The sequence below is a fragment of the Salvia splendens genome, chromosome 14 (genome assembly GCF_004379255.2).
Source record: "Salvia splendens isolate huo1 chromosome 14, SspV2, whole genome shotgun sequence".
Taxonomy (NCBI): Eukaryota; Viridiplantae; Streptophyta; class Magnoliopsida; order Lamiales; family Lamiaceae; genus Salvia; species Salvia splendens.
The window spans coordinates 22,417,009-22,488,030 of record NC_056045.1 but is presented as its reverse complement, the minus strand read 5'-3'; the positions used below and the strand labels follow the sequence as shown (position 1 = coordinate 22,488,030).

General features: G+C 39.1%; 9 protein-coding genes and 1 pseudogene across 9 annotated transcripts; 5 read left to right on the top strand and 5 right to left on the bottom strand.

Moving 5' to 3' along the window:
• The first annotated feature begins 1,533 nt into the window (after positions 1 to 1,533).
• Positions 1,534 to 3,541, top strand: LOC121763867 (3-hydroxy-3-methylglutaryl-coenzyme A reductase-like). Its single transcript, XM_042159956.1, has one exon. It carries the CDS (start codon positions 1,670 to 1,672, stop codon positions 3,341 to 3,343), a length of 1,674 nt encoding a protein of 557 aa, XP_042015890.1. The 5' UTR covers positions 1,534 to 1,669; the 3' UTR covers positions 3,344 to 3,541.
• Positions 3,542 to 13,061: 9,520 nt separating this feature from the next.
• Positions 13,062 to 15,159, bottom strand: LOC121763866 (3-hydroxy-3-methylglutaryl-coenzyme A reductase-like). Its single transcript, XM_042159955.1, has one exon. The coding sequence runs from the start codon at positions 14,931 to 14,933 to the stop codon at positions 13,260 to 13,262; it is 1,674 nt and encodes a 557-aa protein (XP_042015889.1). The 5' UTR covers positions 14,934 to 15,159; the 3' UTR covers positions 13,062 to 13,259.
• Positions 15,160 to 16,258: 1,099 nt separating this feature from the next.
• On the bottom strand, positions 16,259 to 16,687 carry LOC121764358. The gene has a single exon (XM_042160393.1). The coding sequence runs from the start codon at positions 16,685 to 16,687 to the stop codon at positions 16,259 to 16,261; it is 429 nt and encodes a 142-aa protein (XP_042016327.1).
• A 5,185-nt stretch (positions 16,688 to 21,872) lies between these two features.
• LOC121763864 (3-hydroxy-3-methylglutaryl-coenzyme A reductase-like) lies at positions 21,873 to 41,984 on the top strand. The gene is made up of 2 exons (XM_042159952.1): positions 21,873 to 21,950; positions 40,182 to 41,984. Exons 1-2 carry the CDS (start codon positions 21,944 to 21,946, stop codon positions 41,855 to 41,857), a joined length of 1,683 nt encoding a protein of 560 aa, XP_042015886.1. The 5' UTR covers positions 21,873 to 21,943; the 3' UTR covers positions 41,858 to 41,984.
• On the bottom strand, positions 27,040 to 29,074 carry LOC121763865 (3-hydroxy-3-methylglutaryl-coenzyme A reductase-like). The gene has a single exon (XM_042159954.1). The coding sequence runs from the start codon at positions 28,847 to 28,849 to the stop codon at positions 27,167 to 27,169; it is 1,683 nt and encodes a 560-aa protein (XP_042015888.1). The 5' UTR covers positions 28,850 to 29,074; the 3' UTR covers positions 27,040 to 27,166.
• A 4,319-nt stretch (positions 41,985 to 46,303) lies between the features above and the next one.
• LOC121763347 lies at positions 46,304 to 47,420 on the bottom strand (annotated as a pseudogene).
• A 5,090-nt stretch (positions 47,421 to 52,510) lies between these two features.
• Positions 52,511 to 53,407, top strand: LOC121763645. The gene has a single exon (XM_042159711.1). It carries the CDS (start codon positions 52,649 to 52,651, stop codon positions 53,117 to 53,119), a length of 471 nt encoding a protein of 156 aa, XP_042015645.1. The 5' UTR covers positions 52,511 to 52,648; the 3' UTR covers positions 53,120 to 53,407.
• A 996-nt stretch (positions 53,408 to 54,403) lies between these two features.
• LOC121764357 lies at positions 54,404 to 55,909 on the bottom strand (the record flags this gene model as incomplete). The annotated part of the gene is made up of 2 exons (XM_042160392.1): positions 54,404 to 54,418; positions 55,457 to 55,909. Coding segments are annotated over 2 exons (468 nt in total), but the record flags the coding sequence as incomplete, so codon positions are not given.
• Positions 55,910 to 59,295: 3,386 nt separating this feature from the next.
• Positions 59,296 to 60,848, top strand: LOC121765313. Its single transcript, XM_042161408.1, has 4 exons — positions 59,296 to 59,509; positions 59,590 to 60,203; positions 60,293 to 60,502; positions 60,616 to 60,848. Exons 1-4 carry the CDS (start codon positions 59,341 to 59,343, stop codon positions 60,652 to 60,654), a joined length of 1,032 nt encoding a protein of 343 aa, XP_042017342.1. The 5' UTR covers positions 59,296 to 59,340; the 3' UTR covers positions 60,655 to 60,848.
• Positions 60,849 to 62,941: 2,093 nt separating this feature from the next.
• On the top strand, positions 62,942 to 70,725 carry LOC121765311 (protein NUCLEOLAR COMPLEX ASSOCIATED 4-like). Its single transcript, XM_042161407.1, has 15 exons — positions 62,942 to 63,397; positions 63,481 to 63,573; positions 63,706 to 63,782; positions 64,076 to 64,128; positions 64,247 to 64,295; positions 64,986 to 65,080; positions 65,639 to 65,667; positions 65,767 to 65,868; positions 66,273 to 66,331; positions 66,415 to 66,589; positions 68,543 to 68,716; positions 69,146 to 69,287; positions 69,973 to 70,030; positions 70,138 to 70,243; positions 70,346 to 70,725. The coding sequence occupies exons 1-15, from the start codon at positions 63,032 to 63,034 to the stop codon at positions 70,490 to 70,492; spliced, it is 1,725 nt and encodes a 574-aa protein (XP_042017341.1). The 5' UTR covers positions 62,942 to 63,031; the 3' UTR covers positions 70,493 to 70,725.
• Positions 70,726 to 71,022: the final 297 nt, after the last annotated feature.

The window sequence follows — 71,022 nt, the reverse complement described above, 5'->3', positions numbered from 1 at the left end:
TATATATATGTATATGTGCGTGTTTGTTTTAACTTTTAACTTATGATGTTAAACTATATAAGTGTTTGAAAAAACTATCAAGTGTATGAGTATTTAATAAAAACTATCAATTCTTCTTTGTACTGGGAAATTTCATAGTAATACATTTCTTTTTTTAGACAATTATTTCATAGAATTAGTTAGTCAAAATTATAATTTGGATATTAGAGTTATATTAGAAAAATCAAGTCCACACCAAAGAACAAATTGGAAAAGAAAAAGTAAAACTGAGTCGCGATAATGCAAAATGGCATTTATTTCTGCAGTCAAAGTAAGACCAGAATAATTTGGCATTTCGCATTATATATTGACTCAATGAAAATCAATATTTTATGACCAATGGAGTGCTGTCTACCATTTTCGCAATCTACTTAATTAAGTGTACGAATAACTGAATTCATTTGTCATATGGAGTAGTACTAAAAAATACTAAAATTTAAATAATATTCCTTAATTTTCCAATGAAAATGGGTTGCTAACAATAATTTCAGCACCAGTTGTTTTCCACGTTCTGAATGGTCTATTACCATATTAATATTAGCGACAACAAGTCAAATTCGAGATGCTATGCCAACTAAAATATGTGATGGTGGACCCGTAAATTAAGGGTCTAATTGATCATAACTCGGTCATGAAATATTATGCATCAGAATTGAAGAATTTAAAATTAGTTTGAGTTAAAACAATAATGCAATGACATCTTACCATTCAAACCAAACACCTAATAACAATTACGCAAAATCAGAACGTATCATACCAAAGAAATTTAAAAATTTATGTTGTCCTCACATCTTTGACCATAAAATCTATATAGGGTTTTCAAATCTCACGGAACAAATTACTGTAAAGGGGGTCAAATGACTTTACTTTAAAGTTTTTTTAAAACATAATTAAGGGTAATGTAATTCAAAACAACCACTGGTTAATGGAGATTGGAGAAGATGTTCAATTAGATAAAAGCAGACGAAATTTTCAAAGCGAAGTGCGATGACCAGACTCAAATGAATAGGCAATTAGATAATTACTACTACATGGTTTCAGTTAACTGTGTGCTGGTAGATTACACATTTTTACCGATGTGAAATGAAAAGTATACTGAAGAGATTTATATGCTCTTTTTGTACGAGCGAATATATGTATCTTCTTCGTCTGTAAGCAATTTATACAAGTACATGAGACCTGTGAACTGAACAAATGAAGTGAAAGAAATGTTTTAAGATAAGAAGAAGCATGGTAATTGGCAGCTATATACCTAAACTTAGAATTATGCACGCGTATTCAATGAAGTAAACTATGAGTCAGAGTTATACGTGTAAGGCATTTGACTATTGAATTGACACACATGGCACTTCGCCAATTCACTAGCTAGTTCATTATATTCGCACTCAAAAAATCCAATTAAAGAGTACAAATTGCAGCAGGCCACGAACGAGCTCAGCACCTTCCTTTTGACCACAAATTCATCACACTATAAATACATCATTGTTAACCATTCAATTCAATCCACAACAAAAATTTCCAATTAAAGCAGCGAGAACTGCAGTCCGGCCTATTCTGCACTCTTTTTCTCTGTATTGCTCTGCAACACACAACACAAACACCGTTCCATTTGTTTTAACATTACTCAAAAATGGAAGGCCGCCTCCGCCAGTCAAAGTCTAAGGCATCCGCCACCGCTGATGAGTCCTCATCCCTCAAGGCATCGGACGCCGTATCGCTACCGGTGTACCTGACAAACGCCTTCTTCTTCACTGTATTCTTCTCGGTGGTATACTTTCTGCTGCTCCGGTGGCGTGAGAAGATCCGTAACTCCACACCTCTCCACGTGGTTAGTCTCTCTGATATTGGAGCCATCGTGACGTTCGTGGCCTCATTCATCTACCTTGTCGGCATCGGCTTCGTCCAGTCCATCATCATTCCCCGCGCTCCAGACGAGGAGGAAGAATTCGAGCAGGTGATGGTGAAAGAGGATTCACCGAAACTCCCCTGCGCTGCCGCTCCCAAATCCGATGATGATATTCTTAAGATTTGTAAGAAGATTGAGGTTAGCGCCGACGACGAGGAAATTATCAAGTCGGTGGTGGAGGGGAAGATCCCCTCTTATGCCCTAGAATCGAAGCTGGGAGACTGCCGCCGTGCGGCCGCCATCCGCCGTGAGGCATTGCAACGCATCACAGGAAAATCCCTAGAGGGGCTGCCCTTGGAGGGCTTGGATTACGAGTCGATCCTTGGACAGTGCTGTGAAATGCCAGTAGGGTATGTGCAGATTCCAGTGGGCATTGCTGGGCCACTGTTGTTGGATGAATGTGAGTACTCGGTTCCAATGGCCACCACTGAGGGCTGTTTGGTAGCCAGCACCAACAGAGGGTGCAAGGCTATATATGCCTCTGGAGGGGCCACCAGCTCCCTTTACAGAGACGCCATGACAAGGGCTCCTGTCGTCCGATTCGGCTCTGCCAAGAGGGCTGCTGAGCTTAAGCTATTCCTTGAAGATCCTCTTAATTTTGAGACCCTCTCCCTTGTCTTCAACAGCTCCAGCAGATTTGGAAGGCTGCAGAGCATCAAGTGCGCCGTCGCTGGCAAGAATCTCTACATTCGATTCTCATGCAGCACGGGCGACGCCATGGGAATGAATATGGTTTCTAAGGGTGTTCAAAACACCTTGGACTTCCTTACCAACCAGTTCCCTGATATGGATGTCATGGGTATTTCTGGAAACTATTGCTCCGATAAAAAGCCTGCTGCGGTCAACTGGATTGAAGGGCGTGGCAAGTCAGTTGTGTGTGAGGCCGTAATCCAAGGAGACATTGTCAATAAGGTGCTCAAGACTGATGTTGCTTCCTTGGTGGAGCTTAACATGCTTAAGAATCTCACTGGCTCCGCCGTGGCTGGAGCTCTTGGCGGCTTCAATGCTCATGCTAGCTACATTGTCTCTGCAATCTACATAGCCACCGGACAGGACCCAGCACAGAACATTGAGAGCTCCCACTGCATTACCATGATGGAAGCTGTCAACGATGGCAAGGACCTTCACGTCTCTGTCACCATGCCTTGTATTGAGGTTGGGACCGTAGGTGGTGGGACTCAACTCGCCTCTCAGTCCGCTTGCCTCAATCTTCTCGGTGTCAAGGGAGCCAATAAGGAGGCTCCTGGATCCAACGCCCGCCTTTTGGCCACCATTGTCGCCGGCTCAGTTCTTGCAGGAGAATTGTCTCTCATGTCTGCCATCGCAGCTGGCCAACTAGTCAAGAGCCATATGAAGTACAACAGGTCTAATAAAGATGTTGCTAATATCAAGTCTTGAGTTGATGAAAGAAATAGATTAGCGAGACTCTTGTTTTCATGCAATAACAATCTCAATCAAATACTAGCTTAGATCTTCTTCTTTTTTCAATTGTTGATTCTATTCAACCAGTTATTCTTTGATAAAATGTGTCATTGGCCTTTCTTGTTGTCTATAAGGAACTCTATCGATTTAATAACATTTTGGGAATTTCCTGTACTCCATAAAACTTGACAACCACTCTTGTGTTGGATAAAATGTTAATTAGTCCCTCCGTGCATGAAAGACAGTATCTATATGATCTCAATCAAATACTAGCTTAGAACTTCTTCTTTTTTAATTGTCGATTCTATTCAATCAGTTATTCTTTGGTAAAATGTGTCATTCGCCTTTGCTATTGTGTGTAAGGAACTCTATCAATTCAATAATATTTCGGGGATTTTTCTTGTACGAAACTCGACCACCATTGTGTTGATAAAATGTTAATTGTATTTTTAGTTTACTTTGCTCAAACAACTACTACTACTATTATTTTTACGCAAGGAATTGGGCCGGAACTAACCAAGACCGGGTGATTCTTTGTGACTAGTTTGTGTGTATGCACAATATCTCATCCGAATCCAAGAGTGCGTATTCTCCATTGATGGCAATGATCAAAAGTTCATATGTTGTTACATGTTCAACTTTAGAGGTATAAAACTCTCATAAATTACCAATTCACTATTTTTCTGCATATATTATGCAATCGACATTCAATTTATAAAACGCAAAGTATTTTCGCATAATTTATTCCCTACAGTTCTACACAAAACTATATGCTCCCTCCGTCCCATAGAAATAGAACATTTGGCATCAACATGAGCTTTAATGTGTAATTGGTAAAGTAAGAGAGAATGAGAAAAAAGTAGTTGAAATTGTGTAGTGGGTTGTGGGGGCCATAAATAATAAAGGAAAAAGAAGGAGAAAAAGGTTTCCACGAATAGATATGGACTATTTCTATGGGACGGATAAAAAAAGAAATATGGTCTATTTCAATGGGACAGTGGGAGTACATTCGACCCAAAAAAATAGTTCAATAGTGAATGATATGTATAAGGCCATCCACAACGCTGTCTCTATACCGTCTCTTAAACCGTCTCTTAACTACTATTTGAGCACTATTTGAGGGCCCCACTGTCCTTTTTTCCTCCATCTCTTAACTAAGAGACGGAGGCTGCAACGCTCCGTCTCTTAACCGTCTCTATACCGTCTCTTAATTACTATTCATTCAATTTAATTTATAATTTTTTTTTAAAACCCAATTCAATTTAAACAAACACACTTTATTAAAATTAAAACAAAATTAAAAAACACACAAAATAAAAAAACACACAAAATAAAAAAAACACACAAAATAAAAAAACACACAAAATAAAAAAACACACAAAATAAAAAAAAATTAATCGGAAGGGCTAATCATCCTCCGGAGGCGGTCGAGGTTGAGGGGGAGTCGGAAGGCCAAGAATAGATGTGTAGTTGTGTGTAAATGAGGATGGGTTTAGGAGTATTTATAGAGTAAAAAATTTAATAAAAAACAAAAAAAATATAAAAAAAAAAAACAAAAAACGGTAATAATACCGTTACAAAAATTTTTTTATTTATTTAAATTCGAATTTTTTTAAAAAAAAAATATTTATTGCGTCAGCACGTGACAACGCCCACTCGCGGGCCGGCGAGTGGGCGTCACGCACGACGCCGGGCTGCGCCACGTCGCCGAGGCGCGTGGCGAGCCAGCTCGTCTCCTGGCTCGGCGAGTCGAGTCGCGCGACGAGACGCGCGACGAGACGGGACAAGATGGAGGCTGCAACGCGTCTCGCCGGGGTCTCGTCTCGCTGAGACGAGACGCGAGACGCCGGCGAGTCCCGTTGTGGATGGTCTAAGTTGGTAAAGCAAGAAAGTTATAGAAAGAAAGAGTAGTTGAAAAATTATTAGTGGAAGACGGTGGGATTACATTCGACCCAAAAAAATAGTTTAGAAGTGAATGACATGTATAAGTTGGTAAAGCGAGAGAGTTATAGAAAGAAAAAGTAGTTGAAAATTTATTAGTGGAAAATGAGATGTCACTTAAGAGATAAATATACAATAAATAGGTGAGAATATTTTTGGTTGGTGACAAAACATGCATTTAGTAATTTTTGTTACAAAATTTTGCTCCTCCAAAACCTTGAAAACTGCGATAGAAATGCTTCAAGTGCAATGTTAGAGTTGCATTGTACACCAAAATGACGATGACAAACTTTCGCAAATATTGAGAGAATAAATGGTTCATGCACGTCTGATAAGTAAATGATACATTTGTGAGTACAAGTGTTATCGCCAAGAACTCAAAATGGCCTTCATGAGTTCCGAACGTTGTTTTGTAAATATCCTTTTATCTCATCCGAATTTTGTGTAATCCAGATCTCAAATCAAGCTTTATGAAATGATGTGCAACACCAGCTCACCAAACAACTCGTCGATGTAGGGATGTGAAACCTATCATGGACTGTGGCTGCATTTAGTGCCCTATAGTTGACACACATGCAAGAAGAACCATACATTATGCGGATAAATAAATACGGTAGAAGAAAAAGCAATTTGGCTTAACTGAATTGTGCTGTGCAAAAGCATTTCTTTAACTTAGTTTCTATATTTCCAATTCTGATAGTAAGGATATATGTAAGGCCTCACATTTAGCCGCACTTTTGTACGACAAAAAAGTGATACTTTGACTTAAAAAGGCCTATGGGAAGGCCCACCAAAGGCTGAAATATGGTAGAAAACATGTGCAACAATCATAATTTATAATAGACTTAAGATTATGCAACTATATGTTATACAAATATTGAATCTTCAAAGCCTTTGTTCTCCCCATGTTGATCCTTCGATTAGCAGTCTATGTACTCATGATTCGAGACCGAGCACAATAACGTGGTGTGTGATGCTAAATGATATCATATGATACTCAATGATATCTTCAGATGCTAAACTATCCTATGATGCTAGATGTTATTATTTGATATTGTCCGAAGTAATTTATTTCTTTATATGTTGATAGTTGATAATGTGATTATATGGTTGATATACGTAGAATTTACATGGTTTTAGATAGTAGTTTCGCAAGATTTGATCACATTTTTTCTTTGTTTGGCATGATGATAGTTGTTTCTGTATTAAACATATTTGATAATTTTGTAAAGATTATGTAGAAAAAGGTTCCAAAATATGTATAAAAGGCAGAAGGCAAAACTATAAACAAAATGGATGAATCTAACTAAGTCAGCAAGTCGTCTGATTTGCCTCATGTGCCAACCCAGCGGCTCGCCAACTTCGCAGGCACAACCAACCCAGCAACCCGTCGGGACTTAAGGATGATTGCATAATAGATGCGGCAACTCACCGAGTTAATCCCTTTCACGAGACTGTCGACTGCCAGTTTTGCCTCATGTTTGTTTTCCACATGACTTTGGCCCTAGGTATTGACAAACACGGATTTTGCATGTTTTTAAGGACTAGATTTGACTTGTTTTAAATGTCAATCATGCAAATTATGTTCTTAAATTGCATATGTTATACATTTGGTATTTTTGACGTGTTTGTTGATAAATGATAGAAAAAGATAGAAAAAGGTGAAAAAAGGCCAAAGTGCAACAGCCTCTGTTCGAGCCCATTCTGCCAGCGATTTTGAAGTCCAGTCAGTGTTTACTACATGCCATTCTCTTTGTCTTCGAAAGAGCTTCGCGTGGATATCTTGCATGTCTCAATCGGAGTTCTGTGGAGAAAGTTATGACAATTCTACGAACATTGCGCAGTGCTGTCAAAGCTAAACGGAAATTAGGCGAAAATTCAAGGAATGAAGAAATTATTGCCCAAATCCCTCCTTTTAATCGCAGATTCGAAAATATTATATTTTCAATTAATTGGAGGATACTTTTTACCATTCTAAATCTTTTTCTAGCTTATAAATACCCATAATCTAAATTATAATCTTCATCTCAGAGCCTCCAATCCTCCCCCTCTACACATTCTTCCATTCAATCTTCCATACATAATTCATCCATCTTCCATTGGAGCGGAGCTCTGCAGATCCAGGCAAGAAAAGACTGAAGATTGAAGATTCAACCTTGGGTTTTATCAATTTCTTTCATGTCTTATACTTTTATTTTTATTTTTACTACTTGTCTATGAGTAGTTAAACATCATTTGTAGTTTTTTTGGTGAAAACTATTATGAATATGTTTTTGATTTATTGAATTGAACCTTTTTCTAGCTCTTGTGATTGTTTTGCTTGTTCTTGTGCTTTTATTGTTATTTTGTTTGGCCAACTTTAGAACTATGTCCGTCTAGCTAGATTAATCGAGAGATAGCTAGTTTTACGTGGTAAAAAGAACGAGTACAACACATAGGTATATCTGCACTCGAGAGAGGGGACCCTTTGTGAGGGCTTGAGTCTTAGGAACTTAAGGAGTTAGAATCTAATCTATTGGAATGAGACTTTGATAGTTAGAGTCTAATCTACTGGATAAGTGCACTCGAGAGAGGGCTTATCTGAAAATCGCGACTTTCCTAATAATCCTGGAGACACATAAAGGTAAAGGTTCTGTGAGATTAATCATCACTAGGTCGTAGTAGTTGGATCCTAAAACTCTACTTTCTTTAGCCTGTTTGTATTATTTTTGTTTTTATATTTGTTTATATTTATGTCTAGTTTATAAAATCAAAACCCAAAACTCCGTGTCTCTAGATAGTATATGACGCTTAGTATATGATAGCCAGTTGCAATCTTATTCCATGTGTTCGATATCTCGGTACTGACCTTTAGCTATACTAGTTCTACCCTGTAAACTTGCAGGTATTTTTAGTGCTAATAAATAGTGCATCAAGTTTTTGGCGCCGTTGCCGGGGAATATTATTGCTTTAAGTTGATATTGTAGAACGGTTGATAATACTAATTTGGAGTGTAATATTTTGTATAGTTTTGTTTTTATTGTTTTTATTGTATTTGTTTTGCAAGGTGCACGAAGCACAACAATGGATTACTCTGCGCTCCTATGGAAGATGCAATTATCTGCTACAACATTTGATACACTCCGTAGAGCGTGGGTGAGATATAAAATATGCTTGCTCTCTTATTTTTATTATTTTTTTATTACCTTTAGTTTTCTCCTCCGTAGAGCTGAAGTTTTTCTCCATAGAGCTTAAGTTAAATAAAAAATAAATAATAAAAAATTCTTTTCTTTAAACTTTTTTTTCCTTTTCCTTTTGAATTTTTCCTTTTCTTTTTTTTTTCTTTTTCCTTTTTTAAAAACTTCTTATTCTTCGTTTTTTTAAGAAAATCTTAAAAAAAAGTAGAAAAACTAGAACCTCCTTCCCCCTATTTTTATTTTATTTTATTTTCTCCACATAAATCACTCACACACACTTCAAATTCACATCACTTAAGCAAATTCTTTGTACTCTACCAATTATTCAAGTGCTTAGCTCTCAATCGACACAAGGTACGTTCTCTTTTAATTTCTGAGCTATGATCTTGAATTCTTTCATTGAATGACTTTGTTGTTGATATATATATATATATATATATTGGGAGTTTGGATAGGAGTTTGATGAGTGACGATTTAATTGGGATTTATTCTTGGTGAATTTGTGAGTTTTTGGATATTTGCGAGAAATAGTTGTTGGGTGTGCTTGAGTATGTTTGATCTTTGGTGGATGAAAATTGAATATCACTTTGGCTTGATTGTTGATACACATAGTTCATGTTCATAGCATTGCGAGGCTATTTTATCTTGCATGAATTGTGTTTTTAGGAGCTTAAATTGTTTTGCGTGATCTTGGTCTATTGTTGAAAATTTTTGCAATTAATTGGGGGATAGAGAAGATTACGGAGGATGAAAAATGATCATGTTAAGGTAGATAATTTGATTTGCATATTTTATGCCTTGATATGATTAAAGTTTAGGGGATTGCCACATGTTATGCATTGTACTCTACTATAATTTTCTTCATTCTATGCTCACATTGCGAAATTGTAGATACATAATGCATCCCAAAGAAAATCCCGAGAATGGGGGATATTTTATGAGCCTCAAAGAACGTCAAGCTAAAGACGTTAACCAAGCGCTTGTTGGGAGGCAACCCAACATTGGTATCTTTTTTTATTTAGTTTGATTTGTTTTCTTAGTTTACTCACGTCCCTGCCGACTTTACAAACTTATTCTTAACTTAGTTTTGAATAAGTTTGGGGGATGAAGTGGTGGACCGTGAGTTTAGTTGTTTTTGCTTATTTTTATTAGTTTTATTTTATTTAATAAACCCGAGGTGAATCTTGTAATGAACATAACATAGAAAACATAGAAATACTCATGTTTAGGGACATCAGACCGAGTTGCCTATGATAAAAATTTTGTTTATGTGTTGGTTGAGTTGACTTGATACATTGATTTGAGAGTTTTGTAAAAAGGTGTATAATTAATGAATTGCTTGTTTACCTTGAATCATGCTTGTACCTTGTGAGACTTGAGCTATATGTTCTTTTTTGTGTGATTTATCTGCATTCATGTATTTGTTTCTAGAACTTGCTCCTAGTCTGCCTAAGTCTATATAGTGTTTAAATGATAAAAGAGGACATTAGGCCATCATTCTTAGCTACTTTATATATCCAAATTTATGATCTTATTCAAAATATTTTTCCCTAGCTAGCCACTTTGAGCCTTTAAAGCCTTTTTCTTTGGAAGCTAAATAAAGGGGAATATCCATACGCTCTTTGGTGAATTTTAGTTTATATTTTGTGAAAAGAGTTGGAGAGATAAGGGATAGAAAGAAAAGTTGTGTGCTTACTTGTGAAAAGTGCATAGACACATGTGGTTTGAATGGCATATTTGGTTGTGCATAAAAGGGGAAAAAAGGATGTACAAAACAAAAAAAAATAAAAAAAAAATCAAAGGAATCTGGGAAGTGAGAAGAAATTTAGACAAAGTCTAGAATTTACTGAGATTTGAATTGTTGGTGGGGTGCTATGTATGATGTAGTAGAAATTGATCACTTTTGCTATGTTTGGGTTTAGTTACTTTTTAGCCATATTTCCTCACCTTATCAATGAGCCTACATTATAACCGAAAATAAAGACCTTTCGGATTTTTTATTTTAATCACATAAAGTAGAGGATGGATTAGACATCGAGCAAGCCTATGGTAAACTTTGCATGTTGCATGATCTGAGAGCATATATTATTTACCTTATACACTTTGAGAGTGAGTGATAAACACACTTCTAAACACTTGTGAGCGCATGTACTTCAAGGTGATCAACGAGCTAGTAATGAAAATGCACTAATAAGCTTTGCTTGAGTTGATTTGTATTTTTGTCAAACTCTTTATTTCTTGTTACAATTTTTGAGGCAACTATGAAGTCTAGTTCTTAGCATCCGTGTTTCTTTATTAGTTTTTCTCTTGTTTTGTTTGAGGACAAACAAATAATTAAGTTTGGGGGAGTTGACAAACACGGATTTTGCATGTTTTTAAGAACTAGATTTGACTTGTTTTAAATGTCAATCATGCAAATTATGTTCTTAAATTGCATATGTTATACATTTGGTATTTTTGACGTGTTTGTTGATAAATGATAGAAAAAGATAGAAAAAGGTGAAAAAAGGCCAAAGTGCAACATCCTCTGTTCGAGCCCATTCTGCCAGCGATTTTGAAGTCCAGTCAGTGCTTACTACATGCCATTCTCTTCGTATTCGAAAGATCTTCGTGTAGATATCTTGCATGTCTCAATCGGAGTTCTGTGGAGAAAGTTATGACAATTCTACGAACATTGCGCAGTGCTGTCAAAGCTAAACGGAAATTAGGCGAAAATTCAAGGAATGAAGAAATTATTGCCCAAATCCCTCCTTTTAATCGCAGATTCGAAAATATTATATTTTCAATTAATTGGAGGATACTTTTTACCATTCTAAATCTTTTTCTAGCTTATAAATACCCATAACCTAAATTATAATCTTCATCTCAGAGCCCCCAATCCTCCCCCTCTACACATTCTTACATTCCATCTTCCACACATAATTCATCCATCTTCCATTGGAGCGGAGCTGTGCAGATCCAGGCCAGAAAAGACTGAAGATTGAAGATTCAACCTTGGGTTTTATCAATTTCTTTCATGTCTTATACTTTTATTTTTGTTTTTACTACTTGTCTATGAGTAGTTAAACATCATTTGTAGTTTTTTTGGTGAAAACTATTATGAATATGTTTTGATTTATTGAATTGAACCTTTTTCTAGCTCTTGTGATTGTTTTGCTTGTTCTAGTGCTTTTATTGTTCTTTTGTTTGGCCAACTTTAGAATTATGTCCGTCTAGCTAGATTAATCGAGAGATAGCTAGTTTTACGTGGTAAAAGGAACGAGTACAACACATAGGTTTATCTGCACTCGAGAGAGGGGACCCTTTGTGAGGGCTTGAGTCTTAGGAACTTAAGGAGTTAGAATCTAATCTATTGGAAGGAGACTTTGATAGTTAGAGTCTAATCTACTGGATAAGTGCACTCGAGAGAGGGCTTATCTGAAAATCGCGACTTTCCTAATAATCCTGAAGACACATAAAGGTAAAGGTTCTGTGAGATTAATCATCACTAGGTCGTAGTAGTTGGATCCTAAAACTCTACTTTCTTTAGCCTGTTTGTATTATTTTTGTTTTTATATTTGTTTATATTTATGACTAGTTTATAAAATCAAAACCCAAAACTCCGTGTCTCTTGATAGTATATGACGCTTAGTATAAGATAGCCAGTTGCAATCTTATTCCCTCTGTTCGATACTCGGTACTGACCTTTAGCTATACTAGTTCTACCCTGTAAACTTGCAAGTATTTTTAGTGCTAATAAATAGTACATCAGGTATGAATAATCTTGGCACGAATCCCAAGAGAAATGACACAAACGCTCTCAAGCTATCCCCTGAGCAGTTTTAGCCTAGAATTTCTTAACTATGTCTCCTACTTACTTTGAGTCAAAGAGACATCAGAATTAACGCCACTACTATATTAAGAAGTTGCATGCTAAATCACACAGATAAAAATAAAATCCATAAAGAAGAATTAAATTGCTTTTAATAGGAAATTCATCGTCTAGAGAATAAAAATTCAAACAATTCATACTACAAATTAGGAGCAATACAAAAATTGGCCACATATGGCTTACGAATACCACCGTCGACAAATATTCAACTGGATGAGATAAAGACCAGTTTCAATTCTCTCTTTTGTGGATCCCTAGGGTTCTCTATTCGGCAATGTAGGAGAAAAATAAAAGAAGAGAAAAATATGATGGAATGGGAGATTGAACAAAAGATGCTAATTATGACCCAAAGGACCCTTTTTACAAATGTGAAAAAGGTCTATATCTGATAGGATTTGAATTTTGAAGTCTATCTCTAGTAGGAAAGAGATTGGGCTTCGAAAGACAAGTATATTTCTAAATCCTGATTTTCAGCAAAATCCTATTAATAGTAGACCTCACTGCCCAACTTTCGTAAACCAACCATAATTTTCTCTATCGAACTTTGATTGAGCCGTGTGGAGTACCTACATGAAGTTCTTTCGAAGATGGAGATGTTGATGGTCTTATGAAAGCATTTAGAGATCATATAGATACTGTCTTTCATGCACGGAGGGACTAATTAACATTTTATCCAACACAAGAGTGGTTGTCAAGTTTTATGGAGTACAGGAAATTCCCAAAATGTTATTAAATCGATAGAGTTCCTTATAGACAACAAGAAAGGCCAATGACACATTTTATCAAAGAATAACTGGTTGAATAGAATCAACAATTGAAAAAAGAAGAAGATCTAAGCTAGTATTTGATTGAGATTGTTATTGCATGAAAACAAGAGTCTCGCTAATCTATTTCTTTCATCAACTCAAGACTTGATATTAGCAACATCTTTATTAGACCTGTTGTACTTCATATGGCTCTTGACTAGTTGGCCAGCTGCGATGGCAGACATGAGAGACAATTCTCCTGCAAGAACTGAGCCGGCGACAATGGTGGCCAAAAGGCGGGCGTTGGATCCAGGAGCCTCCTTATTGGCTCCCTTGACACCGAGAAGATTGAGGCAAGCGGACTGAGAGGCGAGTTGAGTCCCACCACCTACGGTCCCAACCTCAATACAAGGCATGGTGACAGAGACGTGAAGGTCCTTGCCATCGTTGACAGCTTCCATCATGGTAATGCAGTGGGAGCTCTCAATGTTCTGTGCTGGGTCCTGTCCGGTGGCTATGTAGATTGCAGAGACAATGTAGCTAGCATGAGCATTGAAGCCGCCAAGAGCTCCAGCCACGGCGGAGCCAGTGAGATTCTTAAGCATGTTAAGCTCCACCAAGGAAGCAACATCAGTCTTGAGCACCTTATTGACAATGTCTCCTTGGATTACGGCCTCACACACAACTGACTTGCCACGCCCTTCAATCCAGTTGACCGCAGCAGGCTTTTTATCGGAGCAATAGTTTCCAGAAATACCCATGACATCCATATCAGGGAACTGGTTGGTAAGGAAGTCCAAGGTGTTTTGAACACCCTTAGAAACCATATTCATTCCCATGGCGTCGCCCGTGCTGCATGAGAATCGAATGTAGAGATTCTTGCCAGCGACGGCGCACTTGATGCTCTGCAGCCTTCCAAATCTGCTGGAGCTGTTGAAGACAAGGGAGAGGGTCTCAAAATTAAGAGGATCTTCAAGGAATAGCTTAAGCTCAGCAGCCCTCTTGGCAGAGCCGAATCGGACGACAGGAGCCCTTGTCATGGCGTCTCTGTAAAGGGAGCTGGTGGCCCCTCCAGAGGCATATATAGCCTTGCACCCTCTGTTGGTGCTGGCTACCAAACAGCCCTCAGTGGTGGCCATTGGAACCGAGTACTCACATTCATCCAACAACAGTGGCCCAGCAATGCCCACTGGAATCTGCACATACCCTACTGGCATTTCACAGCACTGTCCAAGGATCGACTCGTAATCCAAGCCCTCCAAGGGCAGCCCCTCTAGGGATTTTCCTGTGATGCGTTGCAATGCCTCACGGCGGATGGCGGCCGCACGGCGGCAGTCTCCCAGCTTCGATTCTAGGGCATAAGAGGGGATCTTCCCCTCCACCACCGACTTGATAATTTCCTCGTCGTCGGCGCTAACCTCAATCTTCTTACAAATCTTAAGAATATCATCATCGGATTTGGGAGCGGCAGCGCAGGGGAGTTTCGGTGAATCCTCTTTCACCATCACCTGCTCGAATTCTTCCTCCTCGTCTGGAGCGCGGGGAATGATGATGGACTGGACGAAGCCGATGCCGACAAGGTAGATGAATGAGGCCACGAACGTCACGATGGCTCCAATATCAGAGAGACTAACCACGTGGAGAGGTGTGGAGTTACGGATCTTCTCACGCCACCGGAGCAGCAGAAAGTATACCACCGAGAAGAATACAGTGAAGAAGAAGGCGTTTGTCAGGTACACCGGTAGCGATACGGCGTCCGATGCCTTGAGGGATGAGGACTCATCAGCGGTGGCGGATGCCTTAGACTTTGACTGGCGGAGGCGGCCTTCCATTTTTGAGTAATTAATGTTAAACTTAAAACTAATAGAACGGTGTTAGTGTTGTAGAGAAAGAGAGTGCAGAAAAGGAATAGACTGCACAACTCACTGCTTGAATTGGAAATTTTTGGTGTGGATTGAATTGAACTGAATGCTTAACGATGATGTATTTATATGATGAATTTGATGGTCAAACGGAAGGTGCGGAGCTATTTTGCGAAGCCATGAAAGTTGTGCTGCAATTTGTAGTCTTTAATTGAATTTTGGGTGCGAATGAAATAAAATATTCGGTGTATTGAACGTGTAATCATGACTAATTGTTTACAGAATGGTCAAAAGGAAGGTGCTGTGATGCTGGTTCTGCTCGCAAATGGAATTTGATGAATATTCAAATGCTTTAAAGTCCATTCAATCCGCGGGGGTCCATTATTTTCAAAGCAAGTCAGTAACTGATGTAGTGAGTCCAGTGATATTGCCGCAAAAAAGGCGATTCTGTCGTCTCGGCGGCCCGACATCATATAAGAGGGTTCAATCAGGATACACGGTAATCCGTTATGGGGGAGGCCTAACCCACTGGGGACCAGAAGCCCATCTTCCAAGGCCGTTACAGGGAAGGCCGTTACAGGGGAGGCCTATGAAGTCTACTTACCATTTATTGCGAAAAGTGAAAGTGGACAATTAATTGGGGGATGGAGGGATGAAAATGGCAAAAGTGGACAATTAATAGAGGATGAAGGAAGTATTACATTTGGATGAAGATACAAGATTTTGGAAAATGTTGTTTTATATGTTAAGTGGAGAGAAGATATATTTTTATATATCAATATAAGAGAAAACAAATGTTGTTTTATATATTAAGCAAAAAGAAAACATATTTTTATATATCAATTTCTAATAAAAAGTGAAACAGAGTAAAAAAGGAAAGTATAGCATACACTTTGAAGTAGACGGAATATTATTTTTATTCTGTCTTCTGCAATATAGTTTAGAGTCATTCAATTAGTTAATTATTTTTAGATTGTCGCTAGATGGAATATTATTTTTATTCTATCTTCTGCAATATGGTTTAGAGTCATTCAATTAGTTTTTTTTTTTTAAAAAACACCCGTTGTAGGCGGGGGGTTTAGGCAGACCCCCAACCTGTGAATAAAACCGAAATATAAAGTTCCAAAAATATGATCTTAGCCCAAAAATGACTATGATCCAAAAAAGGAGCATGAAAAAGCAAATCGGAGTTCCCACAAGCCGGGAACCTCCATCCTATCATCAAAAAGCTATGAGCTAAATAAACAAAAATGAGGAGCGAATAAAACATAAAGTGACCCAACATGTGACCAGGGTCAATCCACATCTCTGCGGCGGAAGCGGAAGTTAGGATATCCCAGCTGGTCCATCCTAACCAGCGACTTCAGATACCGAGGCGCAGAGATTGGATCATAGTAAGTAAGGGCAGGGGTCTGAACCCCTCTACCTGTAAGGAAATCGGCTGCCCGGTTCCCTTCTCTGTAGATGTGTGAGAACCGAACATGCCGCTGAGAAGTCATGCTCCGGATCAAAGCCATGTGATGTCTAAGATCCTCAGCGCCAAGCTGTCCAGTTGACATCAAGGTAACCAGAGCCGCTGAGCCAAGCTCAATCCAAATGTGTGTAGAAAGCTCCATAGCCATCTCGAGACCCCGAATCAGAGCCAACAGCTCCGTCTCAAAGCTCGATGATGCGGCTATCGGAGCGCAGAAGTCCTCCGTCAGAGCCTTGCACCAATCCTCCATCCCCCACCTCCAGTGTCGATGTAGAGAAGGCACCGTCAGTGTTTAGCTTCACCCAAGGGGCATCAGGGGGATGCCATAGGACCATGAATGACCGCAGAACACGCTGTCTGGGGGAGATAGGCATGAAATCAACCGACAACGAACATCCCCTCTAGTGGGTCGTGGTGATCTTGCCGGCCAAAACAAGCACATGCAGGTGGTGAGTGACCTGCCAAATAACATGAGATTGACGAAAAGGCCGACCGCCATGCTTGCAGCCGTTCCTCTCCGTCCAAAGAAACCAAGCAATCAAACTGGGTACAAGAAACCTAATATGTAAGGCGGGCGCCCTCTGGAAAGAGGACCTCCGCCAGTGACCTAGTCTAAGTGCAATATCAGTGCTCGTGTGAATCGGTGTGTGCGAGGAAGGAAACCAGGCATCGAAATACTCCCATACAGAAATCGCCGACTGACTCTAAAAAAAGACATGGCTAAGAGACTCGACCGAAGGAGACCGACAACACTGACACCTAGACGCTAACTCAATCCCCCTCCTCAGCAACTTTTCATCCACCGGCAGCCTACCAAACAACAACCTCCAAATGAACACCGAGATGGTAGGGGTCAACCCTTGATTCCAGATAAGCCCAAAAATCTCCCTCTTTGGCAGTCTAGTCCGGATGCTCTCCCAGGCAGAGGTCACAAAGAACTCGCCATGGCTAGTCAGACTCCATCGCCTCACATCCTTCGCCCCCAACTCGATCGGCGTGGCTCTGATCTGTTCTATCACATCTAGAGGTACGCCAAACCTTAAAGATAAACTATGTAGCATATCCTCATCCCATGCATGCTCATGTCAATATGATACAACGGCCTGAGATTGAGGATGATCATTTCCCGGGACGCACAAACTCCGGATGGGGCTAGCTAGCCCCAAGCCAGACATCATCCCAGAAGCTGATCTTCCCCTCACCCAAGGACCAACGAATATAATCATGCATGTATGACCAAATACGACGCAAACGATTCAGTGGAATATGAGATCCACTACTAAAAGTAAAATATATTTCTTAACATAAATTTTAAGAAATGTAAAATATATATTTGAAAAAATTAGCAGAATTTGCACGAGACATACTTTTATATATTATTTACTATTATAATAAAATGTGAGTAAAAAGATTTAGTGGAATATGAGATCCACTACTAAAAGTAGTAACAATAAAGTAGGACGATTAATAAGGTACAGACCAAGACGGAAAGTCGAGACACATAATGGGGGACAAAGCCACAAGGGAGTCACCAATCGTGAAAGTTACGTACTCATTTCGTCCCTTTAAAATAGGGACACGGGACGGCCCAAGAATTAACACACACTCCCTTCATCCTACAATAGGAGTCATATTACATATTTTAAGAAATGTAAAAAATAGTGGGTTGGAAAAGTTAGAGGAATTATGATGTCCACTTTTTTATATTAATTTTATAATAGAATGGGGGTTAATTGAGATAGTGGAATGCATGACCTACTTACCATTTATTGTAAAAGTGAAATGTGACTCTTATTGTGGGACGGACCGAAATGGCAAACTATGACTCTTATTATAGGTTAGAGGAAATAATTGGTAAAGTAAGAGAGAGAATGGAAGATTAGTTAAAATAGTGTTAGTGAATAATGAGACTCGCATTATTATTACTGTTTAAAGATGGACTCTAGTGGTATAAGTTATAAATTAATTGATGTACATGAATAATGAGTTATAAAAAACTTTCCATAAATAGCCATGATGTGGCGATCCATATTTTAGCGCTGCAAGGGAGGAGTATTCATAGATGTTGCTATTGCTTTGAGCTATCCCAGCGCATGATAAAAACTAGAATACAAATTACGCGAATTACGTGCACTTCATTTTATATTTCTATCTTTTGGTATTATGATGAATCCATCGAGCTTGGTTAAAACGAGATTAAGTACATAACGAAGATCGGAGATTCAGAGCCAAGCTGATGGCATGATGTAGTCATTGGTTTGCCGCCAAGTCGGACATTGCCGAACTCAGTGGTCCGCCGGGGAGTCACCGAAAAAAGAGATCACGCCAGCGATCGGTTGAGTTAGTCGTACAGTGAACTCAGTGGTCCGCTGAGTTAGTCGAACATATCCGATTTCGCTCAAAATTTGAATCTATCTTATCCTTTGCATTTCAAGTTTAAACTAATTCGAAGAGGACGATTTCCAGCCATAATTCAACATTACATATCTATTATTTCATGGACGGAGGGAGTATTTTTTTTATGATGGACTGAGTATTTATTTTTGTTATCAAAATCTGATTTTATTTTATTCGTTACTGTGGATAATGCGTTTGATATTATGACAAACTACTAAATGATCAAGTGGTATGCAATTCTCTTTAAATTAATTGGAAAATATTGACGCCTGACATATTTTGATATCTTTAGATCAATAAATGCAATAAATATTTTGACATATTTTGTTTCTTTAGATCAATAAATGCAATAAAATACAATAAATATTTTAACATATTTTGTTACGGTATGTGATTGAGCATAAAATGAAATATAATCTGATAAGTATTTAGAATATATATTATGTTGTTGAGATGATCGAAAATTTTGAGACGTAAGACTATATGCTTTGAATTTTATTAGATCAAATTAATTATGAATATAAGATCAAATATTGATTCGATGCATAATATGATGTGAATCATTGGAGATTTTCTTTAAGTACTCCATAAATAGAAATGTAGAATTAAAACTAGAAAATAAAACTAGACAATGAAATAGAACTATAAATAGAGTTTATAGAATAAAATGGAGACCATGAGATTAATAGGAGTTGTATATGATAAAGAAATAAGTCAAGAGGCTTCTCTGCATTGGTTGGAAAGGGAGATAGTATATGAATAGTAAATGAAACATATGATATTAAATGGGTTATACTTGGATTATATGAAGATAATTGTTTGAATTGAATCATAGTCGATAATTAAATAGTAATGGTATTTTGTAAATTGGAGTGCATTTAAATATGGTTGTGTCCCATGCTTGGTTCATTTAGTGTGTATAATTGGTATGTCATACTACTGCGGTGGTGCTACATAAAATAAAAAAAAATGTGATGTTCCTCATATAGGGACTATACGATATGATGTGACTTTCGCCTTATATGGGCTATATGCGCCCGCTGTTGGGCTATATGTGGCTTTCGCCCTATACGGGCTATATGCGCCCGCTATTGGGCTATATGGTATGACCGGCTCTCGCCCTATAAGGGCTATATGCGCCCTCTATTGGGCTATATAGTATGACGTGGCTTTCGCCCTATACGGGCTATATGCGCCCGCTATTGGGCTATATGGTATGACCGGCTCTCGCCCTATACGAGCTATATGCACCCGCTATTGGGTTGTATGGTATGACATGACTTTCGCCTTATAAGGGCTGTAAGTGTTTGCTATTGGACTAAATGGTTGTTGTTGCGTACCCATATTTATACTGAACATGTTAATCGATTTTATGTGACTTCATGCTTGGATATAGGTGCAATATGTGTGACAAGCAATGACTGTGGGATATTGTTGAGAAATATATGTCTTGTGAGTCAATGTTATACTATTCGATCCAACTAGTGCTGATACATACATATTTATAAGTAAATTCATTATGATATTTTTATTATTGTAAATTAATTTTTAAATTACCACGATTTAAGTAAATTTATTATGATATTTTCATGATTGTAAATTGATTTTTAAATTACCACGATTTATAGTACCAGAACTGCAACGTTATCTATTTAATTGGTTGCCAATTGAGTAGAGGGCGTTACACTCTTTGTTTTACGTGATATCATGGTTAATTTGGTTTATTCGGAATAAAATGATTTTTCAAGGTTTTGACCCAAATTGGGACTTCGAGAAGAAAATGTTAATCTTGCGCCTTCACTCGTGGATTAGGAGTTGGTGCCCAAGGTTGCAATCTGACTCACCTCATCAAAAGAAGATTTGATAAATATCAGAGCTTGGAACGGTGATTAAAAGTTGCAGGTTTGTTGCGTGGTGAAGCTCGGGGTTTGACTTTTCTATCTCCTCTTCTCTCTTCGGCTGCGTCTTTGGGCTGTTGTTGCTTTGGTTCTTGTTTGTGGTTTGTAGGCCTTTTTGTGTTAGTTGTTACTCTGTTTTTTTGCTTGCTTTTGATTCTCCTGTGTACATTGGACCTCTCCTCGCCTTATACGGTTTTGAGTCTTTCTCAATGCATCAAAAAAAATGGTAATTGTTCTCACATTCCACTAACTAATTCCACTCACATCTCATTTAAATATAATATACACAGAGACTATATTGATCAATATAAACAATTGTACAGTATCATTTTCTATTTAAACTAATTAGAAAATATTAACACATAACATATTTCGATATCGTTAGATAAATAAATAAAAAAAAATAGTGGTTCTTACTTATGTTTAAGAGCTGGTTCTAATTTAATTACTACATATACAATGTCAGAGTTAATTTCATGTATTGTGCTAATTAGATTCACTACCATTGTATTTGAATTGGAACATGCTATGAACATTAATGTTTATCAATTTAATTTAGATAGTAACCATATAAGAAGTTTGACTAATTAAAATCTAGTAGATCAATTAAAATTGAATAAAAAGTATATCAAATATGGACATGCATGTATAACATATTTAATTGATTTGTGCGATTAACTCTACCTGATTGAAATTTTCAATTCAAGTAATCTATGGTATTTTAGTGGAAAATTATAACGAAAATAAAAGTATTAGTTTTTGGCAGCATTAATTTTGGCCATATTTACCTATAGTTGAATGGGTGACACTAATAATGTTCAACTTGCAGTCTTTGCGCATATAATAGTAACACTCACTCATCACTTAGTTAGTTGCTTTCTATATTAGCAAATTTAAAATTAGGTACCCACGCTGAATGCATGCAATTAAATAGATTATTAAATTAATTTAACACTACTATAGCACGCCGAAAAACGGAATTCAATACATATACAACTTTCCATTTAATTGACGCGTAAATTCAATTAAAAATTACAATTTGAAACTAAATCGCACCTTCCTTTTGACCAACAATTTACCATATAAATACATCAGTAATCATTCAATTCAATTCACTACAAATTTCCAGTTCAAGCTTGCCAACAGTGGGAGTCCATCCTATTCTACCAATACCAACTGTCTCTCCCTTAACTCAGTGACATTACTCAAAAATGGAAGGCCGCCTCCGCCAGTCAAAGTCCAAGGCATCCGCCACCGCTGATGAGTCCTCATCCCTCAAGGCATCGGACGCCGTATCGCTACCGGTGTACCTGACAAACGCCTTCTTCTTCACTGTATTCTTCTCGGTGGTATACTTTCTGCTGCTCCGGTGGCGTGAGAAGATCCGTAACTCCACACCTCTCCACGTGGTTAGTCTCTCTGATATTGGAGCCATCGTGACGTTCGTGGCCTCATTCATCTACCTTGTCGGCTTCTTCGGCATCGGCTTCGTCCAGTCCATCATCATTCCCCGCGCTCCAGACGAGGAGGACGAATTCGAGCAGGTGATGGTGAAAGAGGATTCACCGAAACTCCCCTGCGCTGCCGCTCCCAAATCCGATGATGATATTCTTAAGATTTGTAAGAAGATTGAGGTTAGCGCCGACGACGAGGAAATTATCAAGTCTGTGGTGGAGGGGAAGATCCCCTCTTATGCCCTAGAATCGAAGCTGGGAGACTGCCGCCGTGCGGCCGCCATCCGCCGTGAGGCATTGCAACGCAACACAGGAAAATCCCTAGAGGGGCTGCCCTTGGAGGGCTTGGATTACGAGTCGATCCTTGGACAGTGCTGTGAAATGCCAGTAGGGTATGTGCAGATTCCAGTGGGCATTGCTGGGCCACTGTTGTTGGATGAATGTGAGTACTCGGTTCCAATGGCCACCACTGAGGGCTGTTTGGTAGCCAGCACCAACAGAGGGTGCAAGGCTATATATGCCTCTGGAGGGGCCACCAGCTCCCTTTACAGAGACGCCATGACAAGGGCTCCTGTCGTCCGATTCGGCTCTGCCAAGAGGGCTGCTGAGCTTAAGCTTTTCCTTGAAGATCCTCTTAATTTTGAGACCCTCTCCCTTGTCTTCAACAGCTCCAGCAGATTTGGAAGGCTGCAGAGCATCAAGTGCGCCGTCGCTGGCAAGAATCTCTACATTCGATTCTCATGCAGCACGGGCGACGCCATGGGAATGAATATGGTTTCTAAGGGTGTTCAAAACACCTTGGACTTCCTTACCAACCAGTTCCCTGATATGGATGTCATGGGTATTTCTGGAAACTACTGCTCCGATAAAAAGCCTGCTGCAGTCAACTGGATTGAAGGGCGTGGCAAGTCAGTTGTGTGTGAGGCCGTAATCCAAGGAGACATTGTCAATAAGGTGCTCAAGACTGATGTTGCTTCCTTGGTGGAGCTTAACATGCTTAAGAATCTCACTGGCTCCGCCGTGGCTGGAGCTCTTGGCGGCTTCAATGCTCATGCTAGCAACATTGTCTCTGCAATCTACATAGCCACCGGACAGGACCCAGCACAGAACATTGAGAGCTCCCACTGCATTACCATGATGGAAGCTGTCAACGATGGCAAGGACCTTCACGTCTCTGTCACCATGCCTTGTATTGAGGTTGGGACCGTAGGTGGTGGGACTCAACTCGCCTCTCAGTCCGCTTGCCTCAATCTTCTCGGTGTCAAGGGAGCCAATAAGGAGGCTCCTGGATCCAACGCCCGCCTTTTGGCCACCATTGTCGCCGGCTCAGTTCTTGCAGGAGAATTGTCTCTCATGTCTGCCATCGCAGCTGGCCAACTAGTCAAGAGCCATATGAAGTACAACAGGTCTAATAAAGATGTTGCTAATATCAAGTCTTGAGTTGATGAAAGAAATAGATTACCGAGACTCTTGTTTTCATGCAATAACAATCCTAACCATTGTAATAATGAAGGGAATAGACTCAATCAAATACTAGCTTAGATCTTCTTCTTTTTTAATTGTCGATTCTATTCAATCAGTTATTCTTTGGTAAAATGTGTCATTGGCCTTTGCTATTGTGTGTAAGGAACTCTATCAATTCAATAATATTTCGGGGATTTTTATTGTACGAAACTCGACCACCATTGTGTTGATAAAATGTTAATTGTATTTTTAGTTTACTTTGCTCAAACAACTACTACAACTGTTATTTTTACGCAAGGAATTGGGCCGGAACTAACCAAGACCGGGTGATTCTTTGTGACTAGTTTGTGTGTATGCACAATATCTCATCCGAATCCAAGAGTGCGTATTCTCCATTGATGGCAATGATCAAAAGTTCATGTATTGTTACATGTTCAACTTTAGAGGTATAAAACTCTCATAAATTACCAATTCACTATTTTTCTGCGTATATTATGCAATCGACATTCAATTTATAAAACGCAAAGTATTTTCGCATAATTTATTCCCTACAGTTCTACACAAAACTATATGCTCCCTTCGTCCCATAGAAATAGAACATTTGGCATCAACATGAGCTTTAATTTGTAATTGGTAAAGTAAGAGAGAATGAGAAAAAAGTAGTTGAAATTGTGTAGTGGGTTGTGGGGCCATAAATAATAAAGGAAAAAGAAGGAGAAAAAGGTTTCCACGAATGGATATGGACTATTTCTCTGGGACGGATAAAAAAGGAAATATGGTCTATTTCAATGGGACAGTGGGAGTACATTCGACCCAAAAAAAAATAGTTCAATAGTGAATCATATGTATAAGTTGGTAAAGCAAGAGAGTTATAGAAAGAAAAAGTAGTTGAAAAATTATTAGTGGAAGACGGTGTGATTACGTTCGACCCAAAAAAATAGTTTAGAAGTGAATGACATGTATAAGTTGGTAAAGCGAGAGAGTTATATAAAGAAAAAATAGTTGAAAATTTATTAGTGGAAAATGAGATGTCACTTAAGAGATAAATATACAATAAATAGGTGAGAATATTTTTGGTTGGCGACAAAACATGCATTTAGTAATTTTTGTTACAAAATTTTGCTCCTCCAAAACCTTGAAAACTGCGATAGAAATGCTTCAAGTGCAATGTTAGAGTTGCATTGTACACCAAAATGACGATGACAAACTTTCGCAAATATTGAGAGAATAAATGGTTCATGCACGTCTGATAAGTAAATGATACATTTGTGAGTACAAGTGTTATCGCCAAGAACTCAAAATGGCCTTCATGAGTTCCGAACGTTGTTTTGTAAATATCCTTTTATCTCATCCGAATTTTGTGATATCCAGATCTCAAATCAAGCTTTATGAAATGATGTGCAACACCAGCTCACCAAACAACTCGTCGATGTAGGGATGTGAAACCTATCATGGACTGTGGCTGCATTTAGTGCCCTATAGTCGACACACATGCAAGAAGAACCATACATTATGCAGATAAATAAATACGGTAGAAGAAAATGCAATTTGGCTTAACTGAATTGTGTTGTGCAAAAGCATTTCTTTAACTTAGTTTCTCTATTTCCAATTCTGATAGTAAGGATATATGTAAGGCCTCACATTTAGCCGCACTTTTGTATGACAAAAAAGTGATACTTTGACTTAAAAAGGCCTATGGGAAGGCCCACCAGAGGCTGAAATATGCTAGAAAACATGTGCAACAATCATAATTTATAATAGACTTAAGATTATGCAACTATATGTTATACAAATATTGAATCTTCAAAGCCTTTGTTCTCCCCATGTTGATCCTTCGATTAGCAGTCTATGTACTCATGATTCGAGACCGAGCACAATAACGTGGTGTGTGATGCTAAATGATATCATATGATACTCAATGATATCTTCAGATGCTAAACTATCCTATGATGCTAGATGTTATTATTTGATATTGTCCGAAGTAATTTATTTCTTTATATGTTGATAGTTGATAATGTGATTATATGGTTGATATACGTAGAATTTACATGGTTTTAGAGAGTAGTTTCGCAAGATTTGATCACATTTTTTCTTTGTTTGGCATGATGATAGTTGTTTCTGTATTAAACATATTTGATAATTTTGTAAAGATTATGTAGAAAAAGGTTCCAAAATATGTATAAAAGGCAAAAGGCAAAACTATAAACAAAATGGATGAATCTAACTAAGTCAGCAAGTCGTCCGATTTGCCTCATGTGCCAACCCAGCGGCTCGCCAACTTCGAAGGCACAACCAACCCAGAAACCCGTCGGGACTTAAGGATGATTGCATAATAGATGCGGCAACTCACCGAGTTAATCCCTTTCACGAGACTGTCGACCGCCAATTTTGCCTCATATTTGTTTTCCACATGACTTTGGCCCTAGGTATGAATAATCTTGGCACGAATCCCAAGAGAAATGACACAAACGCTCTCAAGCTATCCCCTGAGCAGTTTTAGCCTAGAATTTCTTAACTATGTCTCCTACTTACTTTGAGTCAAATAGACATCAGAATTAACGCCACTACTATATTAAGAAGTTGCATGCTAAATCATACAGATAAAAATAAAATCCATAAAGAAGAATTAAATTGCTATTAATAGGAAATTCATCGTCTAGAGAATAAAAATTCAAACAATTCATACTACAAATTAGGAGCAATACAAAAATTGGCCACATATGGCTTACGAATACCACCGTCGACAAATATTCAACTGGATGAGATAAAGACCAGTTTCAATTCTCTCTATTGTGGATCCCTAGGGTTCTCTATTCGGCAACGTAGGAGAAAAATAAAAGAAGAGAAAAATATGATGGAATGGGAGATTGAACAAAAGATGCTAATTATGACCCAAAGGACCCTTTTTACAAATGTGAAAAAGGTCTATATCTGATAGGATTTGAATTTTGAAGTCTATCTCAAGTAGGAAAGAGACTGGGCTTCGAAAGACAAGTATATTTCTAAATCCTGATTTTCAGCAAAATCCTATTAATAGTAGTCCTCACTGCCCAACTTTCGTAAACCAACCATAATTTTCTCTATCGAACTTTGATTGAGCCGTGTGAAGTAACTACACGAAGTTCTTTCGAAGATGGAGATGTTGATGGTCTTATGAAAGCATTTAGAGATCATATAGATACTGTCTTTCATGCACGGAGGGACTAATTAACATTTTATCCAACACAAGAGTGGTTGTCAAGTTTTATAGAGTACAGGAAATTCCCAAAATGTTATTAAATCGATAGAGTTCCTTATAGACAATAAGAAAGGCCAATGACACATTTTATTATTCTATGTTATTAAATCGATAGAGTTCCTTATAGATAATAAGAAAGGCCAATGACACATTTTATCAAAGAATAACTGGTTGAATAGAATCAACAATTGAAAAAAGAAGAAGATCTAAGCTAGTATTTGATTGAGATTGTTATTGCATGAAAACAAGAGTCTCGCTAATCTATTTCTTTCATCAACTCAAGACTTGATATTAGCAACATCTTTATTAGACCTGTTGTACTTCATATGGCTCTTGACTAGTTGGCCAGCTGCGATGGCAGACATGAGAGACAATTCTCCTGCAAGAACTGAGCCGGCGACAATGGTGGCCAAAAGGCGGGCGTTGGATCCAGGAGCCTCCTTATTGGCTCCCTTGACACCGAGAAGATTGAGGCAAGCGGACTGAGAGGCGAGTTGAGTCCCACCACCTACGGTCCCAACCTCAATACAAGGCATGATGACAGAGACGTGAAGGTCCTTGCCATCGTTGACAGCTTCCATCATGGTAATGCAGTGGGAGCTCTCAATGTTCTGTGCTGGGTCCTGTCCGGTGGCTATGTAGATTGCAGAGACAATGTTGCTAGCATGAGCATTGAAGCCGCCAAGAGCTCCAGCCACGGCGGAGCCAGTGAGATTCTTAAGCATGTTAAGCTCCACCAAGGAAGCAACATCAGTCTTGAGCACCTTATTGACAATGTCTCCTTGGATTACGGCCTCACACACAACTGACTTGCCACGCCCTTCAATCCAGTTGACTGCAGCAGGCTTTTTATCGGAGCAGTAGTTTCCAGAAATACCCATGACATCCATATCAGGGAACTGGTTGGTAAGGAAGTCCAAGGTGTTTTGAACACCCTTAGAAACCATATTCATTCCCATGGCGTCGCCCGTGCTGCATGAGAATCGAATGTAGAGATTCTTGCCAGCGACGGCGCACTTGATGCTCTGCAGCCTTCCAAATCTGCTGGAGCTGTTGAAGACAAGGGAGAGGGTCTCAAAATTAAGAGGATCTTCAAGGAAAAGCTTAAGCTCAGCAGCCCTCTTGGCAGAGCCGAATCGGACGACAGGAGCCCTTGTCATGGCGTCTCTGTAAAGGGAGCTGGTGGCCCCTCCAGAGGCATATATAGCCTTGCACCCTCTGTTGGTGCTGGCTACCAAACAGCCCTCAGTGGTGGCCATTGGAACCGAGTACTCACATTCATCCAACAACAGTGGCCCAGCAATGCCCACTGGAATCTGCACATACCCTACTGGCATTTCACAGCACTGTCCAAGGATCGACTCGTAATCCAAGCCCTCCAAGGGCAGCCCCTCTAGGGATTTTCCTGTGTTGCGTTGCAATGCCTCACGGCGGATGGCGGCCGCACGGCGGCAGTCTCCCAGCTTCGATTCTAGGGCATAAGAGGGGATCTTCCCCTCCACCACAGACTTGATAATTTCCTCGTCGTCGGCGCTAACCTCAATCTTCTTACAAATCTTAAGAATATCATCATCGGATTTGGGAGCGGCAGCGCAGGGGAGTTTCGGTGAATCCTCTTTCACCATCACCTGCTCGAATTCGTCCTCCTCGTCTGGAGCGCGGGGAATGATGATGGACTGGACGAAGCCGATGCCGAAGAAGCCGACAAGGTAGATGAATGAGGCCACGAACGTCACGATGGCTCCAATATCAGAGAGACTAACCACGTGGAGAGGTGTGGAGTTACGGATCTTCTCACGCCACCGGAGCAGCAGAAAGTATACCACCGAGAAGAATACAGTGAAGAAGAAGGCGTTTGTCAGGTACACCGGTAGCGATACGGCGTCCGATGCCTTGAGGGATGAGGACTCATCAGCGGTGGCGGATGCCTTGGACTTTGACTGGCGGAGGCGGCCTTCCATTTTTGAGTAATTAATGTTAAACTTAAAACTAATAGAACGGTGTTAGTGTTGTAGAGAAAGAGAGTGCAGAAAAGGAATAGACTGCACAACTCACTGCTTGAATTGGAAATTTTTGGTGTGGATTGAATTGAACTGAATGCTTAACGATGATGTATTTATATGATGAATTTGATGGTCAAACGGAAGGTGCGGAGCTATTTTGCGAAGCCATGAAAGTTGTGCTGCAATTTGTAGTCTTTAATTGAATTTTGGGTGCGAATGAAATAAAATATTCGGTGTATTGAACGTGTAATCATGACTAATTGTTTACAGAATGGTCAAAAGGAAGGTGCTGTGATGCTGGTTCTGCTCGCAAATGGAATTTGATGAATATTCAAATGCTTTAAAGTCCATTCAATCCGCGGGGGTCCATTATTTTCAAAGCAAGTCAGTAACTGATGTAGTGAGTCCAGTGATATTGCCGCAAAAAAGGCGATTCTGTCGTCTCGGCGGCCCGACATCATATAAGAGGGTTCAATCAGGATACACGGTAATCCGTTATGGGGGAGGCCTAACCCACTGGGGACCAGAAGCCCATCTTCCAAGGCCGTTACAGGGAAGGCCGTTACAGGGGAGGCCTATGAAGTCTACTTACCATTTATTGCGAAAAGTGAAAGTGGACAATTAATTGGGGGATGGAGGGATGAAAATGGCAAAAGTGGACAATTAATAGAGGATGAAGGAAGTATTACATTTGGATGAAGATACAAGATTTTGGAAAATGTTGTTTTATATGTTAAGTGGAGAGAAGATATATTTTTATATATCAATATAAGAGAAAACAAATGTTGTTTTATATATTAAGCAAAAAGAAAACATATTTTTATATATCAATTTCTAATAAAAAGTGAAACAGAGTAAAAAAGGAAAGTATAGCATACACTTTGAAGTAGATGGAATATTATTTTTATTCTGTCTTCTGCAATATAGTTTAGAGTCATTCAATTAGTTAATTATTTTTATATTGTCGCTAGATGGAATATTATTTTTATTCTATCTTCTGCAATATGGTTTAGAGTCATTCAATTAGTTTTTTTTTTTTAAAAAACACCCGTTGTAGGCGGGGGGTTTAGGCAGACCCCCAACCTGTGAATAAAACCGAAATATAAAGTTCCAAAAATATGATCTTAGCCCAAAAATGACTATGATCCAAAAAAGGAGCATGAAAAAGCAAATCGGAGTTCCCACAAGCCGGGAACCTCCATCCTATCATCAAAAAGCTATGAGCTAAATAAACAAAAATGAGGAGCGAATAAAACATAAAGTGACCCAACATGTGACCAGGGTCAATCCACATCTCTGCGGCGGAAGCGGAAGTTAGGATATCCCAGCTGGTCCATCCTAACCAGCGACTTCAGATACCGAGGCGCAGAGATTGGATCATAGTAAGTAAGGGCAGGGGTCTGAACCCCTCTACCTGTAAGGAAATCGGCTGCCCGGTTCCCTTCTCTGTAGATGTGTGAGAACCGAACATGCCGCTGAGAAGTCATGCTCCGGATCAAAGCCATGTGATGTCTAAGATCCTCAGCGCCAAGCTGTCCAGTTGACATCAAGGTAACCAGAGCCGCTGAGCCAAGCTCAATCCAAATGTGTGTAGAAAGCTCCATAGCCATCTCGAGACCCCGAATCAGAGCCAACAGCTCCGTCTCAAAGCTCGATGATGCGGCTATCGGAGCGCAGAAGTCCTCCGTCAGAGCCTTGCACCAATCCTCCATCCCCCACCTCCAGTGTCGATGTAGAGAAGGCACCGTCAGTGTTTAGCTTCACCCAAGGGGCATCAGGGGGATGCCATAGGACCATGAATGACCGCAGAACACGCTGTCTGGGGGAGATAGGCATGAAATCAACCGACAACGAACATCCCCTCTAGTGGGTCGTGGTGATCTTGCCGGCCAAAACAAGCACATGCAGGTGGTGAGTGACCTGCCAAATAACATGAGATTGACGAAAAGGCCGACCGCCATGCTTGCAGCCGTTCCTCTCCGTCCAAAGAAACCAAGCAATCAAACTGGGTACAAGAAACCTAATATGTAAGGCGGGCGCCCTCTGGAAAGAGGACCTCCGCCAGTGACCTAGTCTAAGTGCAATATCAGTGCTCGTGTGAATCGGTGTGTGCGAGGAAGGAAACCAGGCATCGAAATACTCCCATACAGAAATCGCCGACTGACTCTAAAAAAAGACATGGCTAAGAGACTCGACCGAAGGAGACCGACAACACTGACACCTAGACGCTAACTCAATCCCCCTCCTCAGCAACTTTTCATCCACCGGCAGCCTACCAAACAACAACCTCCAAATGAACACCGAGATGGTAGGGGTCAACCCTTGATTCCAGATAAGCCCAAAAATCTCCCTCTTTGGCAGTCTAGTCCGGATGCTCTCCCAGGCAGAGGTCACAAAGAACTCGCCATGGCTAGTCAGACTCCATCGCCTCACATCCTTCGCCCCCAACTCGATCGGCGTGGCTCTGATCTGTTCTATCACATCTAGAGGTACGCCAAACCTTAAAGATAAACTATGTAGCATATCTTCATCCCATGCATGCTCATGTCAATATGATACAACGGCCTGAGATTGAGGATGATCATTTCCCGGGACGCACAAACTCCGGATGGGGCTAGCTAGCCCCAAGCCAGACATCATCCCAGAAGCTGATCTTCCCCTCACCCAAGGACCAACGAATATAATCATGCATGTATGACCAAATACGACGCAAACGATTCAGTGGAATATGAGATCCACTACTAAAAGTAAAATATATTTCTTAACATAAATTTTAAGAAATGTAAAATATATATTTGAAAAAATTAGCAGAATTTGCACGAGACATACTTTTATATATTATTTACTATTATAATAAAATGTGAGTAAAAAGATTTAGTGGAATATGAGATCCACTACTAAAAGTAGTAACAATAAAGTAGGACGATTAATAAGGTACAGACCAAGACGGAAAGTCGAGACACATAATGGGGGACAAAGCCACAAGGGAGTCACCAATCGTGAAAGTTACGTACTCATTTCGTCCCTTTAAAATAGGGACACGGGACGGCCCAAGAATTAACACACACTCCCTTCATCCTACAATAGGAGTCATATTACATATTTTAAGAAATGTAAAAAATAGTGGGTTGGAAAAGTTAGAGGAATTATGATGTCCACTTTTTTATATTAATTTTATAATAGAATGGGGGTTAATTGAGATAGTGGAATGCATGACCTACTTACCATTTATTGTAAAAGTGAAATGTGACTCTTATTGTGGGACGGACCGAAATGGCAAACTATGACTCTTATTATAGGTTAGAGGAAATAATTGGTAAAGTAAGAGAGAGAATGGAAGATTAGTTAAAATAGTGTTAGTGAATAATGAGACTCGCATTATTATTACTGTTTAAAGATGGACTCTAGTGGTATAAGTTATAAATTAATTGATGTACATGAATAATGAGTTATAAAAAACTTTCCATAAATAGCCATGATGTGGCGATCCATATTTTAGCGCTGCAAGGGAGGAGTATTCATAGATGTTGCTATTGCTTTGAGCTATCCCAGCGCATGATAAAAACTAGAATACAAATTACGCGAATTACGTGCACTTCATTTTATATTTCTATCTTTTGGTATTATGATGAATCCATCGAGCTTGGTTAAAACGAGATTAAGTACATAACGAAGATCGGAGATTCAGAGCCAAGCTGATGGCATGATGTAGTCATTGGTTTGCCGCCAAGTCGGACATTGCCGAACTCAGTGGTCCGCCGGGGAGTCACCGAAAAAAGAGATCACGCCAGCGATCGGTTGAGTTAGTCGTACAGTGAACTCAGTGGTCCGCTGAGTTAGTCGAACATATCCGATTTCGCTCAAAATTTGAATCTATCTTATCCTTTGCATTTCAAGTTTAAACTAATTCGAAGAGGACGATTTCCAGCCATAATTCAACATTACATATCTATTATTTCATGGACGGAGGGAGTATTTTTTTTATGATGGACTGAGTATTTATTTTTGTTATCAAAATCTGATTTTATTTTATTCGTTACTGTGGATAATGCGTTTGATATTATGACAAACTACTAAATGATCAAGTGGTATGCAATTCTCTTTAAATTAATTGGAAAATATTGACGCCTGACATATTTTGATATCTTTAGATCAATAAATGCAATAAATATTTTGACATATTTTGTTTCTTTAGATCAATAAATGCAATAAAATACAATAAATATTTTAACATATTTTGTTACGGTATGTGATTGAGCATAAAATGAAATATAATCTGATAAGTATTTAGAATATATATTATGTTGTTGAGATGATCGAAAATTTTGAGACGTAAGACTATATGCTTTGAATTTTATTAGATCAAATTAATTATGAATATAAGATCAAATATTGATTCGATGCATAATATGATGTGAATCATTGGAGATTTTCTTTAAGTACTCCATAAATAGAAATGTAGAATTAAAACTAGAAAATAAAACTAGACAATGAAATAGAACTATAAATAGAGTTTATAGAATAAAATGGAGACCATGAGATTAATAGGAGTTGTATATGATAAAGAAATAAGTCAAGAGGCTTCTCTGCATTGGTTGGAAAGGGAGATAGTATATGAATAGTAAATGAAACATATGATATTAAATGGGTTATACTTGGATTATATGAAGATAATTGTTTGAATTGAATCATAGTCGATAATTAAATAGTAATGGTATTTTGTAAATTGGAGTGCATTTAAATATGGTTGTGTCCCATGCTTGGTTCATTTAGTGTGTATAATTGGTATGTCATACTACTGCGGTGGTGCTACATAAAATAAAAAAAAATGTGATGTTCCTCATATAGGGACTATACGATATGATGTGACTTTCGCCTTATATGGGCTATATGCGCCCGCTGTTGGGCTATATGTGGCTTTCGCCCTATACGGGCTATATGCGCCCGCTATTGGGCTATATGGTATGACCGGCTCTCGCCCTATAAGGGCTATATGCGCCCTCTATTGGGCTATATAGTATGACGTGGCTTTCGCCCTATACGGGCTATATGCGCCCGCTATTGGGCTATATGGTATGACCGGCTCTCGCCCTATACGAGCTATATGCACCCGCTATTGGGTTGTATGGTATGACATGACTTTCGCCTTATAAGGGCTGTAAGTGTTTGCTATTGGACTAAATGGTTGTTGTTGCGTACCCATATTTATACTGAACATGTTAATCGATTTTATGTGACTTCATGCTTGGATATAGGTGCAATATGTGTGACAAGCAATGACTGTGGGATATTGTTGAGAAATATATGTCTTGTGAGTCAATGTTATACTATTCGATCCAACTAGTGCTGATACATACATATTTATAAGTAAATTCATTATGATATTTTTATTATTGTAAATTAATTTTTAAATTACCACGATTTAAGTAAATTTATTATGATATTTTCATGATTGTAAATTGATTTTTAAATTACCACGATTTATAGTACCAGAACTGCAACGTTATCTATTTAATTTGTTGCCAATTGAGTAGAGGGCGTTACACTCTTTGTTTTACGTGATATCATGGTTAATTTGGTTTATTCGGAATAAAATGATTTTTCAAGGTTTTGACCCAAATTTGGTTCAAAACCTTGAAAAATCATTTTATTCCGAATAAACCAAATCAACCATGATATCACGTAAAACAAAGAGTGTAACGCCCTCTACTCAATTGGCAACCAATTAAATAGATAACGTTGCAGTTCTGGTACTATAAATCGTGGTGATTTAAAAATCAATTTACAATCATGAAAATATCATAATAAATTTACTTAAATCGTGGTAATTTAAAAATTAATTTACAATCATAAAAATATCATAATGAATTTACTTATAAATATGTATGTATCAGCACTAGTTGGATCGAATAGTATAACATTGACTCACACGACATATATAATTCTCAACAATATCCCACAGTCATTGCTTGTCACACATATTGTACCTATATCCAAGCATGAAGTCACATAAAATCGATTAACATGTTCAGTATAAATATGGGTACGCAACAACAACCATTTAGTCCAATAGCAAGCACTTACATCCCTTATAAGGCGAAAGTCATGTCATACCATACAACCCAATAGCGGGTGCATATAGCCCGTATAGGGCGAGAGCCGGTCATACCATATAGCCCAATAGCGGGCGCATATAGCCCGTATAGGGCGAAAGCCGCGTCATACTATATAGCCCAATAGAGGGCGCATATAGCCCTTATAGGGCGAGAGCCGGTCATACCATATAGCCCAATAGCGGGCGCATATAGCCCGTATAGGGCGAAAGCCACATATAGCCCAACAGCGGGCGCATATAGCCCATATAAGGCGAAAGTCACATCATATCGTATAGTCCCTATATGAGGAACATCACATTTTTTTTTATTTTATGTAGCACCACCGCAGTAGTATGACATACCAATTATACACACTAAATGAACCAAGCATGGGACACAACCATATTTAAATGCACTCCAATTTACAAAATACCATTACTATTTAATTATCGACTATGATTCAATTCAAACAATTATCTTCATATAATCCAAGTATAACCCATTTAATATCATATGTTTCATTTACTATTCATATACTATCTCCCTTTCCAACCAATGCAGAGAAGCCTCTTGACTTATTTCTTTATCATATACAACTCCTATTAATCTCATGGTCTCCATTTTATTCTATAAACTCTATTTATAGTTCTATTTCATTGTCTAGTTTTATTTTCTAGTTTTAATTCTACATTTCTATTTATGGAGTACTTAAAGAAAATCTCCAATGATTCACATCATATTATGCATCGAATCAATATTTGATCTTATATTCATAATTAATTTGATCTAATAAAATTCAAAGCATATAGTCTTACGTCTCAAAATTTTCGATCATCTCAACAACATAATATATATTCTAAATACTTATCAGATTATATTTCATTTTATGCTCAATCACATACCGTAACAAAATATGTTAAAATATTTATTGTATTTTATTGCATTTATTGATCTAAAGAAACAAAATATGTCAAAATATTTATTGCATTTATTGATCTAAAGATATCAAAATATGTCAGGCGTCAATATTTTCCAATTAATTTAAAGAGAATTGCATACCACTTGATCATTTAGTAGTTTGTCATAATATCAAACGCATTATCCACAGTAACGAATAAAATAAAATCAGATTTTGATAACAAAAATAAATACTCAGTCCATCATAAAAAAAATACTCCCTCCGTCCATGAAATAATAGATATGTAATGTTGAATTATGGCTGGAAATCGTCCTCTTCGAATTAGTTTAAACTTGAAATGCAAAGGATAAGATAGATTCAAATTTTGAGCGAAATCGGATATGTTCGACTAACTCAGCGGACCACTGAGTTCACTGTACGACTAACTCAACCGATCGCTGGCGTGATCTCTTTTTTCGGTGACTCCCCGGCGGACCACTGAGTTCGGCAATGTCCGACTTGGCGGCAAACCAATGACTACATCATGCCATCAGCTTGGCTCTGAATCTCCGATCTTCGTTATGTACTTAATCTCGTTTTAACCAAGCTCGATGGATTCATCATAATACCAAAAGATAGAAATATAAAATGAAGTGCACGTAATTCGCGTAATTTGTATTCTAGTTTTTATCATGCGCTGGGATAGCTCAAAGCAATAGCAACATCTATGAATACTCCTCCCTTGCAGCGCTAAAATATGGATCGCCACATCATGGCTATTTATGGAAAGTTTTTTATAACTCATTATTCATGTACATCAATTAATTTATAACTTATACCACTAGAGTCCATCTTTAAACAGTAATAATAATGCGAGTCTCATTATTCACTAACACTATTTTAACTAATCTTCCATTCTCTCTCTTACTTTACCAATTATTTCCTCTAACCTATAATAAGAGTCATAGTTTGCCATTTCGGTCCGTCCCACAATAAGAGTCACATTTCACTTTTACAATAAATGGTAAGTAGGTCATGCATTCCACTATCTCAATTAACCCCCATTCTATTATAAAATTAATATAAAAAAGTGGACATCATAATTCCTCTAACTTTTCCAACCCACTATTTTTTACATTTCTTAAAATATGTAATATGACTCCTATTGTAGGATGAAGGGAGTGTGTGTTAATTCTTGGGCCGTCCCGTGTCCCTATTTTAAAGGGACGAAATGAGTACGTAACTTTCACGATTGGTGACTCCCTTGTGGCTTTGTCCCCCATTATGTGTCTCGACTTTCCGTCTTGGTCTGTACCTTATTAATCGTCCTACTTTATTGTTACTACTTTTAGTAGTGGATCTCATATTCCACTAAATCTTTTTACTCACATTTTATTATAATAGTAAATAATATATAAAAGTATGTCTCGTGCAAATTCTGCTAATTTTTTCAAATATATATTTTACATTTCTTAAAATTTATGTTAAGAAATATATTTTACTTTTAGTAGTGGATCTCATATTCCACTGAATCGTTTGCGTCGTATTTGGTCATACATGCATGATTATATTCGTTGGTCCTTGGGTGAGGGGAAGATCAGCTTCTGGGATGATGTCTGGCTTGGGGCTAGCTAGCCCCATCCGGAGTTTGTGCGTCCCGGGAAATGATCATCCTCAATCTCAGGCCGTTGTATCATATTGACATGAGCATGCATGGGATGAAGATATGCTACATAGTTTATCTTTAAGGTTTGGCGTACCTCTAGATGTGATAGAACAGATCAGAGCCACGCCGATCGAGTTGGGGGCGAAGGATGTGAGGCGATGGAGTCTGACTAGCCATGGCGAGTTCTTTGTGACCTCTGCCTGGGAGAGCATCCGGACTAGACTGCCAAAGAGGGAGATTTTTGGGCTTATCTGGAATCAAGGGTTGACCCCTACCATCTCGGTGTTCATTTGGAGGTTGTTGTTTGGTAGGCTGCCGGTGGATGAAAAGTTGCTGAGGAGGGGGATTGAGTTAGCGTCTAGGTGTCAGTGTTGTCGGTCTCCTTCGGTCGAGTCTCTTAGCCATGTCTTTTTTTAGAGTCAGTCGGCGATTTCTGTATGGGAGTATTTCGATGCCTGGTTTCCTTCCTCGCACACACCGATTCACACGAGCACTGATATTGCACTTAGACTAGGTCACTGGCGGAGGTCCTCTTTCCAGAGGGCGCCCGCCTTACATATTAGGTTTCTTGTACCCAGTTTGATTGCTTGGTTTCTTTGGACGGAGAGGAACGGCTGCAAGCATGGCGGTCGGCCTTTTCGTCAATCTCATGTTATTTGGCAGGTCACTCACCACCTGCATGTGCTTGTTTTGGCCGGCAAGATCACCACGACCCACTAGAGGGGATGTTCGTTGTCGGTTGATTTCATGCCTATCTCCCCCAGACAGCGTGTTCTGCGGTCATTCATGGTCCTATGGCATCCCCCTGATGCCCCTTGGGTGAAGCTAAACACTGACGGTGCCTTCTCTACATCGACACTGGAGGTGGGGGATGGAGGATTGGTGCAAGGCTCTGACGGAGGACTTCTGCGCTCCGATAGCCGCATCATCGAGCTTTGAGACGGAGCTGTTGGCTCTGATTCGGGGTCTCGAGATGGCTATGGAGCTTTCTACACACATTTGGATTGAGCTTGGCTCAGCGGCTCTGGTTACCTTGATGTCAACTGGACAGCTTGGCGCTGAGGATCTTAGACATCACATGGCTTTGATCCGGAGCATGACTTCTCAGCGGCATGTTCGGTTCTCACACATCTACAGAGAAGGGAACCGGGCAGCCGATTTCCTTACAGGTAGAGGGGTTCAGACCCCTGCCCTTACTTACTATGATCCAATCTCTGCGCCTCGGTATCTGAAGTCGCTGGTTAGGATGGACCAGCTGGGATATCCTAACTTCCGCTTCCGCCGCAGAGATGTGGATTGACCCTGGTCACATGTTGGGTCACTTTATGTTTTATTCGCTCCTCATTTTTGTTTATTTAGCTCATAGCTTTTTGATGATAGGATGGAGGTTCCCGGCTTGTGGGAACTCCGATTTGCTTTTTCATGCTCCTTTTTTGGATCATAGTCATTTTTGGGCTAAGATCATATTTTTGGAACTTTATATTTCGGTTTTATTCACAGGTTGGGGGTCTGCCTAAACCCCCCGCCTACAACGGGTGTTTTTTAAAAAAAAAAACTAATTGAATGACTCTAAACCATATTGCAGAAGATAGAATAAAAATAATATTCCATCTAGCGACAATATAAAAATAATTAACTAATTGAATGACTCTAAACTATATTGCAGAAGACAGAATAAAAATAATATTCCATCTACTTCAAAGTGTATGCTATACTTTCCTTTTTTACTCTGTTTCACTTTTTATTAGAAATTGATATATAAAAATATGTTTTCTTTTTGCTTAATATATAAAACAACATTTGTTTTCTCTTATATTGATATATAAAAATATATCTTCTCTCCACTTAACATATAAAACAACATTTTCCAAAATCTTGTATCTTCATCCAAATGTAATACTTCCTTCATCCTCTATTAATTGTCCACTTTTGCCATTTTCATCCCTCCATCCCCCAATTAATTGTCCACTTTCACTTTTCGCAATAAATGGTAAGTAGACTTCATAGGCCTCCCCTGTAACGGCCTTCCCTGTAACGGCCTTGGAAGATGGGCTTCTGGTCCCCAGTGGGTTAGGCCTCCCCCATAACGGATTACCGTGTATCCTGATTGAACCCTCTTATATGATGTCGGGCCGCCGAGACGACAGAATCGCCTTTTTTGCGGCAATATCACTGGACTCACTACATCAGTTACTGACTTGCTTTGAAAATAATGGACCCCCGCGGATTGAATGGACTTTAAAGCATTTGAATATTCATCAAATTCCATTTGCGAGCAGAACCAGCATCACAGCACCTTCCTTTTGACCATTCTGTAAACAATTAGTCATGATTACACGTTCAATACACCGAATATTTTATTTCATTCGCACCCAAAATTCAATTAAAGACTACAAATTGCAGCACAACTTTCATGGCTTCGCAAAATAGCTCCGCACCTTCCGTTTGACCATCAAATTCATCATATAAATACATCATCGTTAAGCATTCAGTTCAATTCAATCCACACCAAAAATTTCCAATTCAAGCAGTGAGTTGTGCAGTCTATTCCTTTTCTGCACTCTCTTTCTCTACAACACTAACACCGTTCTATTAGTTTTAAGTTTAACATTAATTACTCAAAAATGGAAGGCCGCCTCCGCCAGTCAAAGTCCAAGGCATCCGCCACCGCTGATGAGTCCTCATCCCTCAAGGCATCGGACGCCGTATCGCTACCGGTGTACCTGACAAACGCCTTCTTCTTCACTGTATTCTTCTCGGTGGTATACTTTCTGCTGCTCCGGTGGCGTGAGAAGATCCGTAACTCCACACCTCTCCACGTGGTTAGTCTCTCTGATATTGGAGCCATCGTGACGTTCGTGGCCTCATTCATCTACCTTGTCGGCTTCTTCGGCATCGGCTTCGTCCAGTCCATCATCATTCCCCGCGCTCCAGACGAGGAGGACGAATTCGAGCAGGTGATGGTGAAAGAGGATTCACCGAAACTCCCCTGCGCTGCCGCTCCCAAATCCGATGATGATATTCTTAAGATTTGTAAGAAGATTGAGGTTAGCGCCGACGACGAGGAAATTATCAAGTCTGTGGTGGAGGGGAAGATCCCCTCTTATGCCCTAGAATCGAAGCTGGGAGACTGCCGCCGTGCGGCCGCCATCCGCCGTGAGGCATTGCAACGCAACACAGGAAAATCCCTAGAGGGGCTGCCCTTGGAGGGCTTGGATTACGAGTCGATCCTTGGACAGTGCTGTGAAATGCCAGTAGGGTATGTGCAGATTCCAGTGGGCATTGCTGGGCCACTGTTGTTGGATGAATGTGAGTACTCGGTTCCAATGGCCACCACTGAGGGCTGTTTGGTAGCCAGCACCAACAGAGGGTGCAAGGCTATATATGCCTCTGGAGGGGCCACCAGCTCCCTTTACAGAGACGCCATGACAAGGGCTCCTGTCGTCCGATTCGGCTCTGCCAAGAGGGCTGCTGAGCTTAAGCTTTTCCTTGAAGATCCTCTTAATTTTGAGACCCTCTCCCTTGTCTTCAACAGCTCCAGCAGATTTGGAAGGCTGCAGAGCATCAAGTGCGCCGTCGCTGGCAAGAATCTCTACATTCGATTCTCATGCAGCACGGGCGACGCCATGGGAATGAATATGGTTTCTAAGGGTGTTCAAAACACCTTGGACTTCCTTACCAACCAGTTCCCTGATATGGATGTCATGGGTATTTCTGGAAACTACTGCTCCGATAAAAAGCCTGCTGCAGTCAACTGGATTGAAGGGCGTGGCAAGTCAGTTGTGTGTGAGGCCGTAATCCAAGGAGACATTGTCAATAAGGTGCTCAAGACTGATGTTGCTTCCTTGGTGGAGCTTAACATGCTTAAGAATCTCACTGGCTCCGCCGTGGCTGGAGCTCTTGGCGGCTTCAATGCTCATGCTAGCAACATTGTCTCTGCAATCTACATAGCCACCGGACAGGACCCAGCACAGAACATTGAGAGCTCCCACTGCATTACCATGATGGAAGCTGTCAACGATGGCAAGGACCTTCACGTCTCTGTCACCATGCCTTGTATTGAGGTTGGGACCGTAGGTGGTGGGACTCAACTCGCCTCTCAGTCCGCTTGCCTCAATCTTCTCGGTGTCAAGGGAGCCAATAAGGAGGCTCCTGGATCCAACGCCCGCCTTTTGGCCACCATTGTCGCCGGCTCAGTTCTTGCAGGAGAATTGTCTCTCATGTCTGCCATCGCAGCTGGCCAACTAGTCAAGAGCCATATGAAGTACAACAGGTCTAATAAAGATGTTGCTAATATCAAGTCTTGAGTTGATGAAAGAAATAGATTAGCGAGACTCTTGTTTTCATGCAATAACAATCTCAATCAAATACTAGCTTAGATCTTCTTCTTTTTTCAATTGTTGATTCTATTCAACCAGTTATTCTTTGATAAAATGTGTCATTGGCCTTTCTTATTGTCTATAAGGAACTCTATCGATTTAATAACATAGAATAATAAAATGTGTCATTGGCATTTCTTATTGTCTATAAGGAACTCTATCGATTTAATAACATTTTGGGAATTTCCTGTACTCTATAAAACTTGACAACCACTCTTGTGTTGGATAAAATGTTAATTAGTCCCTCCGTGCATGAAAGACAGTATCTATATGATCTCTAAATGCTTTCATAAGACCATCAACATCTCCATCTTCGAAAGAACTTCGTGTAGTTACTTCACACGGCTCAATCAAAGTTCGATAGAGAAAATTATGGTTGGTTTACGAAAGTTAGGCAGTGAGGTCTACTATTAATAGGATTTTGCTGAAAATCATGATTTAGAAATATACTTGTCTTTCGAAGCCCAGTCTCTTTCCTACTTGAGATAGACTTCAAAATTCAAATCCTATCAGATATAGACCTTTTTCACATTTGTAAAAAGGGTCCTTTGGGTCATAATTAGCATCTTTTGTTCAATCTCCCATTCCATCATATTTTTCTCTTCTTTTATTTTTCTCATACGTTGCCGAATAGAGAACCCTAGGGATCCACAAAAGAGAGAATTGAAACTGGTCTTTATCTCATCCAGTTGAATATTTGTCGACGGTGGTATTCGTAAGCCATATGTGGCCAATTTTTGTATTGCTCCTAATTTGTAGTATGAATTGTTTGAATTTTTATTCTCTAGACGATGAATTTCCTATTAATAGCAATTTAATTCTTCTTTATGGATTTTATTTTTATCTGTATGATTTAGCATGCAACTTCTTAATATAGTAGTGGCGTTAATTCTGATGTCTCTTTGACTCAAAGTAAGTAGCAGACATAGTTAAGAAATTCTAGGCTAAAACTGCTCAGGGGATAGCTTGAGAGCGTTTGTGTCATTTCTCTTGGGATTCGTGCCAAGATTATTCATACCTAGGGCCAAAGTCATGTGGAAAACAAATATGAGGCAAAATTGGCAGTCGACAGTCTCGTGAAAGGGATTAACTCGGTGAGTTGCCGCATCTATTATGCAATCATCCTTAAGTCCCGACGGGTTGCTGGGTTGGTTGTGCCTGCGAAGTTGGCGAGCCGCTGGGTTGGCACATGAGGCAAATCGGGCGACTTGCTGACTTAGTTAGATTCATCCATTTTGTTTATAGTTTTGCCTTTTGCCTTTTATACATATTTTGGAACCTTTTTCTACATAATCTTTACAAAATTATCAAATATGTTTAATACAGAAACAACTATCATCATGCCAAACAAAGAAAAAATGTAATCAAATCTTGCGAAACTACTCTCTAAAACCATGTAAATTCTACGTATATCAACCATATAATCACATTATCAACTATCAACATATAAAGAAATAAATTACTTCGGACAATATCAAATAATAACATCTAGCATCATAGGATAGTTTAGCATCTGAAGATATCATTGAGTATCATATGATATCATTTAGCATCACACACCACGTTATTGTGCTCGGTCTCGAATCATGAGTACATAGAGTGCTAATCGAAGGATCAACATGGGGAGAACAAAGGCTTTGAAGATTCAATATTTGTATAACATATAGTTGCATAATCTTAAGTCTATTAGAGCACCCGCAACGCGTGCCGTTCCGTCGGAACGGTTTCGCCGCGGAACGCGTTGCGGCGCACCATTCCGCTCCCATTCCGTTCCCATTCCGTGCCGGGTGCCGACGGCACGTAACGCGGCACGGCTTGTGCCGCCATGCGCTGGGGCGACGTGGCGCTCCCCGCTTCGTGCGTGCTTCCCACTCGCCGGCCCGCGAGTGGGACACGTCAGCAGATTACGCAATAATTAATTTTTTTTAAAAAAAATTGATTTTTAAAAAAAAATTTAACGGTAAGTTTACTGTTTTTTAAACTTTTTTTAAATTTTTTTTTATTTTTATTTTTATTTTCTTATTCTATAAATACACCTAATTTATTACATTTCACACACAACTACACATCTACTCTTCCTAAATCAACATCAATTCCTCTCCAATTTTCTATTTCAATCTCCTTCACAAAATGTCCGGCGACGGGAATTACGGCGGTGGCGGCTCCGGTGGGTGGGATCTCAACGCGTTCGGCGATTGGGAGACCATGTACAACACACTTGGTGGTTCCGGGTCGTCGACGCCGGGCCTGGTGGAACGCCCAATTCACGGCTTGGTGGAACGGAATTGTGCATATGGCAGGACTACTTGGTCTTCCTCCTCCCCCTAAACCTCGACCGCCTCCGGAGGATGATTCGCCGGCGGAGTAGTTTTTTTATTTTCCCACGTTTAATTGTATGTTTTTTGATTTTGTGTTTTTTATTTTTTTAGGATTTTAATTGTGTGCTTTTTTTATTTTTTTTAAGTTTAAGTTGAATTTTTTTTTAATGTTGTGTGTTTTTTAATAAAGTGTGTTTGTTTTTTATTAAAGTGTGTTTATTTAAATTGAATTGGGTTGGAAATAAAAAAAAATGAAATTGAATGAATAGTAATTTGAGGAACGGTTAAGGAACGGAGGGTTGCAGGTTCCGTTCCTTAGTTAAGGAATGGAGTAAAAAAGTACAGTGGGGCCCTCAAATAGTGGTTTAAGGAACGGTATAGGAACAGCGTTGTGGATGGCCTTATAAATTATGATTGTTGCACATGTTTTCTAGCATATTTCAGCCTCTGGTGGGCCTTCCCATAGGCCTTTTTAAGTCAAAGTATCACTTTTTTTTCGTACAAAAGTGCGGCTAAATGTGAGGCCTTACATATATCCTTACTATCAGAATTGGAAATAGAGAAACTAAGTTAAAGAAATGCTTTTGCACAGCACAATTCAGCTAAGCCAAATTGCATTTTCTTCTCCCGTATTTATTTATCCGCATAATGCATGGTTCTTCTTGCATGTGTGTCGACTATAGGGCACTAAATGCAGCCACAGTCCATGATAGGTTTCACATCCCTACATCGACGAGTTGTTTGGTGAGCTGGTGTTGCACATCATTTCATAAAGCTTGATTTGAGATCTGGATATCACAAAATTCGGATGAGATAAAAGGATATTTACAAAACAACGTTCGGAACTCATGAAGGCCATTTTGAGTTCTTGGCGATAACACTTGTTCTCACAAATGTATCATTTACTTATCAGACGTGCATGAACCATTTATTCTCTCTATATTTGCGAAAGTTTGTCATTGTCATTTTGGTGTACAATGCAACTCTAACATTGCACTTGAAGCATTTCTATCGCAGTTTTCAAGGATTTGGAGGAGCAAAATTTTGTAACAAAAATTACTAAATGCATGTTTTGTCGCCAACCAAAAATATTCTCACCTATTTATTGTATATTTATCTCTTAAGTGACATCTCATTTTCCACTAATAAATTTTCAACTACTTTTTCTTTCTATAACTCTCTCGCTTTACCAACTTATACATGTCATTCACTTCTGAACTATTTTTTTGGGTCGAATGTAATCCCACCGTCTTCCACTAATAATTTTTCAACTAATTTTTCTTTCTATAACTCTCTTGCTTTACCAACTTATACATATCATTCACTATTGAACTATTTTTTTGGGTCGAATGTACTCCCACTGTCCCATTGAAATAGACCATATTTCCTTTTTTATCCGTCCCAGAGAAATAGTCCATATCTATTCGTGAAAACCTTTTTATCCTTCTTTTTCCTTTATTATTTATGACCCCTACAACCCACTACACAATTTCAACTACTTTTTTCTCATTCTCTCTTACTTTACCAATTACACATTAAAGCTCATGTTGATGCCAAATGTTCTATTTCTATGGGACAGAGGGAGCATATAGTTTTGTGTAGAACTGTAGGGAATAAATTATGCGAAAATACTTTGCGTTTTATAAATTGAATGTCGATTGCATAATATACGCAGAAAAATAGTGAATTGGTAATTTATGAGAGTTTTATACCTCTAAAGTTGAACATGTAACAACATATGAACTTTTGATCATTGCCATCAATGGAGAATACGCACTCTTGGATTCGGATGAGATATTGTGCACACACAAACTAGTCACAAAGAATCACCCAGTCTTGGTTAGTTCCGGCCCAATTCCTTGCGTAAAAATAACATTAGTAGTTGTTTGAGCAAAGTAAACTAAAAATACAATTAACATTTTATCAACACAATGGTGGTCGAGTTTCGTACAAGAAAAATCCCCGAAATATTATTGAATTGATAGAGTTCCTTACACACAATAGCAAAGGCGAATGACACATTTTACCAAAGAATAACTGATTGAATAGAATTGACAATTAAAAAAGAAGAAGATCTAAGCTAGTATTTGATTGAGTCTATTCCCTTCATTATTACAATGGTTAGGATTGTTATTGCATGAAAACAAGAGTCTCGCTAATCTATTTCTTTGATCAACTCAAGACTTGATATTAGCAACATCTTTATTAGACCTGTTGTACTTCATATGGCTCTTGACTAGTTGGCCAGCTGCGATGGCAGACATGAGAGACAATTCTCCTGCAAGAACTGAGCCGGCGACAATGGTGGCCAAAAGGCGGGCGTTGGATCCAGGAGCCTCCTTATTGGCTCCCTTGACACCGAGAAGATTGAGGCAAGCGGACTGAGAGGCGAGTTGAGTCCCACCACCTACGGTCCCAACCTCAATACAAGGCATGGTGACAGAGACGTGAAGGTCCTTGCCATCGTTGACAGCTTCCATCATGGTAATGCAGTGGGAGCTCTCAATGTTCTGTGCTGGGTCCTGTCCGGTGGCTATGTAGATTGCAGAGACAATGTTGCTAGCATGAGCATTGAAGCCGCCAAGAGCTCCAGCCACGGCGGAGCCAGTGAGATTCTTAAGCATGTTAAGCTCCACCAAGGAAGCAACATCAGTCTTGAGCACCTTATTGACAATGTCTCCTTGGATTACGGCCTCACACACAACTGACTTGCCACGCCCTTCAATCCAGTTGACTGCAGCAGGCTTTTTATCGGAGCAGTAGTTTCCAGAAATACCCATGACATCCATATCAGGGAACTGGTTGGTAAGGAAGTCCAAGGTGTTTTGAACACCCTTAGAAACCATATTCATTCCCATGGCGTCGCCCGTGCTGCATGAGAATCGAATGTAGAGATTCTTGCCAGCGACGGCGCACTAGAAGCTCTGCAGCCTTCCAAATCTGCTGGAGCTGTTGAAGACAAGGGAGAGGGTCTCAAAATTAAGAGGATCTTCAAGGAAAAGCTTAAGCTCAGCAGCCCTCTTGGCAGAGCCGAATCGGACGACAGGAGCCCTTGTCATGGCGTCTCTGTAAAGGGAGCTGGTGGCCCCTCCAGAGGCATATATAGCCTTGCACCCTCTGCTGGTGCTGGCTACCAAACAGCCCTCAGTGGTGGCCATTGGAACCGAGTACTCACATTCATAGTGTATTTTTTTTATTTTAATTTTTTACTTCCTAAAATTTTTAGCGAAAGAGAGAGAATGAAGATATGACATAAAGTGATTGAAAAAAGTGAAGTGAATAATATAATTTTAGGTACTCAAACTATAAGAAAATATCATATTTAGTACTAGAGAGAAAGATAAAGAAAATATCAAATCTAGTACCTAGATATGAAAGTCCAAAAATGCCTTTTATGCCTTGGGGGCATTTTTGGTGCAAAATTATGATGAATTGTGAAAAAGTATCAAAATTTAGATTACACCCTAGTTAAGGGACTACTCAAGATATTTTTAAAGTTTAGGTGTCATTTACGTACAAAACGCATAGTTCATGGACCATTTGCGTAGTTCACTCTTATCTAAATAAACAAATTAAAGATTATGCAAGTCATGTATCAAAATGTCGGATGCTTAATTTGAGGGGAAGTATCTTATTAAATTAAACAAATTAAAGATTATGCAAATCATGTATCAAAATGTCGGATGCTTAATTTGAGGGGAAGTATTGAAAGATATGTTTAATTTATAATAATATAGAATTAGATTTATTTAAATTAGCCACACCTTATGTATCCATATATTTTATATAGATATGTAGTAGGATTAGGATTATCTTTTTCCTATACAGAGGACACATGATGGTATGAGAAAATCCATTATTGAGTAGAATGTAGTCTTTATGCTTTTCTAGTCTTTTAATTTTTGTATTAATATTTTATTTTCTGCATTATATTTTCTAACAAGCGCTTTTTTACCAATCTATTTTTCGAAGTTCATGTATGGCATTGCAACTGTTCACATTCTTTTTGCTATCTTGATTTTGTGGATATTTATTCATTTCTTCGAGAAGATCATATAAGAGAAGTCGATGACATAATCACCATTTGCCTCAATCCATCCATATATTTCATATAATAAAGGTTATGTTTGGTTGGTGGGAAAGTAAAGTTGGCAAGGAAAATGATTCCTGGGAAAATGAATCCCGGGAATATGATTTCTAATAACTTTACTTTCCCGTGTTTGGAAAATATCAACATTTGAAAGTATATATTTGATTTAAACACTAAACTAAAAATATACTTATCATTTTTTATTTATAAAAAAATAATAATACATATTATTTAATAAATTATTAATTACAAATGATAATAATTATATTATTTTATTTATTATTACGATGGATAGTTTAAATATGCATTATACATCATAATATATAATAATATAATAATAAATAAGATTATTATTATTATTATTATTATCATTATATTTACTTAATTTTTAATTGAATAAATTTTATAATTTAAAATTTCATTACAATTTTATTGTTAATTACTAATTTATAAATTAATAATTATTATATTATTATAATTATTTAATTATTTAATAAATTATTATTATTATGATAATAAAAATAAATATTAATATTAATAATATAGTTATAATTATGATAATTTGAATTATTGTTATTTATTATCCTGAAATTAAGTATGGTTTATACTTTTAAATTATTTTTAAAACATTGTAATAAATAATAAGAATGATGATGATGATGATGATGATGATGATGATGATGATGATGATGATGATGATGATGATGATGATGATGATGATGATGATGATAATAATAAATTGTACTATATTGCATTAAATATGTAAGAATCCTAAAACTAGGAAAAAGAATACCTAAGAAAAGTTAAGATTCAGAATCCTGGAAAGTTGTACTAACTTTCCTTATTTCAGGATTTTGATTACTTTCCCAGTTTAATTAAAAACGAAAACAAATACAAGATTTTAAAATTTAAGGAATCAGATTACTTTCCCAGACAGAATCCTAGCAACCAAACATGACCAAAGTGTAAAGTATTTTCTGTCGGGGAATTAAGAATAAATTACCTTTTTATATTCATCAACGTAAACCTTTCAACTAGTGGTGAACGTAATAGGCCGGAAGTGGCTGGCCCATATTAACTCGCGTACTCAGCTCATGGCCCAAAAACAGAAAAATGAAAGACTGCATGAAAATACTTCGTCCGTCCACAAAATATTATCCATATTTAACTTGACACGTGTTTTTAGAAATGTGAAGAAAAGTGAGTGGAAAAGTTAGTGGAATGTGAAACCCACAATTATATATTAGTTTAATAATAAAATGCAAGTGTAACAAATTAATAGAAAGTGTGCTCTATTTACCAAAAATGAAAAAAAAACAAAGTGGACAATATTTCGCGGACGGACCGAAATAACAAAAGTGGGCAGCATTTAACTTATGGAGGAAGTAAGTCATTTCCAATTTCAACGCACAATTACTAATGATCCAACAGACTAATCCAGATTCGGTCTTAAATTTGTGAAAAAGTTTCATAATTCACTACGGTTTGTAAATAAATAATATTATCTCCATCCTAATCTAAATAAAATATTTCATTTCATCTTAAGATTTAGGTAGTCTTAACTTTAAGGTAAGTAGAAAGATAATAAAGTGAAAATAGAAATGTTTGCAAAATATGTATATAAATTAAAGCGAGATATTTAAAAAAAAATCACTTTGAATGAGACGAAAAAGGTATAGTTATTTTTGCAATTGAGCTTAAAGTTTGGGTATAAATCACAATTATTTTATTAGAAATTAATATAGAAAAGTAGGACTAATGCTCCCCTAACTTTTTCTCCACTTTTTATTAAGTAGTATATTTTTAAAAATTTGTGCCAAGTTAAACGATGCCAATTAATTGAGAGCTGAGGGAGTAATTTGTTATCATAAAATAATTGACGGGTTTTGGATAGTGGAAACTCAATCTATTTTAACACTCTACGTAGCTACAAAACTTCTATTATACCACTTCCGGCGACTCTAAACTCAGCTTTAGTAATAGAGAGTGCAACAATATTTTGCTTCTTACTTTTTCCATATCTCCAAATTTCTTCCAACATAGTTAAATATCTTGCAGTTGACCTCATATCTTGGATTATCAGTCCAATTGGCATCATTGTATTCAAGTATCTCCAAATGAATATACTTTTAAAATATAATTTCATGACTATGTGCCTTCTTTTGGTATATGATGATTCTCAGTGCAGTTTCAAGATGATTGGGTGATGCATAAACTGACTCATCACTCCAACAAGACAACAACATAAGAAATATCGGAGGGCATGTTTGATAGCCCAGAAAATCCAAGAAACAGGCCCATTTCCTTGTTTTTTCCCATGCTTTGATACACTTTCAACTTTTGTAAGAAAGCCCGCAAAAAACTTCAGCCCGACAAGTGCCCAAGAGTGTATACCAACTTATCTGTGGAAACTTATCTATGTTTCAGCCGTAGCTTATTTTCCATTGCATCAAGAAATAAAATTGCCTTCCAAAATTAGCCCTCCTTGACTTTGCTTTTAACGCTGAAACTCTTTCTTCCATCTTCTTTCTCTCTTTCTCATTTGGGCAGATTCACAGCAAACATCAACTCGTCCCTTTTTCTCTTTGACTTGCAGTCAGATTTGCAGCATCAATCCATCTTCTCTTCCCGTTTTCTCTCAGATTTTCGGACACCACACGATTGTAACACATCAATTTCTTTTTTTACGCGAATTTATCTCATTAAAATTGGCCTCTTGTTTTGTGCAGCCCTATTTGGAAGATTTACACACAATCAAAGGTTTTCTTCTTCGTTGAAGAACTCTATTTCGGTCGATTGGTGAAATTATAGCTCAAATATCATTAAAATTGGCCTCTTGTTCTCGATGGGTATCCTTATTAAAACTCAAATATCTTGATTTCATACCTGTTTGCACAAAATTCGGCGGGAGTCTTCGAGCTGCTGTTGCTGGGAGGAAGAAATGAGGAGGAAATTATATATTCTAGGGTTAAAGTGGTATGTTGGAGAAAAGTGGTAAAGATTGAGGGCAATAATGTCTGCACAAGGGAGTATTTGGTGTTTCTGGCCATTTCAGAAACTAAAAAAATGCCTCTTATTTTGTATCAAACAAAAACCGAGAAACACACTTTTCTCAATAATTTGGTTTATTTTCTTAATAATTTGGTTTATTTTCTCATTTTGTTTCTTCTCTTGGACTTTCCTACTTATGTTATCAAACATGCCCTTAAGGAAAAGATACACTATTAGTTTTTCCAATAGACGTTGATATCTTATCAATCCATTAGTTCAACTATTTCACCACCTGTAATCCATGATTTACTATAATGATACCATGTACAATGTTTCACATGTCTATGTGGTATAGTATTTAATTCCAAGCACACTATACTAGATCATACCATGAACATTGTACTCTCTCTCAGTCGTATTTCTTTTTTAGACTATTCCACTATAGCTAAGTCATTTTTTTTGATAAAAAGTAACAATCTCTTCCCTTTACTACTTTAGTATATCTCTTTTTTTTCTTCATCTCTCGTGAAAACAAGTAAACAAATAACAAAGCAAAGGTCCGTTGCGACTTGTGACACCGATTAGGAAGAGAGCAAGAGAATGATGGTTTTGGGAACCCCTAATGTATCCAAGCCAATAATTAAGGCAAAATGAGATTATTTTGGAGATACTCTTGTTTGCAAGAGAGTATACGTAACTGATGAATTGTTATGGCATTCTATACTAGAAGTACCAAACGACTGATCAGTACACAAACATGATTTTAGAACATTGCAAAACACTACTTCATGTTATGATAGTGAAAGTTAAAAAATGTGATCTGAAATTGTTTTATCTCATCTTGTTACCAAACAACCCCTAGTAATATTGAAAAGTAGTACATTATTTCATGCGTCCATAAATTACTTTTGTATGCCAGTGATTTAATGAAATAATTAATTAGTAATAAGACTAAGTATTCTATTTTAAATTTCTGGTAACCAATCTGAGTCAAATAAACTCTATCTTTATACTAAAAAAAAAGTAAGTAACAATATTTTATAAAAAGAGGAAATTGTGGCAATTTTTTAAATCTCGAAAATATAGGTATAGTATTGTGGTCTCACCTGCCAAATTTTGAAAATTAAAAAAAAAAGTGAAAAAATAAAGGACCCATCATCGGTATTGGCTGTAATCCTTTGAAAACCGAATAAAACAGGCTGTGACGATGCTGTGCTTGGAACATTACATTCCAAATTCTCGTCTCCTCTTCTCTTCCCTTCTCTCTCTCTCTCAGAAGTTTTCTGCAATTGAGTGTCGATTTCAATCCAAAAACTCATCATGAGCTCCGTTTTCCAGCTGCAGAGAAAGCAATCTCTTCCTCTCTCACAGTCGGCTACCCGGGAGGCCTCTGCGCCAGGGATCCGCCGCCGGCTCTCCTCCCTCTCCCTGAATCTGAAGATCCAGCCGTCGTCCTCCCCCGCCGCTGCGTGGGCCATGCGGCGCTCCAAATCCATATCCGCCATGGGCGAATTCGCCGGCAGCTCCGTGAGAAAGTGGTGGGAGTGGGGATGGGGGTGGATCCTCACCCGAAAACCTACCTTCGCCGCCGATCTGGAAATGAACGAGGAAGAGGTCGCCGCCATCGGCAGCCACAGCAGGGGCAGCTGGCGCCACGTCTTCTACAAGCTCACCTCCCACCTCCGCCGCAAGCTGCTCGGCTCCGACAATGTCGGTCTCCCCCAGACCTTCCGCTACGATTCCTTCAAGAGTTTCGACAATGGAAGGTCCTCCGCCTCCTTCATCCACTGATCCACCATTTCTTCGTGCGATTCTATAATCGTTCTTTCATTTATTGATTGCCGGTATTATTACTACGTATATTCGATCCCCCTTTTGGCTCAATTCCTGCTGTCGATCAAATTCAGTCACGCTTAATCTGAGGGGATCGGCCGGCATCAAATCTTTCATTGTGCGTGTGATTAATTAATTCATACATAGCGTTTTGTATGATATTCTTTTTTAATTAGTTGTTTCATTTATCATGAGTAGTTTGGTTTGTAATTCGTTGAATTATATGAAGATGACCACTTAATTGTATAATGTTCCATACTACAAATCTGGATTCAGCTTTGCTAAATTTCATTAATGGTGCCGACACCAACCACAATTTCTGGTTGTGTGCATATAGTTACTTGTATTTCTTCCCCAACTCAACCTGTATATGTCGGTGATCCATTCACCACCGACCTCATTAATAAGTTGTTTTATGTTTATTCAAATCATTGCTCACAATATAGTCCTGAATCATAAAGTGCTTGATTGCTCAGTTACACATGTCTATAATTTTAATAGTATATCTAATGTCCGCAAGGGCAGCGCAGTTGGTTCCAGAGGGGCAGAATTGTATGAATAGCCACAGATCAAATCTCACTACTGTCGTGTAGTTGCAACACCTCTTTGACACAAGTGTGAGGCCTTGAGAGGTGGGCTTATGACAGACATTGGGTTAGACCCTTCTCGTAGCGGGTCACTGCGGGTCAACCTTTTGTATGAATAGTATATCTAATTATTTATATATGAGCGAGATACCGTTCGAAAATAGATGCATTTAGTTGGTAGACAGAGTGGAACTAAGGTTTTGAATGTTAGGCAACATGTTAGGTGTCCTCAATTATTGGATATTTATTAAGTTAATAGAGATTGATTATAATAATATAGTATTAAAATTGATTTTTGAGTTGCATAGAGGTACTATAATAAAATGGCAAGGAAGCATATGGTTTTCATAATTGGAATTTGGTATTAGGCTACTTAAGGGTGTTAAAAACGCTAGGCTTAGAGAAAACTGAGAGGTCATCCAACTTGAGGGTGATGTGAAAATTAAATTATGTCCACGTTGATCGGTAGCCTTTCTAATTCATTTCTGTACTCCATTTTCTTTGACGCAAATTAAAACACTGCTAATTTTGCATCTCGTAGTAAGTAAGTAGTAACCAATGGCCTGTCAAGCTTCTTTTGGAGGCATCCTTTCATCTTAATTTGGTGAAATATTGAATGACAAAATTCGTCTTTCACTAGGAAACAATAATTCATCTATTTCTCTTTTGCCTAAAAGGACAATACACCCACCCAAACTTGTTGAGTCTTGATTGAGTTTGGTATGAGGTTGAACTATGTTTATCTATAATGAATAATTCCATCCTCCATTTTGCATATGGGAAATTTGTATTTAAAAAATAGAAATTTCATACTTCCTTAAAATCCCTTGTATTTGAAAAATAGTGGATTTATGGACACACATGTAGATTAAGCAATTTGGTAGTTAGTTGCATTTCTATTGACAAATAATTACGTGTTCATACACTATCAATAATAATCTTAATAGTGAACCATATAAGTTTTAATACAAAAATAATAAAATACAATACAAAAAAACTTATTGATCATGGAAGAATAGAATATATTAAGGGCATCAGTAACCCCGTCCCCATTTCCGGCCCCAAGTCCCCTCCACGTCATCATTCCTCTACAGTTGCGGCCCAGGCCCCAACTGCTGTAACCCTGCAGGTTGCGGCCCGGGCCGCAACTAATAAATGACACTATTCACAACTCCAACCTATTTTGAAAGTAAAATAAAAAACGCTGAAAATTTATAACACGGAAAATTTAATTTCATCGAATACTGCAAAATTACAACATATAAATTTTCAAACTGAAAATAAAATACATAAAAACATAACGTCAATGCTGGAAAACGTTGTTGCGAGTCCAAATTTCTTCGATTAGATCGGCTTGGAGGCGAGTGTGTTGTTCCTCTTGGCGCATCGCAGCTGAACGAGCCATGACATTGCGGATGTCGTGAGGAAGGCCCTGCACGGGCGGCTCGGTGACAACGTAGTTACTCCCGGTGCTGGCGAGCGGATCGTCGCTCCACAAAGTGACGTTATCTTGTTCGTCCTCAACGATCATGGTATGCATTATGATACATGCATACATTGTGTCGGCGATGTTTGACCGCTGCCAACCACGGGCCGCTCCCTTCACGATAGCCCACCGCGCTTGGAGGACTCCGAATGCACGCTCGACATCTTTCCGAGCCGCCTCTTGCCTTTGGGCAAACATTGCCCTCCGATCGGTTGTCGGAGCTGTGATAGTCTTCACGAACACGGGCCATCGAGGGTAGATCCCGTCTGCCAGATAGTACCCCATACTATACCGACGGTGGTTGGCCGTGAACTCTACGTTCGGTGCTCGCCCAGCACACAAGTCGTTGAACAATGGAGACTCGTTCAACACATTGAGGTCGTTGTTGGACCCCGCGACACCAAAGTAGGCATGCCAGATCCACAATCTGCAATCGGCAACGACCTCCAACACAATCGTGGGATGTGTGCCCTTGTGCCCGCTAGTGTATTGTCCTCTCCAAGCCGTTGGACAATTCTTCCACTGCCAGTGCATACAGTCGATGCTTCCAAGCATCCCCGGGAAGCCGTGGGCCCGCTCGTGCATGTCGACCAACTTGCTAACGTCGTCGGTCGTTGGCTTTCTCAAGTACGTATCCTTGAATGCTTCGACGACTGCCCGACAGAATCTAGCGAGGGACTCCCGTCCAGTAGGCTCGCTTACATGGAGATACTCATCGAACATATCTGATGTAGTTCCGTAAGCGAGTTGACGAATGGCAGACGTGCATTTCTGCAACGTCGATATACTTTCCCGGCCCACAGCATCGGTAGTTTGGCAGAAATACGGGTCACGAGCTACAACGGCGTTGACAATGCGTATGAACAAAGGCCTCCGCATCCGGAACCGGCGACGGAACATCTGATCACTCCATCGCGGATCTCTAGAGAAATAATCCGTGAAAAGCCGCAAGGCAGCTTGTTCACGGTCTCGGTGAATATACATCCGGGTACGTGGTACCCGGGGTTCGTTGTTCGTTCCAAGCTTGAATAGCAGCTTGGAAGCGTTCAACTTCGTTGTTCATTTCTTCTTGGATTGCCGGTACCGCCTCTCCTAACACTCGGGTCAATTGATCTTCGAATATTCTTTGACGAGGAGGCATTTTTTCGAATTCTAGGAAGAGATTTGAAGTTGAATGTGAGGTTGAATGTGTATGAAAATGGAGTAGTATTTATAGAAAAAATTTTCGAATTTAAAATAATAAAAAAAATTTGGTTGCGGCCCGGCCCGAGGACCGTGTAACGCTGGGCCGGGACTCGCCAGGTGCGGCCCGTCACCGTGCAACGCCGTCCCGGGCCGTGACGCGGGACGCTCCCCAGGCCTGGAACGCGGCCCCGGGACGGGCCTGAGCCGTGCCGGCCTTCCGTGTAATGCATGGGACGGGCCGGGACTCGCGATTTGCGGCCCGGCCCATGGCGTTACGCATGCTCTTAGTTCTCTCATGTTTATGGGAAATTGTAAAGAATTAATCCACCCTTTCATCATCGGAATAATTAACTCACATGGGCACCATGTATTCGAGAATTAGAATAATTATTTTAGAAAGTTAGGAGCCGATTTAAGAAGGGTTATGAATTTTATGTAAATTTCGTCGGACTGGCTTTGCACAAAATTTGCTTACCAGTTACCAACACCGACAAGTAGAGGCACCGACGATTATAACCGTGACTGTTATATTTAGATATTTTACTGACGAAGTATGGTATAGGCAATAAATCAGTAGAGAGAATATACCACTAGTCTCCAGTCTCTCCACAGACCATAGTCCATAAATTTTGTCGCTTTTGTCCCCAACCAATCATAAACGAGTGGTGGTGGTGGCGGCGGCGGATAGACGTGCCATTGCATATTTTGGTGTATCGAAACAATCTGGATGCCAGCGATTTGCAGAAAGGTTGAGAGAGAGAGAGAAAGAGGATATATTGACTAAAATATCATGGCCATGACGGCAGCCTTCTTCTCCTCCAATACCAATATCCTCTCAGAGCATCTCCAATGCTGGCGGACGTCAAATAGCCGTCAAATAGCCTTCACACTGCCACATCATCAGCACTACAATTCTCCTGCCACATCAGCTTGCCACATCAACTGGACATCAAATAGCCATCAAATAGCCTTCACACTACCTATCCACATCACTAATAACAATTATATAATTTAATTTACAATTGTATCAACATACATAATTTAATTTACGAGACAAATACGGAAAATTCGAATAATAATATTAAAATTTAAAAAGTACATTACTTTTAAAAAAAAGTACAACAATTTAAAAAAATTACAAAAAGTAAAAAGTACATTAATTTAAAAAAGTAAAACAAAATCACTCATCGCCGCCGTCCTCGTCTCCGTCGTCGCCCAACGCTTCTTCACTGCCGTCGCCGCCGCCTCCGTCGCCACCTACGCCGCGGCTATTCCCGTCGGTGTCCCTCCTCATCGCCTCCAGTTCTTCACGCTGGCTCTGGAGCAATACGCGAAGAAAATCCTTCACCTCGGGGTCCACCGCCGCTTGGAAGTCGGCTAAGGTCTTCACCATTTGAGCGCGCGTTTGTTGGCGCGCGAAGAATTTGAGCTCCTCGGTAGACCTGCCGAGGGGGGATGCCGAATGGACATCCTGGGAACTCGGTGTGCCCCCCCTCGCAACCTGCTGCGCCCGCCTTTGCCCAACCGGGCGAGGTCGGCGACCGAACGACCGAGGAGTCGGGACCTCCTGGGCCGTCTCGGGGAGGTCTGACGAACCACCGCTGCTGCCGCTATAATCTCCGGTATAGTTCAGTCTCTGCCTCTTCGGCCAGCCAGCGTCGACGCCTGCCCGGAATTTCTCCGACTCGTTGAGCACAACGTAGCAGTTCCAGTAGGTGAACTCATAGTACTTCTTATCCGGATCGGGGTAGGCTCTTTCCGCAATCCTCCTGCAGTCTTCCTCTGTTTGGCCACTGGTCTGCATGCGGAGGGCGTTGGCGTACAAACCCGAAAATCGAGAGACGCCAGCCCTGATTCGGTCCCAGCACTTCCGGACCTCCTCCCCGGTGCACGGTCTCCCTTCAGGGCAAAATGCCCTGTAGGCTGCAGCTATCTTCGCCCACAAGTTGACGATCCTCTGGTTGTTTGAAACGAGAGGATCGTCGCAAACACTCACCCACGCCTTGGCAACCGCAACGTTCTCCGCGTCCGTCCACTTCCTCCGGCCCCGGATTTCGGCGCGGGGCTGCGACGACTCGCCGACCTTCTTCGCCTTGCCCTTCTTCTTACCCCGCCCTACTCCCTGGCTTTGAATGAGAGTTTCAGAAACGTCGTTAATATCAAAACCCAAGTCCGCTAAGGAGAAGGTCTCCGAATACTGTGCATCCGTTGGGGTCGATGTGTGCGAAGAACCGGTGGAAAAATCAAAAGTCGGCCGATAGGCGTTGTCCCCCCCGTGCGTCGCCTGCGACTGTGGAATCATATGTTGCGCCGGTGGCATCATCTGCTGCGCCGGTGGCTGCATGCCGGGTGCCCACCCCGGCATCATCTGCATAGGGGGCTGCATGCCGGGTGCCCACCCCGGAATCATCTGCTGCCACGGGTACACGTTGTAGTACCCGCTCATTGGAGGCCAACCACCTCCCCCAGGAGCCGGGGAAGTATGGGACCCTGCCCCGGGAGTCGGGGCCGTCTGAGACCCTACACCGGGAGGCGGGGGAGTCTGAGACCATCCCCCGGGATTAACTGGAGTACCTTCGTAGTTGTTCTCCATTGCTCGTTATTGATCTTGTACAGAAAGTAAGGTAGAGAGAGAGTACTCGTTAAAACAAGTGGTGCGAATGAAAATGAGGTTCAACGCGCGTATATATTGTGTTTTGCGAAAAAAAAAAAAAAATATTTAAATCCGACGCCGGTTTGGCGCCGATCCGGGAGCCACAATGGCGCCCGTGAGGATCGGCGTGGGAACCGGCGTCAGCGCGGGAATCGGCATGGCGACGCCGATTTTGACGCCGATTTCGCCCACGCCGGTTCCAATGGTTCGGCGTCAAACCGGCGTGGGCGAAAAATCGGCGCTCCGGTGGTGACGCCGACCATTGGAGATGCTCTCACCCTCCCCGCAGCGCCACCCGCCCGTCTTGTCCCTCTGCTCCTCTTCCACCCTCCAATTCCGTAATACTAGCACACCTGCTGCTCCGATTCTCACCCGCATCTCCGCCGCTACCACCACCGCCGACGTGCACGATTCCGCTTCGATATCTACAACCACCAGTAACTATCTTACTGTACTATTTTGTTCAATTAATAATTGATTGGTTTATTATCAATCACGTATTTGTATATCAATGAAGGTTGGGTAGAATTTGCTGAAAAGGTGTCGGGAGAATGGGACGGATTTGGGGCCGATTTCACGGCGGAGGGGCAAGCGGTGGAATTGCCAGAATCGGTGGTGCCAGAGGCGTACAGGGAGTGGGAGGTCAAGGTCTTCGACTGGCAAACCCAGTGCCCCACCCTCGCTACCGCTGACAACACCCCCTCTCTCACCTACAGATCCATCAAACTCCTCCCCACCGTCGGATGTGAAGCCGACGCCGCCACCGTCTACACCTCAGAGGAGAGGCACATTTCGGCACGCCATGGCTCCGCCTTCGCATATGCATCCACCGGATGTTACGTAGCAGTTGATTCTTCACTCGAATCAATTGAGCTGGAGCATTGCCTGATTGATCCCAATAACAAAGAGTCTAGGGTGAGGGTAATTCAGGTGCTGGATTCCGAGTTGAAATTGGTCCGGATCAAAGTGTTTGTGGAGCAGTGGTATGGCCCCTTCAGGAACGGGGATCAGCTCGGTGGATGTGCCATTCGCGACTCGGGCTTTGCTTCAACGAAGCAGCTTGAAGCTTCTCGAGTTTGTGGTGTTTGGCAAGGCACCAGCGCCGTTGCCAGATTTGATGCCTCTCACAATGTATGTGATGATAATATCTCCCTCCTTATTTTGGCTATTTGGCATCCATCTATATAATGAATGTGGAATTGTTGTTGTGTTGCTGATAGAATATGATCCTACAACTTGGTGATGAACGTGCAAGCAAATCAATCAGAGATGAGGGGGGCCTTGTATTACTCCCCAAGCAATTGTGGTCCTCAGTGAAGAAGAGAGAAGACGGCAACGGCGATATAACCTGCTGTGAAGTCGGATGGTTGTTAGATGAGGGGAGAGCCATCACATCAAAATGCATCTTTTCAGGCAAAGCACTGCTTAAGGTATATTTTGGTGTGCATGCATTCATATATCAGTCTATATGCCTGTTTCACACTAGTTACCAAATTATGATATTCATTGCAATATCAACTCATACTACACAATTCTGTTGCAGGAGATTGCAATAGCAAATGAAACTGCAACTCAAATATAATATCGCAGCGAATACCAGCTTGTCTCCGTTATGATCATACCAAGTGCAATACCTTAGAAACTACAAATACTCTGATTTTGCAGTAATTGGTGGGTATTTTGTTATTATATATTTGCAAGTACTACTACTATTACTCTATGCATTTCCAGAAAAATTAATGAGAAACTGAAGGGGAAAAACAATTGTAGTTTCCATTGTCATCCTCATTCAAAGTATATGGTATTGGCAGACCCAACAGAGAAAAAAACAGTAGGGACATGGAAATGAAAGGAAAAGTGGCAAACCGTTTATCTATTGAATTCCACAAACATTTGTACAATCTACATTCAGCTATTGATATATTCTGTATGCATTCAGCTATTGTGTGCACCAAATGTCCCCATAGTTCTAGAGGATCTGTCTGTGCAATTCAAAGAGCTTCACCTGTTGTGATAACCTAGAGATGAGAAAAAGTGAAGCCAAAATAACCTGTTATATATCTGTGCTATGTTAACAGTGAAAAGGTAAGGGCTCCCGGAGCATCTCTCGTGCTAATATTCAAGCTGCTTCACATTGTTCGCCTTCCAATGCCACCATTTCCCTTTGTCATCAATTCATAGCAACAAATTCCTCATAATCAATCCTTCCATCCTGGAATCATGTTCTGGAGATGGTTAACAAAGGCATATTCATATCATTCCCATCTAACAACAGATAGAGGGGACAAATACTTTTAACAGTCCATAAATAAGATCATGTAATGAACCTAAGATACATTTATGAAGTTCGATTAATCATGAAAGTATGCAATTACTGTCTACTGAATCATTGTGTCAGACAAAATTCTCTGCAATCTACTACATGAACGTAACAATTTTCACCTAGTCATTTTTTTAATGCGTAAGTATTCAAAATAAAAGTTATGTACTGACATAATAATAGGAAGCTACTTAAGGCCATGGTTGATCGCCAGGATTCTGTTTGGGAAAATAATCTGATTTCATAAATTTTAAATTCCTGTGTTTGTTTCGGTTTTTAATTAAACTGGAAAATAATAAGAATCCAGAGAAAAGAAAAGTTGTACTCCCTCCGTCCCGGGCTACTCGCTCATTTCCTTTTCGGCTCGGAGATTAAGGAATGAGTGTATAGGAAAGTAAAAAATGACGGCTGTAGGTGAAATTTTTTACTAAAAATGGAAAGAGTGCAAGTAACTTGGGACGCCCAAAAAGGAAATAAGTGCGAGTAGTGCGGGACGGAGGGAGTACTAAACAAGGAAAGTTAGTACAACTTTTCAAGATTATGAATACTAACTTTTCGGTATTCTTTTTCCCAATTTTAGGATTCTTACATATTTAATGCAATACATTATTATTATTATTATTATTATTATATTATTATTATTATTATTATTATTATTATTATTATTATTATTATTATTATTATTATTATTATTATTATTATTATTATGACAATCAAATGGGAAGCTTTGTAACTGTTAAATAAAATCTATGCAAACCTCCAATAGCTTGTTTATGTCGTTCAGGTGAGTGATGACGAATCCAGTGGTAACAGCATCCCTTGTGACCCTTGTAATGGTAAGAGTTATGCAGGTGAGCGAGATGATTAAGGCGGCCGTGTCAACAGCCAGCATGCTTTTCTGCAGCAGCTTCTTCACCATGGGATACGGGCCCATCCCAAACATTCTGTGCTCGGAGATATTTCCAACAAAGGTCCGGGCCATCTGCATGCCAATCTTTGCCCTCACGTTTTGGCTGTGCAACAACATAGTCACTCACCTACACATTATCGTTGATGCTCTCCTCCATTGGGCTCATGGGTTGTTTCAGCATCTATGCGCTGGCGAACATAATATCTTCGGTACACCTGTGGTTTGATACGAGAATTATTTAGTTAGTTAAATTAGGGATTTGCGTAAGTTTTCTATATCTTTGTTTTCTTGTTCATTAAGTTAGTTATTGACCTTATAAATAGGAGTTATTGTAATCATTTGAGAAATCAATCAAGAATATCAATATTATCGTCATCTTCTTCTCCAAAGTGAGAAAACTGTCCTATCATGGTCAAACAAAAAAAATGGAAAGAGGACTGATATTCATATTTTTTGTTTAATTCAAATTCCAAAATTTGAAAAACATTCATTTTACTACTCTAATACGTTTGAGTGTGTAATTTGGGTCCACACAACAAATTAGAATCGAACTAATTATTTTGGGTTCAGATTAAATCAGCCCAAATGTACTTTGGGCATGACAGAAATTGGATACAAAATACAGAAAAAAACACAAAAGGGCAAAGCCCTATTTCCTATATAGATTCGAATCCCTAACTCGAAACCGCTATTCATCTCTCTTTTTCTACCAGTTTCTAACCGGCAGCCATGGCGTCCGTCGAATCGGAGAAGAAGAAGCAGAAGAAGAGAGCTAAGCATAGTCTATCCGAGTTGAAAACCATGGGACAGCAGCTGCTGACCTCTAGAGCTCACGTCAATAACCTCCCCCTTCTCCTAACCTTCATCAACCCCAACTCCCCGCCACAATACGCCCTCGAATCTCTCCTTTCCCTCCAGTCTTTCTTCACTCCTCTCATCCCCAAGCTTCCTTCTTCCTCATCCAGGCATCCCGATTCCGACCCCAGCCCCGACCCTGAATTCATTTACCTCACGTGGCTACGCTCCAAGTTCGACGAGCTCACGCACTCCCTCATTGATCTCGTCGTCTCCACCCAATCCGACGGTGCTCTGCGGGTACAATTACTCATCAATTTTGAGTTTCCTAGACTTTATCACCTCTATAACGGCTTTCATGATTGAGTATCTCTTTTATGCAGGAAGTTGTGCTTGATTCCATAATGGAATTTGTGAAAGTGGGAAATGCGGGAAAATTCAATACTGTTATTTATCACAAGCTTCTCCGAGCTATTGTAAGTTTGGTTGCATATTCTTTCCTTTTATGGTTGTTTTCTTTTATATATTTTTCTGTTTTTTCTCTGTAATTCATATTAAGTCCATGTTTTTTGATTCATATCTACTTTTGAATGGTCTTATCTTTGAAGGTTCGGTCTGAACTGGGTGTTGATGACATTGTATTGGATATGCTATCAGAGAAGTATTTCAATTACGTTGATGTTAGGTAAGTTCCAAATTTCTCGAGCACATCTTTTGACCAAGTGCACAATTGATATCGGTGAACATTAGAAGTAAGATGTGATGTGTAGCTAAAGTTCTTCCAATGGTGCTATCAGTGATCACGTGAGGAATTCTGTTTTACACTATACTGACTGCTGAAGAAGTTCCACGTTTTTAATCCTGTGATTTCATTATTGCTCAAAGTGTTGCACCTATTTTAGGAGCTTTTTCTCTCCTCCCCTCCTGTAAATATACTTTCTTCCGAACCTCATTTCGTGGTACAATTGTACTGTTCAGGTTCTTCACTTGCAGTTCCTTTGAAAAGCTAGCTCGGACTTTGGAGAAAGAAGGTCCATTCTCTTTATATTTTTATGATACTCATCAATGGGCATAGGACTAGTGGTATCATATGGCCTTAATAGAACCATATTTGTTTCACAGTTAATATAATTGTGTTCTCTGTGACAGAAAACAAAGATGCGAGTCAGGATGTGAATGATCTGCTTTCAAGACCAAGGTTAGTGAATGTTTTCTCGTGGAAGTAGTTGTCTGAAATGACTGGAATTGGTAAATTATAGTAGTATTATATTTTCAACATTTGATTGAACAGTTCTATAGAACATTTAGTTATTTACTGATGTAAGGCTTAGCGTTACTGTTGTAGATATTTCCCTTTCCTCAAGTTGATAAATTTGGTAGAAATACTCAATGCTCAATAGTCAAGTTAGGGTGATTATAAGTAACAATATTCCCCCCCACATATCTCATTAAAACCATGGCCAGAGTGAAGAGGTGCTAATTGTAAGTAACAAAGAACATGCCCATGCAGCACATAGCTTATGCACCAACTAGCGTTAAATATTGTCAATCAAGATAGAACCTGGTTTCTCCTCCTTTTAAGCAAATGTTTAATGTGCTAAAACTCTCTGAGTCTCTTCAACTTTGGTTCTCTACCCATGGAAAATCCATTACCTGCAGTAATTGCATATGATGCAAGATTAAATTCCTCAAGATCACTGATACTTTATACATATAAAGAGTTGTACATTTCAGTTCAAGAATACTTCTGGAAAATAAGGGAAATTTGTCACATGTTAGATTAAGATATATAATAGCTGAATGGTGGTGTTTGGTGATACATTTTCTCTATTTTCATATACTCTTAACTCTTTATGTGCTTATACTTATTTTCCTGGTGTATATGTAGCATTGAGCTTTCCATTCAAAAGATGTATAAGTTATTAGCCTGCATACAACCGTTGGAAGCTGTAGAGGAGAAGTTAGAGATGTGGAACGATTCAGGTCACATTGCTAATTTATCATCTCGTTTGAGTTTTGTGGTTGATGTATCATAGTATATTAGTATGCAACTTTTCATTAAATTGGCATTTGAATTGATGGAAAAATTTTCTCTTACTTCCATTGATTTCTTTATTCTAATTTAAGAATTGAGGTGGCCATTTCCTATGAGGATGCAAGAGTTTGTTAAAAGATCACTCCTCTTCTTCTGTTGATAAGCTGGAACAATTGCCAGTCTATTAAATAAAATATGCCAATTTGCTTGTAATAATTCACTATCCAACAAAGATTGTTGTGACAAATATCTTGTTAAATTAACTGATTTGGATATTTTTATGTTAGTTCTTGCCCTATTTTGTTGGTTTTGACATTCCTAATGATAATTTGAGTTGTTATCTAGGAGAAGCATTGAACTCATTTTACTTTTTGAACATGGTGCACTTCCAACATATTTTAGCTCTGCAAACACTTCAGTTACTTGCAAGTTTCCGGTGCATCTTAATCATCTTAATGAACTTTTTGCTAACAAGAGTGTTGTTTCCTCTTCCCTGCATATAGCAGGAACTTTACTTGGGAAAAACAATGACAAGGTAATTTTTCCGGATGAATTTTAGAACAGTGGTTATGCATCTATAAAATACATGTTTCACTTCTCCCTACTATGCATCCTCAATATTGGAACTTTACAGATTTTATCTTCAAAAAACGTTGCAAAGAAAATGAAACTGAAGTTTACTAAAGCATGGATTTCATTCCTCAGTTTGCCTCTTCCTCTTGATGTTTACAAAGAGGTAAGGTTAAGTATGAATGCCATTGGGTCCATGAACTGCTCTATATTAAATTCTTTCATTTTAATATTTAATCTCAAATACATTGCTCTTTAACATTTTGGTTTATAAGATGCATTGATGCTCAATGAGTTTTATTAATAATTAACATCCTTCTATGAATTTCTTTTAAAATTTTAACCTATTTTGTCTACTATTTATTTTCTTACATTTTTAATTTTATAAATTCATTGCATAACACATTAAGACCTGAAGTCCACCAAATATGTTTACTTCATCTACTTCTTCCATGATATCTGGCAAAAGTCAATATTTGGATTGATCATGACAGTTGTTTATGCTATTTTCTTTGTTTTACTTTTTAAATGGATATCCCAATTCCACTTATATATTTACTTCATGTACAGGTTCTTGTAACACTTCACCAATCGGTCATTTCTCACCTCTCAAACCCAATCATGCTATGGTAAATTGCACTTAACTTTGTCAGGTCTTGTCTAATCAATATTTCTCATACTTAATGAATATTGTGGTGTTGTTCATCTACAGTGATTTCTTGACACGATCCTATGACATAGGTGGTGTTGTGAGCGTCATGGCACTCAGCAGCCTGTTTATACTGATGACACAGCATGGCCTTGAGTACCCCAACTTCTATAATAAACTTTACGCTCTGTTGGAGCCCTCTGTGTTTATGGCAAAACATAGATCAAAATTCTTCCAGGTTAGTGATATACAATCTCATTGAATTTGTATTTTATTTTATGTAGATCTTCTAAGCTAGCTACTGCTGGTTGTTGAACTTGACTTTGAGAGTAGTTATGGCCAAGTTGTACTCATCTTTGTCTTTATAATTTTGTTCATCATACTAAAATACCTTGCGGAAACTATTTATAATGTTTGGATTAAACACTTAGTTTATACGATAGTCCCCTGATAATGTAGCTGAGGTTACCACCCAAAATGGCTTTCAGTCCATGGTAATGATGAGCAAAAACTATGTAAAGGTGATTATGTAACCTCTTCGACAATTCTGCCAATCCTTTTAAGAATTTCTGCATTCAAGAACTTAGCAAATTCATTTTTAACCTAAATGGGCTGCACAGCGGGAATGAAAATCTCCATGGCATATGTAAGGACCCTAGAATGTGCTACATGGGTGAATTGTCCAGGTCTTTTGAACTAGGTAGTAGGTACACATACTTTCACTAGGATCATTGCCAATTTGCTATCAAAAGTAAAGAATGGTTTGTGCTGTCTGGATGGTGGGATTTTGATAAAAAAGGATTTAGCTAATATGTTTGTGAATTCATGAAATTACTTTAAAAGCCGTAAGGCTGTAAAAACTTGGAAGAACTTTATTTAATTTCTTCTATTTGTACTGTTTTTCTAATTTATGGTGAAAAAAGTAACTGATCTCTGCATGTGTGCTTAAAATAAGCCTTGTAGAACAGTAAAATATAGATATAAGCGGAAAAGTAAATAGACATAGTAGAGAAAGTAGTAGTGTATTTGGTGTATTTTATTACTCAACACATGCCACATATATATAGTACAAAACACTAAACTAGGCTATGTCACATAACCGATGTGAGACATAATACTAATATTCTTAACACTCCCCCTCAAGCTGGAACAACTATATTGTCCAGCTTGGTACAAAGTTCTCAAAAATGTTTTTCCTCAAACATCGGCAGCAATAGTAGTAGCCGAAACTATAGGGCAATAGTTAGTTGCAGCTGTTGCATAAGTAGAGTTGCAAGGCAGAGTAATAGTAGCTGCAGCAGAGTAGCAGCTATAGGGCAGTAGTAGCAGAATTAGCAGATGCAGAGCAGTAGTAGCAACTGTAGCAGAGTAGCAGATGCATGGTAGTTAGTGTCAGCTGTAGCAGAGTAGTAGCTGTTGCAACTGTAGCAGAAGTAGCAGATGCAAGGCAGGGACAGTTGTAGCATAGTAGCAACTGTAGAGCAGAAGTAGTAGATGCAGCGTAGTAGTGAGTCTAGTGACAGTTGTAGCAGAGTAGCAACTGTAGCAGGAGGACAACGGTAGGAGGAGTAGAATAATAACTGTAGTAGTAGAGCAGGAGTAGAATAATAACTGTAGTAGTAGAGCAGCAGGCAAATAGCGGAGCAGCAGAGCAACAATAACAGATAGATAACAATTGCAGACAGATAACAGTTGCAGGCAGTAGAGCCGGAGCAGAATTGAGCAGCAGTAGCAAATAACACAGAATTGAGCAGAACAAAACATAATTTCTGGTAGAGTAGAGTAGTGACGGAAGAGCAGAGTGGGGACAGTAGAGCGGGCAGCGGCAGAAACCCTAATTTAGTTCTCTTTTTTTTTGGAAACCCTAATTTTCTAGAGACGGATTCGATTCCGCTCTGATACCATGTAGAACAGTAAAATATAGATATAAGCGAAAAGTAAATAGACATAGTAGAGAAAGTAGTAGTGTATATGGTGTATTTTATTACTCAACACAGGCCATATATATATAGTACAAAACACTAAACTAGGCTATGTCACATAACCGATGTGGGACATAATATTAATATTCTTAACAAGCCTGATGCATAGTGTCGAAAAGATAAATGCCTTTGTACTCTTTGTAAATAGTTGTTCTTATCAGACAGCTCCATAGTGCTAATTTCATATTTATGTAATATGTTATCCTCAGCTGTTGGACTCATGCTTGAAATCATCACTGCTTCCAGCATATCTTGCTGCTGCTTTCTGCAAGAAATTGAGTAGACTTGCACTGTTTGCTCCTCCTTCAGGAGCACTTGTCATCATTGCTTTGGTTCACAACCTTCTACAAAGGCATCCTTCAATTAATTTTCTGGTGCACAGGGTAAGAGCAACCATGTTTTCCTTTTGTTTACCCATTTTTTGTTATATATCAGTGGGGATCTCTACTTAGTGTAATTTATACCTTTTTTCCATGAAAGCCAATATCCGTTGTGCACTTTATGACAGCCTCTCTGAATGAACAGGCCAGAAACCTGGAAAACTTAGTACTATAAGCAGTTTTAAACAATACGTAGATATGTATGTATTCCATGACATCAAGACAGTAACTCTAGAAATGTTCAACTACCAGTAAGAGCTCTCGACTGCTAAAGCATGTAATTAGTCTATCATTCATTTTTGTATGATAGGATACTATCCTCATTTCTAGACTCTTGCAAAGAGCAGAGAGTTGTTCAATGTAGCCCGTTCTTATGCATTCCATAAATTTATTGACAAGACCATTTAGTGATGCATAATATATCCTGTGTAGGAAATGGGTCTGGATACTGCAATAGATACTTCAGAAGAAAAAAACAGTACTGATGGTGCGAACAAAGATTTGTTTGAAGAGAAGCCAGGAATTGATCACTTCAAAAATGAGGAAAATGATCCCAAAAATACCAATGCTATGAGTAAGCTTTTTTCTATTTTATTTGTGTTGCTTGTATATATACACATTACTGCCACATATGCCTGTTGTTATTTGCTCTTCATCTCATTGCTATTCTTTATTAAGAGAATGAGTTGGGGTTTCTGATTTTTTACATATTTTCTCAAGGGCTGTGATTAAATCTTATCTTATCCCCCACCAAAGGAAATATAGAAAAAAGAAACCCCAAGCCCTCATCCCCCCATCTAAAAACATAAAATCCCAACATCATAAGAACAATAAAAACAAAATACTAATACCACCCTTTCTGATGCTGCGATATATCCAAGGTGGTTGCACTTTTCATGCTGTGTTATGTGGCCATACGCAAAACATGACCACCTTGTAAATAGAGTATATGGCGCAAATATTAACTTAGTCATCTTCTAGAATGACATGAATTTTTTGAAATGGATTTAATCTAAAGATGATAAAAAATTTATGATATAGAAACTAAGTGACATCACTACAAATCTCTTACAGATCAAGTCTGCAATGTAATGCAAATCAGATCTCATCACTAATCTAAATGTCCATGTAATGCTTATTGCCTGAACTCTGAAGCAAACCTTTCGACGATATGAACTGGATTGTACTTCATTTAGCTTGTAGCTGATTGTGTTATTAATAGAAAGCTGATATATATAATTGTGGCAATGACTGAGCAGGAAGCTCTCTCTGGGAGATTGACACTCTCCGTCATCATTACAGCCCTCCAGTCTCAAGGTATGCGCTAAATTCAGTGTCTTCTGTCTATTGCTATTGCCTGTATCCTGGCCATGTCTTCAACTTTCTTGCTACTGTTGACTATTGTATTCGTCTCATGTTATCAGATTCGCTTTGTCTGTGTTGAATGATTTGGCTGTAAGAAGCAGAATTCCTGAAATTGCAGTAAGCGATTTTAGTTCGGGGTCATATGCAACCATATTTGGTGATGAGGTAATTAATCAGCTTCAGAAGATCTTCTGAATCACTTGGTGGCGTTATTTTTTATTCTTTGGTGCAAAGGCATTATTAGTAATTGTTTTGGAAACCTTACAGATTAGACGAAGGGTCAAACAGGTGCCGTTGGCATTCTACAAAATGACTCCTGCATGTCTGTTTTCAGAGTTGGATTTTCCTGGTTGGACATTCAAAGACGATCAACAAGATACATCTGCAAAACGGAAACGGGTCGATTCAGTATAGAATGTTATTTTTAGTTTATTTCTGAGCAAGAAATTTTGATCCCTCTGTTTAATGATTGAACCTCATAGTCGAAAGTGATATACCAACAGGATTAGGACCATGTGATGAAGCAATGTAGTCTCTGTACGAGATGTAAGGATTTCTAATCTCCAATGTAGTGCCTGTACAAGATGTGAGAATTTCAAATCTCCAAGTCTGGACCTTTGAAATGGACATCCATTATTTTGCTTCAAGAGAGTTAATGAGAGCATATGTGCAGTTCAGCCAGAAATGTGGTTGCCATGTGGCACTCAAAACTACTTGATATTAATGGTAATGTAGTACGTATTATTTTTGTTTTATTGTTTTCCTAGTTATATACTCACTCTCGTCTTGTCATAAGTGAGTATATACTTTGGATACAAAATTTAAGAAAAATGATGTATTCGACTTTTTTTACAAGTAGAGAAAGAATAAAATAGAGGATTTAAGAGGAAATAAAATAAATGAGAATAAATTGAGGTAAAAGAAATGTATTGGTTTTTTACCTA

Excerpts from the sequence above, each read along its gene's own strand:
- LOC121763867 (XM_042159956.1), top strand. The coding sequence starts at position 1,670 with ATGGAAGGCCGCCTCCGCCAGTCAAAGTCTAAGGCATCCGCCACCGCT.
- LOC121763866 (XM_042159955.1), bottom strand. The coding sequence starts at position 14,933 with ATGGAAGGCCGCCTCCGCCAGTCAAAGTCTAAGGCATCCGCCACCGCT.
- LOC121764358 (XM_042160393.1), bottom strand. The coding sequence starts at position 16,687 with ATGGAGGATTGGTGCAAGGCTCTGACGGAGGACTTCTGCGCTCCGATA.
- LOC121763865 (XM_042159954.1), bottom strand. The coding sequence starts at position 28,849 with ATGGAAGGCCGCCTCCGCCAGTCAAAGTCCAAGGCATCCGCCACCGCT.
- LOC121763645 (XM_042159711.1), top strand. The coding sequence starts at position 52,649 with ATGAGCTCCGTTTTCCAGCTGCAGAGAAAGCAATCTCTTCCTCTCTCA.
- LOC121765313 (XM_042161408.1), top strand. The coding sequence starts at position 59,341 with ATGCTCTCACCCTCCCCGCAGCGCCACCCGCCCGTCTTGTCCCTCTGC. Across the intron at positions 59,510-59,589 it reads TTCGATATCTACAACCACCA|GTTGGGTAGAATTTGCTGAA; the intron begins GTAACTATCTTA and ends ATATCAATGAAG. Across the intron at positions 60,503-60,615 it reads CAGGCAAAGCACTGCTTAAG|GAGATTGCAATAGCAAATGA; the intron begins GTATATTTTGGT and ends ATTCTGTTGCAG.
- LOC121765311 (XM_042161407.1), top strand. The coding sequence starts at position 63,032 with ATGGCGTCCGTCGAATCGGAGAAGAAGAAGCAGAAGAAGAGAGCTAAG. Across the intron at positions 69,288-69,972 it reads CAAAAATACCAATGCTATGA|GAAGCTCTCTCTGGGAGATT; the intron begins GTAAGCTTTTTT and ends ATGACTGAGCAG. Across the intron at positions 70,031-70,137 it reads TACAGCCCTCCAGTCTCAAG|ATTCGCTTTGTCTGTGTTGA; the intron begins GTATGCGCTAAA and ends TCATGTTATCAG.